A 72,089-nucleotide genomic window follows, 5' to 3' on the forward strand; every position below is an offset into this window, starting at 1 on the left:
CTAGCACAGTTGCACAATCACACAAGAAAAATGAAATTTCTCAAACCTTGGGCACATTAGCGCACCTTGGAAGGTGCACCTAGTGCACCAAATTTCTCAAAAACATAGCTTGTTCTTTAAATTTTCTTAAATTTTTGATGTTAAGGTTTTTTTGACAAGATCCAAACCTAACCTAGGGGACTATGGGAAACCTCAAAATGGCTCAGATCCTAGAGTAGGAATCCAAAAGCCAAAAAATAAAGTAGGGGATCCCCATTTTGCTAGGAAATGGGGCATTTTTTACGGAACCACAACAAATAGCCCCGACAAAAGGAAGAAATGAAAAAGGCATTTCTACATCAGTAAACATTCCTCTGACATGTGTCAAACACCAACTAAATTCTGGACATCTCGAGCATATTTTGAATGACTTCATAGTCAAAACTTTAGGATCCAAAACCTCCAAGCTTAGTGTGTGTTTCATGTATTCATTTCCTTTGACATCTCAAGAAGTATTCTATCAAAATATTTTGACAACATGGAAATCATCTTTGACCACATCTAGCTCATCTGTTAGGAATCTTCATGAAGGTTGTTTTTTTTATCCTTTGTCTAACTAGATGAGAGAATCAGTTTGAGGGCTCTTGGTGGGGTGTTTCTTTTCTTTTAAATTTTTTGGCAATCCTTTAAATAATTGCTCCATGTAGCTCATAATGTCACTACTTGATTCTTCAACCAAGCAATGTTTTGGTACTAAGTAGCTCATTTTGTATCTATTTATCAAATTAGCCTTTTAGATCTTTAAGAATCCTTCAGTCTTAACACCATTTTTTCTCTCTCTCTTTTTTTTTTAATTTTATATCCTGACCATGCCTAGACTGTGAGACATTGATGTTGTTTCTTAGATTCAATGTTTTGTGAACATCCCTTGTGTTCCTCTTTTAGAACTTTTGAAAACTCTCATGCCAAACAATGATCTTAGCAGTCCCTTCGAGAAGACCCTCCTATTTGAACTAATTAGGGTTTGGACCATTCCTTACTATCTCCAACCTTAATTTGACAACACCTGAAACAATCAAACTTTAAATTTGCAAAGTGTTGAAAAATTGTTGGTCTACAATCTTGATTTCAAGACTAAAAGTCCCCCTATTATTACAAGTAACATTCATTCCTCATTTGGTATAAGACACATGATCATCAAAATGTTTTGACAAAGAAATACCTCTTCTTGAAATCAAAACCAAAAGAGTAGTTAGTAAGACATGTCAGATAAAATCTTGAGTGCAAAAAGAAGCCCTCAAATTAGCGCTTCATATTCTGCAACATTGTTAGTACACCTAAAGTACAATCAATTTGCTGCATAGAAAGACTTACCTTTTGGATTGATTAGCTCAATACCTACACCAGCTCCTGATTTGCATTTGGAACCATCGAAGTGAAGTGTCCAAATTGGGTTTTATTTGGGTTTTCACACCTTATGCTTATTTTTCCTTAGCTTTTCCTTTACCTAAGCTTGGAAGGATTGTGTCTTGGGTACCCATTATAGTCTCTCATAGACTGGGTTTACTAATTTTCCATTTTCATTCCTTGAAATTGGGAGTGTATGTTTTTCTTGTTTGTCATGAATTTCACCTATCAATTCTTTGATTTCATCCACTTTAGGTTTAGGATGAATGACTACTGAAGTCCATCCTTGGCCTTTTACATATCATCTCCTTCTTTGAACTTTGATCATTCCAGGTGGAGGAGAGGACAAACCTCTACCATCTAAAGAAGTATTGCTATATGATGCATTTAGATCTTCAGTTTTCTTTTCAATCTCTTCAACAGCATCAAATATATTTGTAGAACTTTGGTTTTCTATGGGTTCATTTTGTGGGTCATTGTCTTTCTCTACTCCCATCATTTGTGTTAATACCTTAGCAACTACTTCTTGACATGATGAACATTTGAACTCTGAATGGCTAACTTTATGCAATCGAAAAAATCCTGGAGGGAGGAGGATATTGGGGTCAGCTTCTCCTCCTAGACATTGTAAACTAGCCATCATGTGGTCTACAAATTGTGTTACAACCTCATCTTTCGAGGTTGAAATTATAGAGTCCATATCTTGATCATCTAATATTTTGATCAAAGCTATATCAAAAACTATTAGCTTGTAGGAGCCCAAATCCATTTGTACGAAGGCTACCTCATTAGGAGCATTGTATTATGTACTCATCTTTTTTTAACTTTGGCTTTGCATCTATTTTGATTTGATTGTTCAAACCTTTCCATGGTAACCAAAGCTGAGTAAAATTCATGGAAAACCATCCCCTTAGGCATTTCCTCCATTCTCTACTTAGGAGTAATCCATATGTTTCTGGGATATCAACCACATGTATATCAATGACATCTTAAATCTGTGGGTCGATTGTTAAGTATATCTAAACATCTTTTAATATGCCAATGACTTTCACCTCTTTTTTGTCCAACTGTATCACTATTCAATTGGTAGGTTGAGGGCTAACTCCTAACCATTGTGCTATGGACAATGGCATGATGTTACATGAAGCTAGTGAATCGATTAGGCAATTGTGAAGATTCTTCCCATATATCCTGATGTTGAGTAAAAATGGGGGTACCTCTACCTTGTCTTTAAACATAGTGGACATTGCCTCCACAGCATTAACTTGTTGAGATACTATCTTTTAAGGGGTAGTATTTGTATTGCAGAATACCTTTCTATGATCCAAAGTCTGCATGAGTGCTCCTTGTTGTTGTGGACAATTTTGCAACATGTCCAACATGGAAATGTTGGATTTTTTTCACTTCAAGTCTTCTATGACATTATATTTTTCAGTAGACCAAGTGAGATTTTTCAATATCGTTGCTACATTTCCTTGGTTCTAATTTTGTTGTCCTCTATACATTGGTTTAACTAGTACTAGATTGTTACTCACTCTTGGATCAGGAGGAGTTGGTTGTAGTGTTGGGGGGATTCCATCTGTCAGAGGTTCTTTCTACTTCTCAGGTTATACATATTCCAATTGTCATTGCAAAAGATAAATACCTCTTCATGGTAAAGGTTAGGTTCTTGGCTAAATGGGAATGAGAATTCTTCATTGACCAGCTATTCTACCTATGAATTTGGTGTAGAATCATAGAATTCTAATAGCATAGAATTAAATTGTATAGGAGGAGCATTTCCATTTACTTGTAAATTTTGAGTCATTTCTTGATTTCCATCATAGTATGAACCATCGTTGTTAGATGCATTTTGACCATCGTCATATTGATTGATATTTGTATACTGAACATTTTTATTGTTATTGTCTGTAAGAATGCTTCCATTATTCAAACAAGTGTTCCATTGTCAATTTTTTCTTTGGAAACCATTATTACAGTAAGGAGGATTGAAGTTGTTCCCTCCATTATTGTTTCCCATATTATTGTTTCCATTTTTATTGTTCCCACTAAAGTTCCTATTATAATTTTGGCCATAATTTTTGTTGTAGGGACCAGCATTGTTTCTTTAAAAATTGTTATTTTGTCCTTGTGACAACCTTAGATGAGTCATCTCGTTGTTCATTTGTGACATAGTCTTTTTTCATTTGACCAAATTTGGAAATAAAACTATTATATGCTTCTGTAGAAACTACTACCTTTTTGTTCAAAGAAGCATCTTTCGGAGGTTCATACCCTAGATATGTTAGAGCAATGTTTTGCAAAGTGAGGGCCTATTGTAACAGAATTGGATTCATAGGCATGAATTGGCTAGTCATTATGGGTACTCTGACAGGGTATATTGGCATTGTTGTGACAGCTTGAGCTAGAAGCATCAATCCTCCTCCATTAGGATTGGCTTGCTTAGTAAAGGTTATTGCTTCTATGAAGACCTTTTCCAATGTATCAATATTTCCTGCAGGAAGTCTTCTTAGAAAGATAGCTGTAAGAGGGTCCATAGCATTTAGGTAAATCTAAATAACTGCTTCAACTAGTATAGTATATGGTGTTTCCAATTTGTGATATGCCATGTGAAAGTGATATTTGAAGCATGAAACCATCTCATTTGGGTCCCTTTTGATTGATATGAATTGTTGATGTATCACTGTTGGGTTGATAAAAGTTTTGAATTGTTCTAGGAACAGCTTTTTGAAAGTATCTCAATCTCCAATACATCCAAGTGGAAAATTAACATAGAAATTAAAGGAAACTTCCTCCAAAGAGTAGGGAAATACACAAAGAACCACATCCACATTGAAAATCTATTTTTGGTTACAAATTTCTTTGAATACTTTGATGTGATCTTCAGCAGTTCATGTTTCTCCATAAATGAACCTTGGGCAAAACTTCTCATGATTCTTAGGAAGGTCGTAGAGCACACCTTTCAAGTTGATTGGTGACTCTACAACATTTGAAAAAAAGTCCATTGGGGGATTTGGTGGACCTAAAGGTGGTTTTTGTGGAGGTAGATTTAAAGAAGATGATGAAATGTTGAATGGAAGTAGTTGAATTTGAGGTATTCCTTTGTCACTACGAGGCTTACAAAATTGGCTAAGCTCAAGAAAATCATGTGTACTTGGGGAAGATATCAAAGCTCATTGAAATAGGGATTTTAGATCAAGATCCTCCAGTTTGCATCAATTCTATAAAAAGCACACCTCTACAGAACCACACTTTCTCACAAATAAGGCACAACATAGAATTTAGCACACCAACGCACCTGAATTTCTTGAAAACTCAGAAAAAATTTTGAACTTGTAAAAAGTGTTGAATTTTGAATCTTTGGTAGACTTTTCTTTTGTTCCTAAAAATCAAAATGGAGGTCCTCCTTCTAGCACCACTTCTATTGACCTGTCATTTTGCATGATGCTTAATGGCAGGAATCATTTCAAACTCCTCTCTTGAAAAGTTGATCTTTGTGGATCAACTCCAAGGTTTTGGGTGATCTTGTGACCCACTAGAATCCATTAAGTTGAAGATAAGTGTTTTTTTTTCATGAGGAGGCCTTTGCTGGTTTGGCTGATCTTGGATATGATGTATAATTTGTTTGCTACTTCAAAAGAAGACACGCAAAAGAACTATGCTTTTGTATTTTCTATTTTTTAATGAATGCAATCTAATAATGCAACTAATATGAATTCCAAATCTAACAAGGGGTTAGTAAAGCAAATAAAAAAGATAAGGTAACACAAAAATTTAAGCAAATAACATGAAAATAAAATCATAATGGACATAAGCTATGGAAACATGTCTGCAAGTTAAGCTTTGGACGAAATCGGTGGGTAACCAGTGAAAGCAGGAACAACACTTCCTAGATTCCACAAATGCAATCATCGATGGGAAATTCAGTAACAGTATGATATTTCACTCCTTATAAAATCACAAGGCCATGAAAAGTGTGCTCATGTGAGACAAAAAGCTATGTGGGCACAATTTGGTGACTTCTTCTCGAGCTAGATACATTAGTGGAATTCGTCAAACCATAGAAAACACCAAAATTAAAAGATCACACAACCATAAATAACGCTATAAACTTTTGGATCAATCACAATTCCATGAACATACATTCACAAAAATATAACACATTTAGGCAAGAATCACTACACTCCAAATGCGAGCACCAAAAGCATATATTATTGCAAAATAATAGCAACCCTCATTACATATTACAATCTTGTATTTATAAGAAATCATCTCCTCAATTTGTGTTGAGAGTGAGATATATCTTCATGCAATCATATGCTTTTAATTTAATAAAACAAACTAATTATATACAAAATAACTATCTAACTAGTGCTGAGTAGGACTCCATCCATTTTTATATCATTAATTGGATGCATGAACCTTTACATGTCATAAAACAAAGAAATAATGATAAAATAAGAAGAAGAGAGACTTTAGTCCATGTAGAAGTGTCAGGAAGTGTCAAAAATAGAAGCCAATCCTTCACTAGGCATCTATCAGAGTTAAACTATAGTCAGAATGTGTTTTTGATGCATGAAAAACTCTAATTTTGGGAACTAGCAATTAACTGTTGGAACATCTCTGGAAAAGTGCACCTTGGAAGAAAGCGCATCAGTGTTGGAAATATTCAGGATAAGACAGGTTACTAAGAGGGGAGGGGTGAATTAGTAACTTATCAAACTTTCAAACAATTCAGCATTTTAACCATTCACCATTCATTTATCTAATCTACTGCATAACTGAAAGAACAAACATTAATTGCATATGTACACAGAGATTTGGTGACCCAAAAACCTTCCAAATAGAAAGTAAAACTGAGGTGGGGATGATGCCCAAAAAACTTCAATACTGCAGTATAAAGTTGGCCTGTTAAGGCTTACAAGGATCACTTCTGGTGATCTGCCTTGTTAGGAGCAAGTAGGACTGCTCAATCCACCTTGTTAGAGGATTTACAAACATACAGTAAAGTATGTACTCTATTAGGAGATTTACAGAAAGACTATTAAGTCTACCCTGTTAAAGGATTTATAAACTGATTCACCTGTTAGGATGAAGCAGTGGATTTTCTCACAACTATTTTCTTATAAGATCCTTTTTGCATTGATCACCTGATGTGATAGATATAACTTTTCTACTCCTATGTTGACCTTGCTAAATCCCTTTTATTTTGCTACTGATTTGCAACTCCTCCTTTACATGCGAACATCAATCTCTCCCTTTTTATATCTTTTTCACACCCCCCATATATTTTACAAATGATATCATACATTACATATATACCATTCCATTATTTACAATTGCAAGGTCGACCAATACATAAGTGAACAAAACATTACTGAGTCGGCTAGACAGTAGAAAACTCAGGTTCCTCAAGTTGACTCGGTGACCTTCTGATACTCGGCATCCACTACATTACTCAGCATCGTCATGCACTCAGTAGAAGTAGAGGCTCGGTTCATACTAGCCACACAACACTACTTGGAACTCGGCAACCATTGGTGACTCGGTAGATATAGTGCCACTCAATAGAAATTAACTTCTTCGTTTACCTTGCTTTGCTCGGTGAACACTAAGTTCTTCATTTACCTTTCTTTTCTCGGTGAACACTAAGTTCTTCATTTACCTTTCTTTTCTTGGTGAACACTGAGTTTTTCATTTACCTTGCTTTGCTCGATGAACACTAAGTTCTTCATTTACCTTGCTTTGTTCGATGAACATTGAGTTCTTCATTTACCTTGCTTTGCTTGGTGAACACTGAGTTCTTCATTTACCTTGATTTTCTTGGTGAACACTGAGTTGTTCATTTACCTTGCTTTTCTCAGTGAACACTGAGTTCTTCATTTACTCGGTATCCTCTGAAATGCTCGGTGAGAACTGTTTACCTACTGAACTTATAAGGTAACCACTGAATGCTCGGTATACACTGTAGACTAAGTGATGAGCTAGATAAGCATTCAAAATTGAATAAGTGTTTGCACTAATGAAAAATATACCATAATTCCAACAATTAGCACACCTATGCACCTCTGAATTCTTCAAAATTATTCCAACGCTTTGTGACAAAAATTGCACCAGCACGCTAGTGCACGTTAAAGGTCCAAAATTGCAAAATTTTACTAAGTGTCAAAAATAAAATTTCGGCTTTTGGTTTTTGTCCCCCTTCATACCAGAGCTATGTCTGGATGTTTTCCCATGAATTTCTCAATCATCTCAATGATCTTTGCTACATCCATTAAATCTAAGGCATTATACTTGTCCTTGACCTTCTGCCTATAGTTGTCTACCTCTATATGGGTCTCAGCAAAATCCTCAAGCTTAGTATCCAACTCTAGTAAGGCTTCTTCTATCTTGAGGGCCTACTAGATGTCTCCATCAGTAGTAACTTCTTCAAAAATCTTCTAAAATTTTTGTACTACTACCTCTGCCGGTATCAATTTCTCCTGTGCATTGTCTTCAAAAATGTCTATACATACATCACTATAATGTTTCTCTGCTTCCAAAATTCTCTTTGAGGCTTGGTCCTTGAGCAGATGGATCTTCCTGTGTAATGATTCCATTACTGTATTGTTGTCCACTATATTTTCTATCCAATCATCAATCAAATCTAACTCTTCTATAGTAGATACATCCATAAGCATTCTATACCTCTGGCCCTTTATCACTTGTAACACCTATAAATCTTTCTACCAGGTATGTACCTCATCCATAAGAGTGAAATCTTGTTTCAAAATTGCTACCATTTTTTCCACATTTTCTTGCATAACATGAAGTAGATTCAAATCCGTGGATGATAAGAATGCCCTTCTCGTCAAAAAAAATTTGCTACTGCTGACAAGCATTAAAAAATGGATCCAAATGTACCCCTCCCCTATCTCTTCTTTCAATCATTGCACTTAAAGTATCTTCAGGGTGTTCAAGATCCAAGGGACCAACAACTTTGGCTAAATATCCTTTTAGTATTTCATTTTTCCTTCAAAGTGTTACTAGTTCTACCCCTTCCTGTTCCAAACTTCTAAATACCTCATTCATCCCCATTGTAACCATTAACGTGGTAGTGTCTAATGTAGGCTTCTCAAGCATAACTTCTTTGATTTGATAATCTTGTGGATCCAAATATTCTATTTCTAAATTAGGAGGAGGGATAGCCACTTGTGCGAATAAATCCTGGTTTCGATCACTATTATTAAACGTTAATTCGCTTGCCTCTTTTGATGGGGACTCAGATTTCCTTAGAACCTCAATCAACTCTATCATATCTTCTTCATCAATAGTGAATTATTTCTTTTTACTCCTTATCATTTATTTTTGCAACCATCTTGTAATGCACTCCACCAAATGCCTACCTTTTGATGATGAAGGAGTTTTCTCTGCTATCCCATTTTCCTTATCCTCCTTTATGGGTTTTTCTCCCTTTGTGATGGCTCTTCTCCTACAGTCTCTATTTCAGTGGAGCCCATAGTTCTGACCTCTGTGTCTTGGGAGGCTTGTTGAGGATATTCAATCATTTTTCCTTCTCCAGAAACTTCATTGGTCGATACTTGTTGAGGCTCTTCCTCCTACTCCTTTTGAACTTGTTCTTCTTCCATACCTGGTGGCAGAGAAGTAGCAGAGCCCTTATCCACAACAACTGTAACTTATACTAGGGATGAAGGAGTAACCTCAGGCCCTTGTGATTCTGGTGGAATTTGAGTCCAATCTTCTTGTTAGGGCTTGTTCGTTGGTGTATCCTTGATCCTATCCCCAATTAGTTCAATTCCTATGCGCATGAAATCAAAATCTTAAATCTTAAATATATCAGTGCCCTCCTCATCTTACTCGTCAATCCATTATTGCATTTCATCCTCTAATGTGGTTGTTTGTAGAGGTTCTTATAAGATTGGTGGTGGTGTAGCAGTATAACTTCTCCTTCTCTCTTGTTTTGTGGCTCTTGCTAGCTAGGTCCTCCTACTCAAAGGCATATTGTCCTCATCATCCTCTTCTTCATCTTCCTCAGGAATAGGTTTTGAGATTGATGGGATAGGGACTACTTTCCTAATAACCCTTTGCCCCTTCTTGACTAGATTCTTGGTCTTTCTTCCCTTTTTAGGCACCGAAGGGGATGCTTTTTCTATTTGTCAAGGTGGAGAGACCTCTTGAATCTCAACTTCTTTCTTCATTTGGTTGGGTGCAAAAACTAGTGGCAATTGAGGGTCAACCTAGACTTGTGAAGCTCTAGTATCTTCTGACTCTTGTACATTTACTTCTCCCTGTTGTGAAGGTGTCGAGATTTCACCCTCTTCTGGTATAACTCTCTGGGGAGAACTTCTTTTCCTCTTACCTTGGTCTCTACCTTTCTGAGATCAATAATAACCCACTGGTCTATCAAGTTGGTGTATTGTTTCTAGCCTCACCAGTGATTGAGTTGCAAAGGTAAGGATAGTGAATTTCTTCCCTCTACCTTTGGCTAGGCAAGCTTGTGCATGAAAGATTACTATTTTAGGAATTGGATCAAGCTCAAATGGTTTCTTGATCCAATCCTATGTCATTTTAATGACATGCCTCACCCTATGGTTGATATCTGAATTTTCCTCTGTATTAACCTCAACACTCATAATAGGCCTGTCACTTATCTTATACCTGTTGAATAGAGGATCCAAAAAATTCTCAGAATCTTGATGCCATATCTTCAAGGGAATTTTTATCTTCAAGGCCTTCTCTACCAAGTACAAATTCATCCTACAATAATCCCTTATTTGAACACTGTATTCATTTGTAGCATTCGTCCAATGATCCTCAATGGCTTCTTCATGCTGAAATGTCTTCCCTACCAAATACTATACTCTCTCAATATTATCAAAACATGACCTTGGATAATTGTACTCTTCCAGGGGATATTGATCCAATTCACACTCTAAAGAGGAGATATCTTGCCTTTGATCTACCTGGAAAGGTCCTATAACCAATAGCCAAGTCCAACATTTTTTATGTTGTTTCCTCACTCTGTCATAGGTAGACAAGATTTGTTGAGAGATCTCTAAGAGAACCAATCTATCACAAGGGTACCTCAGGAGCTTCTTGGGGTTCACAGTGGTACCTGCTACTCTCAAATATGTGAATTTTTTGAATTGAATGTAATATACTCTGAGTACTGTTATCTACACTATCGCATCATTAACCTCTTTGCATAATCCCTTTCTATAAATCTGATTATAGAAAATATAAATGCATCATTTACAATTTTGTACTCTTTGCTTTGTTCTGAGAGCTTCTTCTTCACCAACTGTGGGTACACAATGTATGGCCAGGCATTAGGATCTTGCATGCTACCCTTTCTATATAACCCTGGATACTCTGTCGCTCTTGCAACCAAAAAATACACCAAATACGATGTCATATAGAACTTCTTTTTGTCCTTCACCACCACCAATTGTTCACACAAATTCTCACTAAGAGTAGAGGCTCAATCTAGTGGCATTTTCACTTTTTTGATTGTTTCAATGAAATGTACCATGAAGATATTTAGATGCCCGGCTGCTGGTAGACCCATAACTCTGCTCAAAAGTATGATAGAGTATCCAATGTCTTCAATCATATATCCCCTAGTCATATCAACTTTTCTCATCTTCTTCCCCAAAGGAGTCTTCTCTATGAGATAGGACAACTAAATGATCTCAGAAGCTTCCTCAATGTGTTCCCTATACCACCTTTCTGCTTGTTCATATGTAAGCCCGATGAACTGATCTGCCCTAGGGAGATGGAATACTTTCTCAATATTCTTCAGGTGCAAATCAAGAACAATTTATCATGTAACACTCTTCACCACCCTTTCCTTAGGTACAAAGTGTTCTACAAGTGTCATGACCAGCTCTGAAGATTGCACTGACATTGGGTGTGAAGTTGCGTTGACTAGCCTAGATCGAATTAGTGTTGAGACCATTTGTGACCTCTCAGTAGGTTTGTTACAAATCTTAAGGAATTCCCCCAAATCAATATGCCCCAATTCTATATCTTTAATCTCCAAGTAGTCATCCTAGAATCTCAATTTTGTTGGAATGCCTGGGAACTTTAAGACTATGGGTTTCAATGCCAATTTCTCACCCATGGATGCTAATGAAGATGCCATTATATCTGCACAAAAAGATGTCCATTAGTCCAAGGTTGGAGAAAAATGAATTAATTGAACCCTAATACTAATATGGAGAAAATTCAAAAAAACTAGATGCTTTGAAAACACCAGAAAACTTGTTTCACCATAAATTGCAATAAAAACAAAATAGCACACCTAATAGGTGTGCCCGGTGCACCTATTTTCAAAAAAATACAAATAATGTGGTGCACAATAGTGCACCTCCCGGGGTGCACTAATGCACACAATATTTTATGAATGTGCACTAGTGCACTAGTCACTATTAGGTGCACTAATGCGCACCAAGTTTGGTTTCATTTTAAGGTTTCATCTTCTTCTTCTTCTTTTTTTCGTTTGTGTTTTTTTTTCAATTTTTTAGGTGCACACTAGCGCACAAAGTTCATGACTATTTTTTCTTGTGAGGTGTGATGATAGTAAGTAGAGTTAAAAGTGTTGCACCTTAACTTGTGTGGAGTTGTGGTGCAAAAAATGATGGCAGACAAAAACAAGGGGAGTGCAAAGAGTTCTATGGTGACGAGCAAAAAAAGAGAGCGAGGTAAGAGGTATGGGGATTCCCCCATTTATATAAACTTGGGGGACTCTGGTGCAATTGCGCAGGTGCACCAACTGCATAGCTGTGCAGTTGCACAAGAAAAATGAAATTTCTCGAACCTTGGGTGCACTAGCGTGCCTTGGGAGGTGCTCCTAGTGAGCCAAATTTCTCAAAAACTTAGCTTTTTCTTTAAATTCTCTTGAAATTTTTGACCTTAAGGTCTTTGTGACAAGACCCGCACCTAACCTAAGGGACTATGGGAAATGTCAAAATGGCTTGAATCACAGATTAGGAGTCCAAAAGCCAAAAAAGTAAAGTAGGGGGTCCCCATTTTGCTAAGAAATGGGGCATTTGTTGTGGAACCACAGCAACCTCTACAACTCTCCTTGTACTTTGTAAAAAACATTGTACGCATGACATCCCAATCTGCTACAGCATTAGCACCCAACCCCATCAACCATCTCAAAGCAGCTTCTTTTAGAGTTGATGGGAATAGCTTCAGCTTATGAGCATCAATGATATGGTCATAACTCTTGCAAAGAATATCAAATTCAAAGAGAAAGGTCTCAAGGTCTTTTGTTAGGAGGCCATAAAATTAGGGAAGTGCATCAGAAGGTATATTTTTTAGATTCTAGTTGCCTTGTTGTTGAGGTATAGGAAAAGGAAAGGGAGCTTGAGCAGCCATTCTGGGAGGAGGACCTTGAGGTGGTAGTTGATATACAACAAGAGCAAGAAGATTATCTTGATATTTAGATTCAGCAAATAGGTCGTTCAAATGCAATGATTTTGTTAATGTTATAATTCTTTCAGATAAATTATATTATATATATGAGATATATAATATATGACAAATATTATATATGGGATATTTAACATATATTAAGAGTGATATATATATATATATATATATATATATAACCATTATAATATGTTAAGGATATATTACTTATGTTATAACTATAATAATGTAAGTTAATATGTTAAAGAGACATGCCTCTTTATTTCTCATATATAGTCATTCATATAGTAACTTGGAAAATACATAAAAATTCCATAAGTGCTATTACAAGTTCAAATACTATTTCACTAACAAATTCTTTAGATGATGAAGAGGATATGTTTTCTTGAGCATCAGCGAATGGATTTTCAAGGGGTTCTTCTTCTTCGTTCTCACTTTGTGGTTCTTCCAATTGAGGATTAAATAAATCAAATGGTTCTTCTTGGTAGTTATGGGGAAGAAATCTCCCAAGGTGATCTCTTCTTCTATGCATAAAAGTGCTTACTCAAGTACTAAATTAAAACTAAGACTACAACTATAAGGACTAGTTTGAATTAACACCATCCCCCGCAATAACACCAAAAATACTTGGCCAAACAATGGTATTAGAAACCCAATGCAATGGACTTCTTAATTTAGGATTGGACACCCCAAAGTATTCCTAATGTACTATTTAGTCTCATTTAATTATTGACCAAGGACGTAAACTTGGAATGGCACCTACAAAGTATATGCTTCAAACTTCCTCTTCTAAGCCTATTTAAGGAATTAAAATGCTTATGCTTCAAGAAAACCTAATTAAAACTGATAAGAACATGTATTCTAATCAGAGTAGGAAATTACAGTTAGGAACTACTCCAACTAACTGTGCTATAGGAATAGGCTATTGATTCTAATATCAATGGCTGCAGGAACAACAGAGTTCTGAAACATCTAAATGGACAAGAAATGAACTCTATACTAACAAAGTAGTTCACTCATCAAGTGGGCCCCCCTTGAATGAGTGAATGGAAAGTACAATCAAGATAAAAGTTGCAAACTAGAGCTGAACATTCTATTCATACTTAAAAACAATTACACTTGATTGAAACAATATGCAAGAGTTTTGTATTAAAAACTAGTTTTTTCGACTAACTCCCAAAAGAGACACAACAGTTGATTATTTAAAAAGAAAAACTAAAACTAACTTCCAAATCTACGATCACTTCATAATTAGGATCGATTACAACTCATAAAGTTTCATAACAAAAAAATTATTGACCATGAACAATCCCAAAATATAGTGCACACTAAATTTGTGTGTTGCATGCAATAGAAGGCATTGACTTGCTTACGAAGATTCTGCAATCACGATTAGCTTTGACAACTCTTGCGCTAGTATGTCGGTCCTTGAATATCCATGTTCAACTCCTGCAAAATATTTAATGCACACACATCCAACCATATACACATATATATTTCCACCTCATCAATATTAGGAAAAGGTGTTAGCCTTAATTATCACTCTTGCAAACCTATGGCTACAAGAGGTAACTACCCAAAACATAGCTTAGGAGAGAAAGCATCCATTAACATGTATAACTATTATATTTACCATTCTTATCCATGAAATTAATCAGATATTATGTCTTTAGAGATATCCACATTCCATCTTATGTTCACATACATATATAATCATATACATAGAAACCATAAGTTCATATACTTAAAACCATAAATGTATGTCTATGTGCAATCAAATGTCTTAGAAAGAGGATAAAAAGTGGTGAGAAAGATGGCTAGTTTAGGAGCCCATCACAAAGATCCCTTTATAAATCATGACAAATGAAATTCCTCTAACACTAAAAGTGACAATCAAGCTAGTTACAATGAAATATCATGCAAGTACATTAACAACATATATGAGTGTAGACCTTCTCAATATCATTCCAATGTAATTACCTTCAATGAGAAAGATGAATCCAAATATGTTAATGTTACTACTAGAGGTCAAGATAAGGACACACTACAAGGTGTCTTATCCAAATCATCTACATCTCAAAATAAAACTATTTATTTACAAAAGTATATGTGTAATGCCCTGCTTGGAGATCCTTGGAACACAAGGATAAAACATGCACTAAATAATTTTTTTCTTAATATAAGTTACTCAATAACAACATAAAGTAACCAAGTGTAAGAATGAAACATCTAAACAAGGTAATAAGAATAGGGAACATGGCTAAACTCACATGTTCACCTATACTAGTGGAAGTCTTACAAATACTTCCAAACATCCCCAAGCACTAAACCATAACTTACGATCCGAAGATCACACGAATCATGAGAATACTCAAAGGATATTTGGATAGCATCCACAAATCCCAAGAAGGGAATACTAAACTATCAATCCAAAGGAAGATGTTCTTTTTAAGCCCAAACTAAAAGTTCCTAAGAAGGTTAAACATACATGTCCATTTTCAACTAACCATATCATAATCAAGAATTTAAAAAAGATGCCCTTAAAGACTTATGCACAAGATGATGGCTCAAACAACCACTCATCTAATGGATGTCATGTTGAAAGACAAATGTTGAACCCTAAAATTGGCTAAGTTTGAAATCCTAAAACCCTAAAATTTTCTACAACCTTTATCTTGACTCCTAGAGGGTTGGAACCTATCTAAAATGAATCATCGCATATATTAAAATATATCTAAAATATATGTTAGCTTATACTTAAACTATATATTTTATACACCCTGTAGCTGATATTTTTGAATAAAGGAAGATGCAAGACCCAAAAGGGTGTTCAAAAGTATAACTTACATCTTCTTGAACTATGTTCAAACAATCACTATTTTCCATGGGAGAAAATACCCCCCACACTCACGTGAGACGGGATTCACTCTAGCATGAGTATTCCCCACAAACCATGCAATTTTCCCCATCAGACGCACGTGAGACTTTGTCGTGTCGTGCAAGGGAGTACATAGTCGCAAGAGGGAATGCATGATCATGCAAGAGAAAACATCCCCACACGAGAGACTACTCCTCCCATGACAAAAGCTAACAGTGCATCTACAAAGCAAGAAGAAAATGCGAAAAAACATAAAACCATCACACCAGAGAGTACCGGATCCACATGATTTTAGGAATGATCACTTGAGAGCATAAAAGTAAATGTAAGAACTTGAATAAAGCTAAAATAAGCATTGAAATCACATGCATCTATGTAATCCACAACATCAATCTATGAAATGATCATAAACAACATCACAATAAAAAGGAAAGTACACATATGATATAACCAACTCAAATCAACCGTGGTCATTTCCTCACTACCATAATGGCATTCAAGGGCCCTAACCATACCCTGCAAGCATGAATCTTAAATTTCCAACAAGATAGTTAGATTTGTCTCATGAGATCATTCTTACCAATACCCATCAATTAATATCATATGAACAAGTACATCCAACATGCTAATCTACCAATAACATCACTCCCAAAGCAATGGTAGGAATTCTCAACTAAGCAACATGATACAACAGCATGATAAAGAAATGCATCAAATTATGTGCTAAACATCATCTAAACATAATATCAAATACATCCAAGGTAAAGTATAAATCATAAGAGAACAAACTCTAGATACACCAAAGTACCAAGTGAATATCCATCACCGGCCTCAAACTAGAAGTAGGCCATCTTTGTACACCAGTGCCCAGTAGTGGTATAGGCAGCTACTCGTAGGCCACTCCCATTGTGCTCATGGAGATGATGAACCTACCACAATCACATAAGACACACACCTAATGGCTTAAACACATGCCAAGTAAACTATGATACCAACATCTATACGATAATGAAGATAATGTAGTACATCAAGTCACTGGCCAGACCCACTATAGGATAACTATGTAGGGACTCTAGTGGAGTGTAAGTGCTTGGAATTAGAAATCCCAATATATGTGTGGCACGGTAACACGCTCCCCCCTAAGAGGCCCAATACCTAGTGTGGTAACACAATCCCACAAGAGGCCCAACACCTAATGTTGTAACACACTCCCACAGGAGGAGCAACACTACACCCTCACATCAACTCCCTTGAGATGCTCAGAGAACATAAAGGTGTTCACTTATCTTATCATTAAGTTTATTTTTCATTTATTAATTTTGATTATCACTTGTTAAAACCTCTTCACATTACCTTATCAATCACTTCCAAGCTAGGATACACTAGAGAAGCCACTCTACATGTCTACCCTACATACCTATGCTCATCACATGATGAGTGCCCAAAGGTAATGCAACTTCCCAACCCAACCCCTAAATGAACAATCTCTCAACCGGCCTATTTTCGAGAATACGGGTCTTGCAAGATCCTGTCAAATGCGTGTGTGTGTGCTCATGTGTGCTCACAACCAACTTCACAAATGTAATCACTTAATACAAATGCAAGGGTCAGATATGAGAAATGCAAAAAAAGAAAGAAGAAAAAACAATCTCACTCAACCGGCCTATACCCGAGAGTACAGATTCAACATGAATCCCAAAGAGGTGAAAAAACACTCAACATTATGAACTCACTCAATCGGCCTAAATCTAGAAGTATGGATTCTACACAAATCTCAATGATGGTAAAGTAAAAACATGGTTAGATTGGAAACCTAGCATACATTTCAAATCCATGACCAAGACAAATGCCAAAAAACACCAAAGAAAACTAGGGACACAAAATGAGGTGATGTAAAAATTGCTCAAAAATCAACATTGTCAAAAATTGACAAAACTAAATCCCATTATCCAAATGGTTTCCAAACTCCCCAAAAATCAAATAAAAATTGAGTTCCAAGTTTGTATGCAAAAACAAGCAGCATAACAACATGAAACTTCAAACTAAAACCCCCAAAAATACTATAATATTCATACTCACTCAATTGAGCAGAACTAGCATACCAAAACAAAGTGAACACTAGTTCTCAACCTCCAATCAAATGAGTATCGAAAGAGGGAACTGGAACAAACCTAAAACAATTAAATGGGAAAGCCCTACCTCACAACTAGGCGGGCAAAATGAGAAAAGCCATAGTAAAATAAATAGGCTATCAAATCGGGCGAAACCATTGGGGAAGTGGAGAAATTCGATCGCAAATCCAACAAGCCACTCCATGCTCAAATCGGCCAAACAAATCAATCACAGCAAGCAAATGAAGGAATTTCTCCAAGAGGTTTTTAATGGAAATTCCTCATTTCTCAAAAACATGAAAATAGAAAAGTGACTTATAAAAGAGATTAATAATTCACTTAATAATCTATTTGCCCTCTTTTCCCAAATTAGATTAGGCAATTCATATACAGAAAATTAGTCAAGAAAAATAAAATAAAATAATTTAAATTTAAAAAATCCCTCTAAGCCATTTTAAAATTGTTATTTAATCTTTTCCACGCTAATTGCGAAATCCTAAATGCACAGACAAGCTTATAGGTCAAATCACATAATGCATTATGAATCCAAATTTACCAATTATCGGAAGGTTAAAATAATAATAAAAGATACACTGCCTACACAAGGACAATATTGATTTGGCATGAAAAATCTAACCACTAACTCTGTGTGCCACTGTCAAGGATATTAGTCTTGCACATTAAATGAACACAATCAAGTGTGGATGCACAATATATAATAGCCAAACCAACAATTATGCAAAATTGCATAATTAAATCATCTAATTATTTTTATTTAAATAGCATGTTTGCATAAATTACTTCAAAGATAGGGCACTTATCTGTAGCACGATAAACCAATGAATCTAGCATGGATAAATCATTTCTAATTATTTAAGCATTTAACAATAGAATTAATAACAGTCGTTCAACAACATAAAAAGGCACTAAAAATATATAACTCAATATGGTTAAACACGAGTATTAGCTGCTACAGGGACCTAGTCAAGTGCAGCAAGACGAATAATACATAGTGCAACCATTGTTCACATCTCAAGGTAATCACAGAACAACATCATGACACCACATCAATCCTTGTAACGACTGCCTCAAACCTAGTGAAACCATCTAACACATCATAATCTCAAAAATCAAGCATAAGCATAAATTAATCCAACTAATACAATAATATAATCAAATCGCCCCAAGGGCATAGACCACTCACAAGGTAAGATCATCACAGTTGCATCCACTAGGATGACTTACGGAGATTAAATGAGAGAGGCACTACAATATGTCTAGATTGTGAAAGCAATACAATATTTTGGATCAATTGAAAAAAATGATAGATCAAATATCCATATTAGACATTTTATAGTTGATGACATCCCATAGTAAAATTCTAGAAAAGGCTCGTCGCAGGGCCTCTAGTAGCCGCCCAGATCAGTCGTTGTTGGACCTTTTCCCTGTGAGGATGGATACCTAATCTTTTTCATAATGTCTCTTGTTTTCTTCATTTTTTGTTGTACTTTTTCTTTTGTGGACACCGTTTAGTGCTCTGTTTGTATGGTATCTTCTTGGTGTAAGCTTCCAGTCCCATAGACCCACGTTGTGGTCTTTTGTTGGACATTAATAAAATTATCTTATCTTATCTATCTATGAGAAACTAGTGTTCCCACAAATCTAATCAAGATCAGTTTCAAGCTATGGTGGGACATTTAACAATGCCATGATGATCATGCAATTCACCAACCTCATAACACTCCTCCACAAATCAAAGTCCTTGTACAAAGTTACAAAATCAAAAGAGTTCTTATAGATGGAGGAGATAGCTTAAACATATGTACTTTAAAACTAGTCCTTGCAACATATTATTGATCCTATGGAAAGAATCATATAGTTTTAGGCATTTCTAGGTTCATATCCATAGATATTAATAGAATTGCATTAGTTTCTTAATCTCCAACACTTCTCTATTTAACTTCATCAAGTCGAACTTTGCCACAATAAGACCTATTTGTATATTTGGTCTACATGGTGTCAAATCGTCCTGCACCCAAAGAAATTGTGGTGCTTCAATAAACAAGTGACCAAGGCCCTACAATTGGATAGCTCTAATACCACATTCAAAGACCACCTTTTACAAGCATGTCATATATGTCAAAATGCATAAAAGATGGAAATATCTAAAGTTGATAACACAATAGTCTAGTCAAAAAGTTACTTCCATTCAAAATAAGTAATTACACGCAAATTCAACCTACACATCGAATATTGAAATGAACGTCAAGTACAATACAAATATTGACCAACTTTCAAACACATATCTTCACATGATTACATCGATGATCAAATGCATTACAAAAGTTGACCTAAACATCAAGCTTCATTAGAAAAGATAATACCTTATGTACATTAATTCAAGTATGTCACACATGAAGTGTCATCATGGAAGAATGTTGACATACATGCCAAGCATCACACGAGTACATTGCATAAGTATAATATCATGAAACAACATATAAATAAAAGATATATGTCATTAGATCTTTGTTCATCTATGCATGTATCCCTATTTCCTTGGGGTTCAAACAATGTCAATCTAGAATCATGAGATGGAAGTGTGGTCCAAATGCTTTTCTCATGAGTGATTAGCTCCTCTGAAATTATTTTTGCACAAAAACTCTCCAAACCACATACTCATCAATAATATTCAAGAGTGTCTAAAATCCCTAACAAATGCATTGAGAATGGCTCCCTGGTAGCCTTTGGAGACAATTTTTGGCAAAACTGTGAAGTGGGTTTTCTCCAATCTTTGTAGAGAGAATGCAGCACCATAATTTTATCTATAGAGTCATTTGGAGGGATTTTTGGCAGATTTTTTAGAGAGAGATTGGGTTTTTCTTCTGTAATAGTTTTTCAATTGAGGAGAAAGAAGGAAGAGCTTTGCTTTACTACATATGGAGGAGATTCATGAGGACATTAGACACTATCGAATCAAATCCAACCCTCTTTTTCTTCCTATATCTTTTTCTTTTCTTCCATTGTACAGGGTTGGTTCTAGCTTGTTGGACAAGTTTCCACAATTTGATTTTTCACCATTTTTCAACATGTTTTTATATATGAACAACAGAGTATAGTTTTTATTGTCGAGCAAAATATATGAATCTATGTTGAGTCTTTGTTGTTTTGAGTTTTATGAGTCATTTTCATTGTAAATCTAAGATAACACTATGTCTAATGAAAAGAGGGTTTCACCTTTTTTCTCTCCATCTTGAAAATCTGTGAGATTTGAATGAAATGAAACAAAGTTTTGTCTTTCATTGTCTTGTTGTGGGATACATGCTTATTTTGGCATGCTTCAATCTAATGGATTAGCTAAATGCTTGATGAGGGTTATGGTTTCATTGATTCTACAACTGGATTTGATAAGGCGGTTGGGTTGAAATCACTATTACGAAGGCTTGTAATGCAACCTCACAGATCCAAACTTATTTTACAAGTTCAGTTAATTTGTTGTACCTTTCATGCCTCAAAAGCCCAATAGATATGGCATTGATCCTAGCTACAAGATCTTCATTTTCTTAACTATTTGATTCATGGTTCTCGCTAAATCTTCAAATTCAAATCATATTTCCTTTTATGTATTGGAGTTGAATTATAGACCTTTGCTTACTTGTGAGTTGGATAGATTGTGTGACTAGCCCTTATACATGTTCATGATGCATCAATGTACACGATTCAAGATCATATATGTTTTGTTTAGACTCATATCTATAGCACTGCTTATTTTGATGAATATAAAGTTTACCCACCTAGGTTTTGTAGAGCTTAAAGTGTTAAGAGTGTTGCTTTGTTAGTTGACCCGAGTTCTATTCAAACGTGTTTATCACAGGATTTAGCTAGTCCTTAAATGCATTTTATTTCAACTTCCTAGTTGTCAAAACTCTATTAAATCAAGAGCCAACAAAATGGCAACTCTACTAGGGATCTATGCACTGGTGCATTGTGTAGATGATTTTGTGATTAATTTACAGCAATAGGAAGACATATTTGAAGAGTTGGTTGATGATTCTTGACAGTTGATTCAAGCAGAGAGATAGCTTTCAGCCATCACTCATTTGAGGTATTTTTCATTTTCAGAGTCTCTCTTTTCATGAAAATTTGTTGTGCAAAAGGTGTTCTCTCCATTAGGTGATCTTTGGCACTAAGTGGGAGAATTAATAAGTGGTTTTTTGCATACTTCATGAAGATTAGTTTCAGCATTATTCTATGGGTCTTTAAGTATGTGAAATACTCGACAATGCATGAACTTGAAAACTTTTCAGAACTACTACACAATGTTTGTCGGGATCCAGACTCCACACACATCTTTAGAGGCACTCAATACGTGGATATACATTCTTGAGTTTTTAAGTTGTCTTCCAAGAATGTCTTCAAAGCAAAGTCATAAATAAATACTTCCATAAATCACCACGAGGATCATAACAAATTGCAGAGGTTAATATAATCACATGAGTCATAACTGGCAGATAAAAAGTTAGAAATTTGGCCAAGCCAAATCAGATAAGGACTAACAGGTAACATCACTACATGAGTTACCTGGGAGAGACTGCCCTAGATCTCATACTCCACCTGGAAATTAGCTGCTTCTTTGCTAAGTCTAGCGGCATTTAGTGTCCTACTCCTTTATTTTGGGTAATTATTCCTTTGTTTTGGAAAATTTCCTTTTAACTTCTATCGCCCCTGCTGCTCAAGCGTTGATGCTCTGACTGACGTGCATATACAAGGGAGGGGATCTCAAATCCACAGTTAGCGAATGGGAAAAAGGTACAAATTTTCAAAGATGGCTACAACAACATAGTGGCGAGAATTATTTTGTTTACATTGTTTATTCACTTTTAGTTTTATTTATTTAAAACAGTTGATAGCATAAGAACACAATAACCACTGGCATCTGGATGAGAAAACTCAAAATATAAATTCATAATATATTACACTTGCAAAAAAACATTTCAAAGATATCATCATAAAGGTTCTGATTTCTGTTTCACTTTTTGTGTGTAATCACTAATCAGTTTGGAAGTTTGATACAATGATTGCATGAGATTTCAACGTGTACTTAATCTTTAAAATTGATGTTTGACATTATATGACATTTACTTACGTTAAAGATGCAAGACTGCCCTCACCAGCTAGTTCAAGACAATGCATTGATAACAAGAGGTTACAGAAATGCAAAGCACTGTGAAACCCATAGAGCTTCCATGGCTTTAAGAACTGCGATGAAAATACAAAAATTTATGAAACAGTTTACCTCAAAAAATGCAGGTAAACAAATGAAACATGTTTAAAAAGTCCATAAAAGATGGATCCCCATTTACTATATTCCAAATGTTGTGCGCCCCAAACAATTGCAAAATGCATTGCAAAGTGAAAATGCTGCACAACTCTCATCCCCACAAAATAATTTAGACATAATGGCAACCACTGAACAAATGCATCCCATTTCTATTGGGATGTTCAATTTACCTAGAAAAGTCACCCTAATGTGGAATTTGTATTGCAAAATGAAATGTGAAGCAATAATACCCCACAAATAATTCTCACCCCACAAAAAATATTCAGAGCCAATACAATTTTATCTTTTATGAAATGCAAACATATGCAGTGACTCAAGAAATCCCTAGCTATCACCATCCACCACACCATCAAACCCCCTCTCCTCACCAGCAGCCATCAAATCATTGAACTGATCAGATTTTCGCAGTATTATCTCAACCTGAAGTTATCAAATACAAAAGTTATCTAAGCTTTACAAACCTATAAAACTTATCCACAGATGCAGTCAATCAATTGTTTATTCTAGATTACCTTGGCTTTCTGGATAGGCCGGCCTCTTGTTTCATCTTTAATGTCAATCGTAGATGTCAGTATCTCTGTATGGATTGAAACATACCCAGTTAACTAAATTGATCATTGCAAGCCATGTGAACATTATCCAGATTAATATGGATCCAACCAAGATATACCTAACTTATAAAGGCATTTGAAAGAAATTGAAACTGATACTTGTTAAGAGATAGTATGAACCGTGCATAAACAAGTACCAGTCCCTGTAAGCATATAGAAACTATAACAGTTCAAACAACATAGTGATAGAAATCAAAAGATGGAAACACACTTTTCTCTACAGCTAGCCCATTGTTCTTGAGAATCTCAGCAACGGTGACAACTGTAGCAATTGCTGTTACAAGAAGATGATGAAAATGAGAACCAGCAAATTAATAAAACCTCTCTACCAGATAAAATGAAAAGAAAAGGCTTTTTCCTTAAATCTTGTGAGTTTTTAGGCATACTAGTTTCTAAAAGTGGGTGCCCAATAAGATGCAGAAACTGACTACAACATAGTTACAAACGCAAAGAATGTATTTTGATGTGCTTAATAAATCAAATGACAGCATTGAAATCAAGATTATTTAACTTGGGGAATAGTTGATAACATACCCATTCCTAGGGCAGACAGCTCCACCTCCTCATTCAGCTGCATATATCTCTACAAATAGAACCACAAAGTTTAGCACCGAATTGAATGATCATCAAATATGTATTTTATGGTGTGCATTCCCTCTAACAATCTTCCAAAAGACAAATTTGGTATTAACTTAGAAAAGCCTTACAGAGCTGTAACATACACCTGGCTGTGTAATAGAAATCATGTGAATAAAATCTAAAACTCTACTTGACTCTACCATTGTATCAAAATCATAAAAATTATTAAAAAGAAACAAAATATAACACCATAAGTGCATAAAAGCATTAAAGCTTTTTTTGCACAGACTGCAGTCTAGTGGCAAGTTGGAGAACTTGCTGTAAAGTTCAAACAATTTCAATTACAAGTGAACCTATCAACAAGTTATCTGTGATTGGATTTACATGTGAGATGAATTTGGTGGGTAGATATGGCAAAGTATAACAGAAGGCAAAGGTTCTTGAAATGGTTTTCTCTAATACTCCAGAGAATTTGGAACGATAGAGCTCTGACATTGGGGTCACTGGTTAGTTCACACTTCAAAATAATAGAAATTGCTTAGGAACTGTTATCTTTTATAATGTGTATAAGGTTCTGTCCTAGTGTCCTAGAAGAAGCAAAAATGACAATGATCAGAGTCAGAAAAAACCCAGATGGTCTTTATATAAAATGTTTTCTTTGAAATGGCTTTAAAAATAAACATATTTAGCCAACTTTAACAATTTTGTTTATTTGATTTACTTTTTCTCTGAAGTCACCTATTATTATGAAAAACATATCAATAAATATCAGCTAGTATTAAGTCTTTCAATGAGTGAGTTGACAAGTTTGCGATACATTTTCCTATTGTGATGTCTTAAAATGGATGCACTTTCCTTTTAAGACCTTTTAGAACTCGTTCCATAATGCCTTCCTAGACCATGGATGGACCTATTGTTGGTGCTCACTTTTTGTTGTTTCTTTCCACCTTCTTCCTGGGATCTTCTGCCCTCCACCTTAGCGTTCTGAGGTTCCCTTGTCCCCTTCTCTGGGACCAGGTCAACCTAGGTCAACCTAGACTGGTCAAGTTTGACCCAAGTTGACCGTGACTAGATCAAGGTCAACCAGATTGGCCTAGATCTTAGTAAAGCATCTCCCAATTTACACCTAATCATTTTGGTGAACCTGACTTGTCCCCCCTTATTTTTGGTGTTAGATGGTTTTATTTTAGGCATTTACCTTCTTTTAGTGAACCCCTTCCTTCTTTTTGATAATAAAGTGGTTAGATCTATCTTGTATGCTCTTTTTACATTTGTGTGGTTAGATCTCATTTGATTTTCTTTTTGTGATCTCTCATTTTATGAGCTTAATTACACTAATTCCAACCTATAGCATTCCCATTAGGCGAAGTTATAGACCCATGGGCTCTTTTGATCTGATTGCTCTTTCTTACCTAGGACTCATGACACTAATACTTTTTTCTCATGATCTTAATCCTATAATGGAGCATAATTCTTCTCACTTATCTCATGATGAAGACAAAGCTTTAAGTGTTTCTCCTTTGCAAATTGATAAGATTTCACATCAATTTGATTTGGAACTTGGCTTGTGCAAGAACATCATAATCCCGATAGTATTTTTTCTATTGAAGCTCTTAAGAAACTTGTTAATAATGATGATAATAATGTTCCTATCTTGCATGGTATATCTCACCTTATTAATACTCATGCTAAGTCTTTGACGGAATGTGCTCAAGAGTTGGGATATCCTCCTTCCACAACCATTGAACCTTCTATTCTGATTTCCACCACTCTTTCTAGCATACCTACATATGCTCCACCTCTTCTGAAAACTTCTACACAAGTGTCCATTCCCCTAAGTATTGATCTTCCTAACCTTTCACTTCACATGAGTGTTCCTCCTATTCCTATACCTTCTTCGTTACCTTCTTAAAATGTAGTTCCTTTTACTTATTCAAATATTTTTAGTATGGTTTCTCTCAAGTAGCTAAAATTACTCTCAGGGTGGTGGTGTGAGAGCTTGTATTGGTCTCATGTTGATGTTCATATGTGCAAAATTAAAAACTTTGTAAACAATTAGCAATATATAAGGCAAAAAAAATATGAGAAAATCATTGCGGTTGAGCTCTCTGAGTTCTCACTGTGGAGTTCTTCAAATACCAAAGGAACATTTAATGTGGAACTCTAAGTTGCAAATCTAGGTCCTACCATGATTGGTTTCTAGTGTTGAGGCAGTTTTTAGCATGGTTGTTCTAAAGAAGAAAGTCAAAGAATTACTTTCATGTTTGTGCCTGTGAGAGCTTGTATTGGTCTCATGTTGATGCTTATATGACCAAAATTAAAATATTTCCTAATGATTGGCACTGTGAAAAGGGGAAAAATTATACGATAAAACCATCCACTAACACATTGAGCCAATAACTGCTGAGTTTTGTGAGGTTTTTGACATTATTTCTCAAATCTTGCCATGTCTTCTTTCCAAATCAAGATTGGGTCTGCATTTCTCTTTGTATAACCTAAGATACCGATTCTCTCCCAAAAAACCCAGGGTGCTGATGCTGGTGCATTAGGATGCGCCGGTGCTTTTGGATGCTGCACCGGTGCTCTCAGGAAGCATTCCCAGCATCTGTGGATGCACTCGGGATGCTTCCAAGAGCACCCAGAGTACATCCCAGTCCATCTGTAGAGCACCCGTGACATTTTCAACACCCAGTCACTTAAGTGACTTTAAAAAGCATGCGTTAAATGATTGTTTTAATTATATTTTTGCTCCTTTTTTCTCCTAAACCCTAAAATGGCGCTAAAAAAGGCCATTCATTGCTCATTCTTCTCATTTTGTTTGCAGCTGGGCTCTCTTTTTATTCCAACTTGAACTATCAATGGCAAAGTATCATGCTATGGAATGGATTTATTTTGTATATTTCTTGCATTTCTTTGCATATATATATATATATCGATTGATGCACCCAAACACATCCAAAATCCCCCCAAAAAAAAAAAATCACACATCCGCACATCAGCATCAGAACCAGCGTCAGTAACTTACTGTATAACTGTAAACCAAATGGAGCAGGCTGACCAGTTCTCAAAGTGGGGGATGCCCCGCCAAACTCCTGACTGCCTGGGATTTCACCTAGCCCCCAGAGATGTGTCCCCATGGAATACAGAAAAATATCATCTTTCAATGCTGATGCAGGTGGGTAGACAGGAATGTGTCCCAGCACTAATTAATTAAATCAGAGCTCATTATAAATATGACAGTATCTGTCCCTTGGCAATGCCAATAGGCCCTGGTTTGTCTGAAAGACCAATGAGAATTTGGAAAAAAAAAGATTTTTAAAATATTAACAGATGTAACAGATGTAAAATATTAACAAACCAAAAAAAGACAAATATGAGCAAATTATGGTTACATTTATACCGTTTGAATCCTGGGTAGAAACTCAGTGTGCAATCATTCCCAAATCCAGCATGCAATAGAAAGAGAGGTACCAAGGTTAAATTACTAGTTCACTCAGAAAGTGACTTGGATCCAAAGTCCACGTCCAGTATGTACAGTCCTGGTTGAGGTTCCATGTGGATTCTGTCATTGTCCTGCCATGAACCAGGTCTGTTGAGCCTACACTGAGAACCCAGGTTGAGCCTCAGCATAACAAGGTGCTAAAATGATAATTTACTATATTTTTTGTATCAACCTCAAAAACATTTAAAAAGCTACCCCAAAACCCTGAAATTGTCCAACACTTTGAAAAAAACACACACACACACACTACCACTTTAAAAACATAATACACAAACCAAATATATTTGATATACTTTCACTCTTGCTGATTTTATTATTTTAAAATTGAACAATGAATACCTATGATGGCATTTGTGATTTATAAATTGACATCATTTTTAATTTTTATGATAGTTTTGTTAATAATATGTATATTCTGTGGTATTTTGTACTAAAATTTTGTTTTTAGGCTGCAAACATGTATATACAGGTATACTATATAGAAATAGTTTTGACATGATTTATGTACAGATGTACCCAAAAATATGTCATGTTGGCAAACCTAAACATGTAACTCAGTCAAATGAAACAGAGAGAAGTATGCTGTATATACTGCTGATGATGTTGGTGCATGATAAGATAGAAAAGGATACAGAATATCAACTTCAGTCTTCAAAGTAAGGTGGAAAAAATCCAGAACCAGTTTTTTTATTGCAACCATGGCATAATGAAATTCATAACTGAAGTTCTAAAACAGTCTTATTCTTTACGCCACTGCTTTTGTTATTATTTTTATTGGAAGGCAAGATTTATTTGTACAAGTAGTTTGTTTCAATCAAAATTTAAATAAGTGGGAAAAAACTCAATAATAAAATTAGCAATTACTTAAAGAGTTTGTTTTACTTTTATTCATATTGGAATCCCAAACACAAACTTGACAGAAGTGTTGTTCCACCAAATGATAGGAGCATATTACACTAGAAATGATGAGAAACTCAGGCAATTAAATACCGAAATAATAGCTCTGAGTCAATCAGCATGAAATTTAGGAGTTCTTAATGCTCAGTTCAGTGAGAGAAGTGTCATCTGATCATTCTCTTTTTGTTTGAGTTCGCAAATTAATTCATGATAAACAGTGGAGGAAATGAAATGTGAAGAACAAGGAGGTCGAGGACAAGAATGACGATGTCAAAGAGCAAATATATGTAAAAAAATCTATTTAAGGAGACAATTAATGGAACTTATGGAGAGGTATGTTAATATGGGATGGCAAAGGATGGAAGACAACAAGAAGAGTTCAAACCAATCCGCATGCAAATTTATTGGGGATTGTAACGACCACTTCAGTAAGAGGAATGTCATCTGATCATTCTCGTTTTGTTTGCATTAGTGAATTAATTCATAACAAGAAGAAATAGAGGAAATGAAATGTGAAGAACAAGAGGTGGAGGACAAGAATGATGATGTCAAAGAGAAAATGTATGTAAAATCTACTTAAGGAGCCGATTAATGGAACTTATAGAGAGGTATTGTTAACATGGGATGGCAATGTTGAAATGAAAGATGACAAGAAGAGTTCACATTTAGTGACTCTTTCAGATTCCAGTAAGGTGGTTTGGCATGGAAGAGATATTGTTAACGAGCAACGGCAAAGGTGAAATGGAAGATGGAAGAGTTAGACTAGGTTACTCATTCCAATTTGTTTAAGGGAATTGGGTTATGTACAATTGGCAAAAAGAATTGGAAGGTTGAGTTTATTCTGGTTCACATGTAGAACTAGAAACATAAAATTAAAATCATTTGTATTTAATATTTATTAATTAGCAGCCTCAAAAAATAAATTAAGTTAAGAATATTGATATAATAATCAAAAACCTCATATTGGTATAGGGCTTTACAAATGTTAATTACTGGGATATAAACGAGCCCGAGCTCATATAGACAAGAAACCCGACTCCAGAAGACAAAGTAGGCATTGGATGAAAATTAGGAAACTTAAAAACTTCTTAATAGAGAACTCTAAATAGAGTGTACTTTCAAACTTCCCACATTGATATCGCAATTGACAAATTTCCATGAATTGATAAAAATATGAACGCGAAACTCCCGGCAGGTAGCTATAAGCCCTATATACTCTCTATTTTTAAATTAAAAAACACTAAAGGAAAACATAAACATCCTCCATATCCTTAAAAAATACTTATGCTTAACCAACGCTGCCACTAACCAGCAGTGGATATTCCCGCCAATCGTTAGGAAAGAAACACAAACTTGCAGCAGTTTGGCAGAAGCCCAGGATAAGCGAGATTGACAAGTTTGAATAAAAGAAAAAGTTGAAAGCGAAACCTTAGGTTTCCAAAGATTCTAGGGCTATTAAACAGCCCACAAAACGAAAGAAGAGGAAGAAGAAGAATGGGTGAATAGCTGAAGCACTAAACAAACAATGGAATGAAACCTGAAATAGCATACCTTTGTCAAATTGACATAGAAGAAGAGTGGCTTCTTCGTATTAGAAACCTGAATGCGGTTCTTCTTTTGCATTTCCTTTTCGTCGTTGAGATCCAACTTTGCAGTGGCTTCCGTCACTTCTTCCATCTTTTCGATATGCAGATTCTCTCTGTTTCTCTTCAGGAACAAGGGAAAAAAAAATCAAGTGCACCCGAAGTCGTGGAGTCGCTTCAATCTATCACTATACATCCGTTACGGCGATGGCTTATCGAGTTCTCGCGAAACCCCTCATACATTTGGAGGGGTTTTGTCTCATCAAGTTTATCCTGGGCAGCCGTTGGAGAGAGAACTGTTTTTGTTTTATTTAGGTAGCTTTGAAATATTTCTATTCTAATTTTCGTTTTAAATATGAATCTCAAGGGCCGGTTGGGGAAAATATAACTTAAATATGAGTCTGAGGGATCGGTTGCGGGTAAATATAATTTAATTTAAAAATAAAATTACTTAGATAGGGTTCATAGGTAAGGTAAGATCATTTGGAAAATATTTGGTGGTATTGTTGTTATATTTATTGAAGTTCAAATTCATATTAGATTATTAGTTCCTATCTATGGCAAGAATATTAATGCATTCATGCAATTTCTTTTAGTTTTATTAATCTGACCAATGAGATTAGAATATTTTACCACTTCTCTAATCTATTTTAATGTTTGTTTTAAAAAAACTATTTTCCAAATATACAAAATACTGATTTTTTCACATTTCATTGGCTATGGTCAATTTAGGTAAGGAAAAAATTAATTTTCCCAACAAAAAAAAAGGAACAAAATAAAAGCGTTGATAGTTAGGAACAAATAAATACCCCTGACATAGATACTGGGTGCATATCTCTGGGGTGCATATCTGTGCCACTTAAATCTTTGCATTTGTCCTTAGCTATTGGGAATTAATTGAACATTAATGCGTGTCTTTATCTACATCATTTTTCCAACACTTCAATTCATACGTTTTTGACTAGAATGTCGGTGGGCATTTATCTGGGTTCTGTGCGTTTGACATCTGAATTTTTTTCATCTGTATTAGGTCAGTGGAAGCGATTAGAGCCTCATTAATGCTTACTCGAAATGATAAATCATCAATCAATGCTTTAGTCGGTGGCATATGGTATATTAAACTTGGGACATCAACATTTTCTTCCATGGTTGGCATTGAGATTTCGAGCAGATAGCGAAGAAGAACTTACTTTGTATGTTGTTTCTGCTTCATTAGCTGGGCGTTTGGTGTACTCGCAAGCCGGCTTTGTGCAAGAAACTAATGATATTCTCGGATGTACGTCGTCCAAGTTATTTGTATGCTCATAGTTTCCATCTGGCTAAAAAAATTTGTGTTAAAATTCAGTTTCTCTTCAAATTTTTGCTTTATGTTGTGCAAATCATTTGTATGCTGAAGATTTATGTGTGCAAATCAGGGGGTAAAGCTTCGTTATGTTGTGTACAAGTGCTCTGTGTTAACCCATCCGGTGTGCAGCAGTATGCCTGTGTGGGTGGTCTCCACGCGGTCTCTTAATAATTAGTTATATGAACCGCTTTGTGTTTAGGGTTAACCAAAAATGGTATTATGTTTCCTATCATGGATCGCTATATGCTCCTGGCCCATTCAGATTACAATCTATCCAACAATATTTCCAGTACTTATAAATATTACTGCCTGGAATGACCTATTTTGTGATGCTTATCAATATCGTTATTAATCTTTTTAGCCATCATCGTTCTCATTAGTTCTTACATTGCTATTTTTTTGGTAATACCATAGTAGCCAATTAATCTGTATGTACTGCTGCATCCTCAGATAGGATTGTTTATGACTTCAAACTGTTGAATCCCGAAGGATACAAACTCTCACAATGTGATATAATAACCAATATTTATTTCTTCATATTTTCCAATGATATTATCAGTTGTTTGTATAAGATTAATTATGGGTTAGATTAATTACTAATATTATATATTAGTAATACTGTTGGCATTGATAAATAGTATTAATAATTAAATATTATTGATTAGGTCATTATTAATATTGATTAGCTAATATCATTATTCCAAACATAATTTAAGGAATTAACAAAGTTTGAGCAAATCATTTGAGAAATATATTCGTACTATGAATACCTAATTAGGGCAGATGATAGTTCATCAATTCATCTCGTATGCCATTCACAAATGCCTTCAAATAGGGAACAAACTTTGTAGTTAGCAAAGGAGATAGTGGGTAGAGGAGGTATAACTTCATTCTTGTAGAATTTTCCCCCATGCTAAGTTTCTCTAGGTCAATTCTTGTGCTTTGTTTTCATTATCATGCTATTTGTATTCTCTTGCCACTATTTAAAACCTTTCTTAATACTGTTTTTCCCTAAACAACTTCATCTCAGGATCCTTAGGACTATTTTTAGGCAGTTATTTTGCAATAAGAAATAGCTACTCGAAACTAGAAACAATGGTGGTGCAAAACACTCCACTGCAAATTCAGCAAACTCAAAATGATGTGGTAAAAGAGCTACTCGGATCTATAAACTTTCATCATTTTATGTCAGATAGTCTCCCTTTAGAATGAAGTCAGTGTGTTGGATAAATTTTTTTGATGTGATTGGTAAGCATCACATCCACTAAAAAGGGCTAATATCTCATGAATGCTTTTATACTTTTATATAAAATTGCGTTCATATATGAAACATCCAAATATATATATAATAGAAACACTTTAATTTTTATAAAAATATAGAAAGTTTGCATAAGTCTAGATTTTTTATTTTTTGGATTTAAATTAAGTTGACTCATTTTAGAGAATTGAAAAGATAATTTTATATAATTTTAAATTTTGAAATGATTTATAATATTTATTTCAATTTTTTATATTTAGCAACTATTAAGATAATAATAAAATGCATAAAAAAATGTAGTTTACATATCTTGCATAAATATAGAAAGATTTCATTTTTATCTATATTTTAGTTTTAAATTTATAGTTTTTATCATTTAATTTTTTTACATGCAAATGATTTAAAATTTAGTTTTATATATATATATATATATATATATATATATATATATATATATATATATATATATATATATATATATATATATATATATATATATATATATATATATATATATATATATAGATTAATTTCACACGACAATCAATACTTTAAAGTCAAATGCTCTTAAAATGATATTGGTTTTTAAAATGAAACTTAAAAGTTAGCAAACATGAATACTATACATACACAATTTTCTAAGTTTGTGTTCAATAATAAAATCATAGAATCACACTGAAGGGATAAATGTCTATTGTCTATTTTTTAGTCAGCATATCACCTAATGGCATAAGCCTTTTTCTATCATGCATATGGCAGGAACTATGATGCTACGCGTCACTTGTTGTAAATGTAGACAATGTTTCTTTATTTATATATTGTGTTTGTAGATTTGAATATCTATGTTGAATTTGTCAAAGTTCATGATAATAATTTTGTGTTTCGAATCCTTACTAGTCATTGTGACCATGGCAATTTGCCTCTATTAGACTATTGTATTTGTGAGTGCAAAACCTGCACTATTCATTGTATCCATGGCCTCACTAGTCATTGCACCCATGAACCTTGTGCCCCTATTGGACTATTATGTTCACGAGTTTGGAATTATATGTTCATGTTGGGATGAGGAACATTCTTAAGCATACTTCATCGCTATAAATCTCTCCTTGAAGCTTGCAACACATTACACTAGCAGGTCAACCAAGAACTACAACACACTATAAGAAAAATTATTGAATTCAATCACACCAAGGAATGGATCTAAGAACACAAATAAGACATGATTTAGGAACAATAGCAAGCTCCATCAAATACTACAAAAATAGCCAAGTTACTATGCCATTGAATTTATCAATATCTTTGCATTGATCATCAAAAGCATCAAAGAGTCATCTATGCCATTAAAGAAATATAACTTGTCAGCAACCAAATTATGATCTATTGGCTCCTGATTTAACAGAGTTTTTAACAACTAGGAAGCTGAAACAAAATGCATCTAAGGAGTAGTTAAATCCTATGATCAACACACTTGAATAGAACCTAAGCCAACTAACAAGGCAACACTCCTTCTACACTTCAGGCTCTACAAAACCTAGGCAGGTAAACCTTAGGTTCATCAAATAACCAATGCCAAAACATAGATCTGAATCTAAACAAAGCATATATGACCTTGAATCTTCTATACTTATGCAACATGAACAAGAGAATAAGAGTACTCACACAATCTATCCAACCCACAAGTAAGAAAAGGTCTACAATTCAACTCCAATACATAAAAGGAAATATGATTTGAATTTGAAGATTCAGAAAGAACCAAGAATCAAACAACAAGAAAATGAAGATCTTGTAGGTATGATCAGTGCCTTATATATTAGGCATTTGTGTCATGAAAGTGATGGCAAAGTAACCAAACTTGTGAAATAACTTTGGATTTGCGAAGTGTTGCATTAGAACCCTTCATAACAATGATTTCAACACAACCTTCTTATCAAATCCACATGTGGAATCATAATCCCCATTAAGCATTTTAGCCAATCCATTAGACTAAAGCATGATAGGAAGACCATGCATCCCACAACAAGACAATGAAAAGATGACAAAACCTTATTTTATTTCATTCAAATCTCAAAGATTTACAAGATGGAGAAAACAAAGGTGAAACCCTCTTTTCATCAAACATAGTGTTACCTTAGATTTAAAATAAAAATGACTCATAAAATTCAAAACAATAAAGACTCAACACAAATTCATCTATTGTGCTCAAAAGAAAAACTATACATATGTTATATTCATACACAAAGACATGTTGAAGAATAATGGAAACCAAGATGTGGAAACTAGCCCAATGAGTTAGAACCAACCTTGTAGAATGGAAGAAAAGAAAAAGATATAGGAAGAGAAAGACAGTCAAATCTGATATGATGGTGCCAAATGTCCTCATGAATATCCTCCATCCATAGTAAAGAAAACCTTTCCTTCTTCCTCCCCAACTGAAGAATCAAATCTCATCATTTGGTATAACAAACTTGAGAAAATGTCTCTCAAATGATGAAAACCCACTACAAAAGAAGAACCCAATCTACCTCTAAAAGCTCTACCAAAAATCCCTCCAAATGGCTATAATGGAAAAATTATGGTGTTGGCATACTCTCTACCAAGTTTGGAGGAAACCCACTTGATGGTTTTGCCAAAAATTGCCTCCAAAGGCCACCAAGAAGCCATCAAAATTTGATGAAAATGCCCTTGCAACAGTATTTTTATCCTCTGCGAAAAAATCCCCTTTGCTAGAAGAAACACATAGTAAAAAGGTTTGACATGCCTCGTCAATTATTTTATTCATTTAAAAATAGATGTGCACCTTCCATTTAATAATATAAAAGGGCTCTATTAAAATCACCTCCATATTACTATATAGTTCCTACTATATAGTATTTAAAAAATCTTTATAAAAGGTTTATGCAAGCCCTAATAATGTGCAGGTCCTTGCGATTGGTTGAAATTCAACCAATAGAATCTTCACTTGTGTGGGACCTCCCTCCTTTAATATCACTTTCCCTTCATTCCCTTATTTAAAACTTATATGTGGAGCACTCTCAAAATTCCTTCTTATTTAATGCATACTGAACATTTTGCCTTTTATTCCTCTTAGTGGTAAGTGCATGATAAACAAGGTTTGGAGGAGACAATTTAATATTTTGAAGACTTTGAACTTTATTTCCCTCCAAACTTGGGTTTGGTCAACTATGGAACTGCCACATGTCAAGTTCATATTAGAGCATAAATCTGAGGTCATCCATCCAATCATCACTCTATCAACATTCATTGTCACCTCTTCCACATCATTACCACATGGCATCTTCTAATTTGTCACAAATCCACATCATATGTCTCGATCAAAAGCCTTGCCATGTGGCAAGATCTTGTATTTTCACATCTTGTGCAAAAGTCCCAAAAATACAAGATGCTGACAGCACTTGTCTCTCGTCAATGTCATCACATGCTCAGGTCTAGCCACCATGTGGCAGCATGTTGCATTTTTGCATTGTTCGACACCAAATTCCTAAAAATACATCATTGGGCCACATGTCCATCTATTGTTTCACCACCCCAGAACCACACTGCCACTTGTCGCTTCATCACAAATTCATGACCCTGATACACTTCTCTTACAAAATTAGGACAAGTTGTCATGTTTCATGTTTTCTTACATCATCATCTAGGTGTCTAACCTCAGTCGCTAAACCACACCTCATTTCCTCATTTTCGGTCCATGTCTTACATCATCATCCATGTTGATTAAAATTTCCTTATTGTCTGACATGCCTAGTTCTCAGTCCCACCGTGCTTAAACTGATCGCTTTGTGTCCAAGCGCTTGCTTAAGAAATTTTGACATTAACAAATCTAGTATAAAAATACACTAAGAGTTCTTTATGTGGGAAATGTGGGACAATATTGTTTATACAACTTCACATCACAAACCATGTGTGTGGCTCATGCACCGTCGATCACACCATTTGTCTAATTAATAGATACTCAACTAAAGGAATAAAGCTTTTCCTGGCTTGTGTAGACCTCCAAAGCATGGATCTCTCCCATCTTGGTTAATGACACTGCACATTGAATAAAAATGCATGCACTCCTTATAATCTTAGCCTATGTTAATAAAAAATTGTAGGCTTCTGTGTATATTTCAAATACCCCCTTCACATGGAAATTTGGGGACTTCTTTCAATCTATTTTCACCTATAATATTTTAGTCAATGGCCATAAACTATATTGGATCAAGCATCTTCCATTTAGCATTACGTGTAATTTTAAAAATATGCCCCTTCTAACATGAGCAACAATTCATACAATGTTTTCCCACAAAAATTCCTAACTCTTGCAAGCCATGGTCAACATAGTGCTTCCCTTTAGCCCTTGATTTAGAAAACCCTTCATGTACTTTAGAATGAGTGTCATGTCTATACATTAGCATGCTAACACTTGGGCCTTCCTAAGACATAACTAATCTTGGAGTGTGATTTGGAAACTGACCCAAAAATGGTGTTAGAATGATTTTTGAATAATTGAGAGGGGGGCAATAAGTTAGTTATCCTCGGGTCTAGATGTTTCAAAAAAAAATTAACCATTTGTAACAACTCAAATTTATCATTAATCCACTTGATCTCTATATCATCTTAACAATAACATAAACTTGCAGTTCACTATGCTAATAGTAACCTACTTGCATAATGTAAAGCAATAAGAAATAAAACTCATCAAGTACCATTTACATAAGTATGACACTAGGATTTAACATGGAAACCTAATTTGGAAAAAACCATTAGTAATATGCTACTAATTTTTCACTCTTCTGAAGTGAGCTTAGTTAAGAGCCAACCTTGTTAAAGGTTACAATTGTAGATGCTCAAAAATGGTTTGCATCTACAGTTTCATCAATCTTCATACTAATTCATCCCATTATCTCATTCCACTAACTCTGATCTTTTGGCCAACTTGATCACATCTCAACAGTGCCTATCATCATTTGTATCCTCTTTCACATCAATTGTAGATCATTTTGAAATCATATCAAATCAACTCAAAATCATATCAAATCAACTCAAATTCACCCAAACCTACCTAAAATCACCTGGAATCAACCATAATCAACCCAAAATGTGCCAAACATCCCAAATCAATCATCATCTATCCAATCCTAGGCATTGTTGTGGCTTTCAGTGCCTTGTAAACCTATCAATCTATCAAAATCTTATCAATCTGACCTTAGTACTATCATGCCTCTCAGTGCTAGGTCAAACTATCATTCATGTCATCTGATCTTTGACATTGTCAAGTCTCTCAATGTCAGCTCATGGCATTATCAACCATTTAATAACATTGACAGTGTTTGTCAATGTTATTCTGATCAACCCTATCAACCAATCTTGATTCTGTAGCATTTTACAATGTCAGTTAAATGTTACGTGTCCTTAATTCATGTCATGTGTCCTTGGCATGTTATCAATTTCAATCAATCAATCAATTTGACCATGGCTTTGGTCTATCCATCATCATCCTAGTCAATCTCCATTATTGTCACATTTAATCAAAGGATATTGTCACACTTATTTAATCATATTGGCCAATCATCTACTAATTTTCTCTATAGGATTAAACAACCCATAATTTAATCTTATGTCATTTCACTAATTATTCTTCTTAACTAACATCCTCAATTAATTAATTATATTAATTTATTTATTCATCATTCACAAACCATGGAGATTCTTAATTTCCTAAGTCATATTTTCCACCATTAATTCCATTTTTTACTAATTTCTATTTGTGTGGAATAATGGATTTTTAATTCAAATATTCCACATGATATTGACATCATCGTGACACATGGACATGACACATCATGGATCCTCCATTTACACTTGGCTAAGATATTTCATAATCCATATATTCTTATTCCTTATGCATATCTATATTTGGTTTCCATTGTCATATATTCCTAGCTTTAAGTGGGTTTGAGGTATCACATGACACATCATATATCCTCTTCCATTTTTAGCCAAGTTTGACTTCCAAGTGTCATAAAATCATACATTTGGCATCTTGTGTCATATGTGTCATGGATTCTCAAAGGAATCTCTTGCCAAGTCACATATCCAAGGTTACAAGTCCAATGCTCTCATCTTTCGTGTTGATTATACAATGAGCATTCTTCCTCTCATTTCTAGTCCTTCAAGTCCCTAGGTTCTTAGTCTTTTTGCTCTCTCAAGCTAAATTCACATCTTCTAGTATTCTCATAGCATTATCATTACCATAGGCTTTACTTCCAAATTGTGTGCACTATAGGCAATTGGAGCTGTATCACATGGAGAATAAAGAAGGACATGGGAGCTACAAATGAAAGAGGGGATTTTAAACATTGTGCTGCTTTTTTTGTTTATTTGGATTTAATCGCATGCTAGAGGGTATCAATGTATTTTTATTGATTTTGTGATTTGTTCATAGTGTGTTAAACATTAGCCCATTTTCTGGTCCTGCAATCGATGAACCCGACCTGAACATGCTTAACTAACTTGGGTTTGTGCTTGTAAGTGCAAGGAAGGAGCTCACTTGGAAGGGTATAATGACTATTTACACTTCCTTATCAAATTTAGATTAATTAGGGGTCCAATAACATGGTTATATGCTCTTGTTTTATGCATTTTGTTAGCTTTCTATCCTAGGGTGCACTCTACTCTATCAGGGCACACTTGGGACCCCTAGGAGGTAGTTTTAGGGGCCTAAGAGTCACCATATCCCCCATCTATTGTTCCCAAATCACCAACTGCACTTAGAAACCACCAACTATGCCCTTCTAGGCCCCAACTACACCATGGGTGCAATCTACACTATTTGAGCACACTTGGGAGGATAGAAGTTCAAAATTTTAGTTTCTATGTATTGTTTAGGGCCCAATTCCCCATAGTTTGCACCTAGTCTCCCAACTACACCTAGAAACTACCAACTGCACCCTTCTGGGCCCCAAGTGCACCATGGGCACAATTTTCACTGTCTGAGTGCACTTGGAGGCATCCTAGGTCATTCTGGCCTTTTCGGGCACAATATGCTCTGTTAGAGCATAGTTGGTTTAGAGAAAGCACATACTTCACTCAAAATCTGCATCTACAGTTTGTGTTTCTTTCTAGGACCTAGAGTAGATTTTTTTTGTTACTGATGGTCTATTTGCAGCATGTGACAACTGTTGGATGAAGACTAATCATCAAAAAACTACTAATGTTTATTTGCAGGACTTTGTCAAAGACCCTATGTGCTTGTCAAAACCATGTGTGTGGATTTCCTAGATTAAATAACACTTTGTTTGGTGCATAAAATGAACTTTTTATATTCCGCTTGGCATTTTTGTGATGTTTAAAAACCTACGAGTTACATGGATGTATCCTCTCCCATCACCATTCATGGATCTTGGGTGTAAGAGAAATCCATGTGACTTCTATAGAGAAGCCTACCTTGGACCAAGATATTCGATATTGGATATGTCAGGGGACAACTTCAGAGCGGTAATCGGCCAAAGCCAGGTCAATGTTCTAGCCACTATATAAAACTCGACATAGTTAATGCCTTGTCAGCGATATTTATGTGTGATAGCTCTCCTCCAATACCCTTTTGGTGCGTCAAACCTTGGTCCTTGGGGCTAGGAGACCTTCTGTAGAAGTTTATCATTCACTTGCCGAATGGAATGCCCTTACTAAAAACCTTGTTTTAGTGGACAAAAACCTTTCTATCCACTGGCTCAAGCCTTCACCCATGCTTGTGAAGACATCCTACATTCTTGCAGTCCTTAATAGAGACAATAGTCCCTTGGGAAGTCATGCCCCTTGGGAAGCAGATCTTGGTAGCCCCGAGAAGTGAATTGGTTGTAAGGGGGAGCCTATGGTGCCACGATTCTAAGTTGTCCACTCTAGATAAGTGTAACTAAACTTCAGTTCAAGTAGGAATTCAATGGATACAGTCCTAAAGCCTAGGTTGTGGTGTGTCTTTCCACTTTTAACAACTATTCTTGTCTTATTGTGTCTTGTGTGCATGTAAAACATTAATCAAGATAAAAGCCAACTTGAAAATTTACACCTTGGATACTATTCAAACCTTGTAAAAACTTCAAACATTATTAAAATGTTACAACCTTTGTCAAACTTTGCAAACTTTGGTCCAAAACCTTCAAAACTTTGAAAACATGGAAGACTACATCCCTAGGAGTTCTTGACATAACTTAGGTTTCATCTTTGCATAACATACACTTACATTCACCATAGTTTGAGCCTCATACTTGCATCAGCTAGGCTTGATTTTGCATCCTAGTAGTCTTCATTGTGCAGCCCTTATCTTTCATATTGCATCCATTAGGTTTTAGTTTGCATCCCTTAGTCTTTGCATAACAATCCAAAATTTACACTTTGCATCTCGCATTGGCATTCTTGCATTACCCAACCTACATATTGCACACTTTAACCATCATTCTAGGTGCCTTAACCTTCATTCTACACCTTCAACTTGGTCTTAGCATTGTCCTTTGCCCTTTGGCTCTTTGTAACATCAATCTAGAGACCATAGAACCCCAAAATCACCTTAGTTTTGGCCCAGCTTACCAACTGTGCTCTAACTAGCACCAACTGCACCATGGACATAGTTGGTATTGTCTGAGTGCACTTGGTAGTCTGAGAATCTAGTTTGGACTTCCAGATAGCATTTTGAGACTCCAATAGAGTCCTTAGGTGCCTAGATAGGCCCCCCTATCTTAGCAGGCCCTGATTTGCATTCTACATGTCCTAGCCATCATTGTCTTCACTTAGGGTTTCATTACTTAGGTCATAACCTTCATTTTGCATCTCCAATCCAATCATAACATCAATCCCAACATCCTAGCTCTTTGGCATACCCATCACCTAGCTCAAATTCAGCAAACATCCAACCCAATCTCCCAACTACACCATGAAACTACTAACTATGTTCAAACTGGCCCCAAGGGTGCCATAGGCACAATTGGTGCTATTAGGGTGCACTTGGTGACTAGCAAGACCATTTTGGGCCTTCAAACTACATTCTGGGACCCTAAAACTACATCTAGGAGCCTCTGTAGGTCCTCATTCTAAACAGAACCCAAAACTTCATCCTTCACCCCAAACATCATTTCGCATCTTAGGACCTTTGCATATTGCATACCCAATTAGCATAACCATCATTTTGAGCCTCCTAAACATCATTTTGAGCCCCCTAAATGTTATTTTTTGTTGGTGTAAATACATTTTTACTATTTACACTTTACTTAAGTTTACTTAGGTTAATGCATTATTTTATTATTTATTTTGTGAGACACTTAGGAGTTTGCACACCTTTTTGAGTTGTCATGTTGACAACACAGAAGTATGCAACTCTAATTCAGCACATGGTATCTACAACACTAGAGTTTGCATCATTCACTAAGTTGTCATGTAGACAACATAGTTATTCACACTCCCTTTTTAGCACATGTTGTCTACAACACTGATTTTCATGTTACACCCTTGTAGGCTTATCCTCTCATCATTGTACTTACTTCCATGCTTAATGGAGGATAACCCATATCTGGTGGACATGTGCCTAGTTGTATGACTTATCATGATGCTAATTCTTAGGCATTCTAGATGCATCTCTACTTTCATGCATATTGAATTGAATACATTGATATTCTAATCATACTCTCTCTAGTCTACAATTGTTCTTTTGTTTGAGTTCTTAGTTCTTGGGTGAATTTTTCCCTAAGGCAAATTCTTACATGGTATTAGAGCTTGGAGAATTTCTCTTCACATAGTCATTTGAGACTATTGTTGCTTTAGCACCTCAGCCTAAATCTAGAGAACCACAAAAATTGGGATTGTCTTGAGCCAGAACAAACCTTGCCATTACATCTAGAACATCGATTCAATGCAAATAGGCTATAAATTTGGCTACCCTAGGCCAAAGTCAACTGCGAGGCAATTTTTTTTGCAAATCGGCACCCGGATGCCCCAATTTGCAAATTCGAGTATGGTCATTTTTAGATCTACAATTTAATTTTTCAAATCTGATTTTAATTTTTCTATATTTTCAACAATTTTATTGCAAATTTTTGGAAATTTTTTTTACCCATTGGGCAGCAGAGAAATTTTTTTTGCACAAGTACCAAGCAGTGACACCCCGACCCTAAGTAGAGAATATTCCAATTTTTTGGCCCAGTGACAACACCTCTGCATTTTCTAGCTTACACTATACACAGTCCAACTACAACAAAGTCTAGCCATTGACAACCGGCCTGCACATACTTTGGTGGACCAAGCTTTCCCAGAACTAGCCAAGCACCAGATCACACCATCGACTATTTTTATTTTCCTTCCACAGCTGGAAGCCTTTATGCAACATTGAGTGCTGAGCTCCCAATGATGTGGGACTAAAATGCTCGAAGCCTCTATTATTTTTTAAAATCTCCATCAATGCTTTTCTCCTCCAGTGTCGTCAACAAGTTCCTTTCGACATGAAAGGCAAAACCCAGCCACTGTTCTTATTGGCAACTTTGCGTCAATTTCTGTCACCGCCATCCTTCTATCTCCAACAATATTTTCACTTCTGACACCATGTGAAAACTTCTTGCCCACGACATGCATCACCCCAACATTCATGCACATAGATCTGGTCAAGTGTAGAGTGACACACGACATCTGCACAAAGTTTACAGTCAAGCATGTGGACCAATCTGCAGTTGACAGCAACAACTATCCTAGTCAACATCTGACACCTAGATGCCACATTAGTTTCCAAGATAGTAGAACATATGCCATACCAGTAGCTGACTCAACATTTTCATACGTCTGTACAATAGTGATGTTATTAACCCATAGTGCCACGTCAACAAGGGGCCCAACTTTTTTGCTGATGTCATCATTTTACGAGGTTAAATTTGATAGTCATCTAACCGTCAAAACTAGGCATTTTATAACTACTACAACAGTCATTTGACCATCAAATTTAAGCACATAGTTTACCTCCCAGACCCCTCTTCAGATGCATTTTTGATTTGGTAACCTGACTTTGAGAGGCCATAGCTCATACATCCAAACTCCAATTTAGGTGCAATTTTTTTTTATTTTGGGTAGAATTTTCTGAACTTTTTAGTGGTGTAGCTCTTTTCTAGTTTTGGTGCAAGAATTTTTCAGAAATTGCATTTTTTGGCAACTATACCTACTCAATCCTGCATTTTTCAACTTCAAACGCTTTGTACAGGCTCCTCTGGTCACTTTTTCATGTTTCATTTTTTTGAAAGTGCATTATTTTTTATCTACTTTCTAGATCTATAGTCAGATTCTAGGGTTGTGTGGACAAAACTGTCACTTTCAAAATTCAGGCTTTTTATGCACTGTAATGCTTTTATTACTTTTTAGAATTGTTGTACATTTGAGGTACAATGCTTACTGATAGATTTGGGCCTCAAAATGCAATTGTAAAAAGAAAAATCAAAATTCCACTTTGTCATTTTGACAAATGGCCTATTGTACACACACTACATATAAAGTGCCAAAAGCATCTTTTTTGGGGGATCTTTTGATTGGGGGGGGGGGGTGTACTATGTTTTTTGTGTCTCTCTTAAGTGCTCTTTTCATTTTCTATATAATGGGTTCACCTAAATGTCCACTTCTAACTTCACGCAATTATTCTACATGGAAAGATATTGCGTTGAGTAGATTAATGGAAAAATGTTACATTCTTTATGTTGATGGTATAATTGCCAAAACTACTGATGCTAAAGAACTCATTGATTGGAAAAAACAAGACCAACAGGCTTTAGGAATTATAAGGAGTTGTGTACATAGAGATCTCTTCTTTCACATTGCCAGTTGTAAGGAATCCAAACCAACTTGGGACACACTTGCAGCATTGTATGGTAGGGTGGATGAGAAAAAGGGTTTTTAGATCGAGGACAATCTACTTCTCTTAGATCCAAACAACTTTGGCACGATTCAAGATTACATCAACAAAGCCAATGAGTATAGGGCACTACTTAAAGATTGTGGAAAACCCATGAAGGATGATAAGTTGATTCATCACATCCTAAAGAGGCTACCTTTAGAGTATGTTTCCTTTGTTTCAAGTTATAATACTCATAGGTTGACCATAGGAAGTGCTTACTAGAAGCACTTTTGATGCATTTTTAGATATGTTGATTGTTGGACAATCTCACTTGATAGGTTTGGGACTTCTCACGATATCAAAGACCAAAGCATTGGTGGCTAGTGATAATCAAGTCAAGGAGGGAAAAGTTCTAGCAATAAGAAGAAGAAATAGTGGAAGCAAAAATCACAGTCTGAGACACAATAATCCTCCTCACAGCAAGGCAATTATTCTTCCAACAAGAAGGGAAGTAATGAAAAGAAGGACAAATTTTTTTGTGCATATTGTAGAAATCCAAATCATGATGAGCATCATTACAAGACTAAAAGAATCGATGAGTTGGAAAACTTACTCAAGAAGAACAAAATTCAAGTGTCAAGTACTTCTAAGGATTCGACTCCAACCTCTTCAAAGGGAAAAGGGCAAGCACTTATAGTAAATACAAGTTCTTCTTTGGAATAGATACTTGACTCAGGTGCCTCCTATCATATGGGTTCTTCAAAGGAAGACTTTTCTTCATTGAAGCAATCATAGGTACCACACATCTTTGTAGGAGATGATACTAAAATGGAAGTTGAAGGAAAAGGATACGTGGAAATGGAAAATGGGGAATTTAAAGATGTTCTCTACATTCCAAACCTTAGCTCTAATCTCCTCTCAGTTTACCAAATCACTCACCTTGGATATGGCAACAAAGTTCAGTTCCTTCTAGATTTAGTGATGGTGCACAATCTTAGAGATGATTCATTGGTTGTAGTGGGGAAAGTCAATCATGACAAGAGGCTTTATTCCTTCTCCCACTTTGTGCCTAAGTCTCCTTCTCAAGCCTTGTTGACTCACTCTATTTCACAAATCAAACTATGGCATGAGTAGTTTGGTCATCTTGCCTTCTGCTATCTTCAGCAACTTTGCTCAAAACACATGGTCAAAGGTCTACCTAACATCAACTTTTCTAAGGGTGAGTGTTCATCATGTTTAGTGGATATGAATCTTGAAGAGAAGTATGATAAAGGGAAGTCTTCTAGAGCACTAGTTGTTCTTTGATTGGTTCACATGGTTTTAGTAGGTCCTTTTGCAGTGATTTCAGTTAGCCAGGGCCACTACATCCTTACTTTTGTTGATGACTTTTCATGATTGACATGGGTCTACTTCCTTCATCACAAGAATGAAGTGGTTGATAAGCTTCAAGCCTTTAAGATTCATGTTGAACAGAAATCAAGGAAAGCCATCAAGGTTCTATAGATAGACAACGAAAGTAGATATTTGGACAGAAGACTTAAAGATTTTTGCAAATTTGAGGGGATTGATCTTCAGAATCCACTAGCATTCAATTTGCATAAGACATATGTTGCATCTATGAGGATTGGAACTCTTAAGACTATGGCAAGTTGCATGATTGAAGCCAAGTCTCTTGATCCCACACTTGAAGTTGAAGCCATTAGCAGTACCACTCACATACTTAATAGGTCTCCTTATAATGCCCTAGATGGGAAGACTCCTTTTGAGGCACGGTGTGACAAAAAACTAGTTGTGAGTCACTTTAGAGTCTTTGGTTGTCTTGCATGGGCAAACAAATCTTCCAGGGGATACAAGGCACCAACACCCAGGCCTTGTACTTTCATCGATTATGAAGACAATGTGAAGGCTTATAGACTTATGGATCCAGAGACTCATGAGATTTTTGTGGAGAAGAATGTAAAATTTGAGAAAAGTTCACCCAACTTATCCTCTACTCCTCTTCACACTTCATACACTATGGAAACTGATAGTGACACTAGTGATAGTGCTTCAACATATTTAGATACATGGGGTTCTATTGATAATTGTAGCGAGAAGTCATGACATTAGTACAATCCACATGCATACATTGCCACAGTGATAGGTCCAACACAACAAGGTACACATCATCTTCTAGCTCCAACAACAGAAGATGACTACATGGGAGATGTTGCAAATTTGTTTGTGGAGTCACACATAGCAGACTTGGGAGACAACCTTGATTTACATCTTCTCTTTCATGAAGATTATCCTTCTATAGTCATTGTGAGGGCTCATTCTGACCCTCATGTCCATTCTCTACATGATCAATCTTTACAGGTTAGTGTGATTGTAGATCCTTGTGAATAATAGTTGTTGGAGGTCTCTTTATCAGTTGAGGAGATAGATGCCTCATTGGGACAAGTTCAATAGACATCCTTGCCATATCTGAATTCATTCTTTTCAGCACAATTGGAAGGGGCAACCACTAGCATCAACACAAGGATACTTGAGCAAGTATTAGGGCCACCATACATCTTCGGGATTGTACCTTTTCCTTTGTTTCTTCCAAAGGGAACATCATTCTACACTCTTGGACCAGCTTCTTCCTTGGAGCAACAATCACTGGTCAACATTCTTCATTTGGGGGGGAGGGACTACCTTGTCTCTCTTCCTCTTCTTTTTTATGGGGGGGACTTTTTTCCTCTTATGAGGTCTTGTTCTTCTCATTTTTCACTATTGTATATACTGCATGTATGTCATAATGGGGGTCTTGATTACTGCATCCATCCATGCATCTTGTTTTTTCATCTCTCTTTTTGGGGGAGGGTTTTTCCCATGAGGTTTTCCCTCTTTTTCCACTTTATGAGAGATTGCATTTTCATTATGTACATGGGTAACTAACATGGCCTAGTAGTTAGGACCCATCATGCATTTCATCCTAGTTTTTGTAAGCTTAAGGGCATACCCCTAAGTTGCACTTAAGGGGGGGTGTTGGTGTAAATACTTATTTACTATTTACGATTTGCTTAAGTTTACTTAGGTTAATTCACTATTTTATTATTTATTTTGTGAGACACTTAGAATTTTGTGCACCTTTTTAAGTTGTCATGTTGACAACACAGAAGTATGCAACTCTAATTCAGCACATGGTGTGTACAACACTAGAGTTTGCATCATTCACTAAGTTGTCATGTAGACAACATAGTTATTCACACTCTCTTTTTAGCACATGTTGTCTACAACACTAATTTGTGTGTTACACCCTTGTAGGCTTATCCTCTCATCATCGCACTTACTTCCTTGCTTAATGGAGGATAACCCATATCTGGTGGACATGTGCCTGGTTGTATGACTTATCATGACATTGATTCTTAGGCATTCTAGATGCATCTGAGAGGCCTTTATATACAGGCACTCCTAGTGTACTTTAATGCATATTGAATCAAATACATCGATATTTTGATCATACTCTGTCTGGTCTATAGTTGTGCTTTTTTTTAAGTTCTTAGTTCTTGGGTGAATTTTTCCCTAAGGAAAATTCTTACAATTTTGAACCCAAAACCTTTGAATTTAGTCAAAAATCTAAACAAAAGTATGTACCCTAGAGTATTTCATTGTGTCAATGGATAATGGATCTTGAGTACGGTCATTTTGTCATTTTCTTTTATCATTTTCTTTGGTCAAACTCTATCTATGTCAATATGGATTTGACTTTGTCATTTTGATCTTTTCATTTTTGCCTCTTTATGGTCAAGATTCAAAGTCTATTGTCATAATGTCAAACTCTTGGGTTAATACCTTCCAAAGATTTCACTTAAATTCAAAACCTTGCATACACCATTGTCATTAGCATTGTCATATTCCTAGTTTCCCTAAACATCATTTTGACTTACCCTAGTGGTATATCCCCCTCATCTTGCATTGTTCAAAACCCTAGCATCATTTCCACTATCAAACCCTATCAACTTTTCTATCAACCAACTTGTCTTCTTGATCACTTATCCTCATTTTGCATAGTCCAAACGTCATTATCAACCTTAGCACACCATCCCTTGCATAGTCTACCTTGTATGTATCAACCTCTACCATCATTATCAAGTCTAAGGTCTAACCCTTATCGTCATCTTTCATACCATAGAGTCATTTTCATCTCCTTTAGTCAAATTCCAAAATGTCACCTTACATTTGCATTTGCATAGTTTCCCTAGGATATTTGCACTTTTCATTTCAAAACCCTAGTTCATTTGGCAGCTCCTTAGGTTTTATAATATCCCTAAACACCTAAAAATCCAAAAAAATACTGATATCTTGCATACCCACATCCTAATTATCAAATTTTGACCTATTTTATCAACTACACACTTTAGGTGAATAGGTAGTATTTTCAATGCTTAGATGGTAGTTTTAGACTGAACTTGGTAATTAGAGATTTCATTCTAGGTTCTAAGACCCTAATTTGCACCTCCATAGCTTGCATTACATCCCTAAACCTTGGAAAACACTCAAAATCACTCAAATCATTCACATTCTACATTTTAGTCACCCTAATACCTCTATTTACCAACTGCATACCTTCTACTTACCAGTTGCTTACCTTCGAGGCCCCAAGTGCACCAAGGGCACACTTGGTATTGTCTAAGCATAGTTGGTAGTTTAGGTGTGCACTTGGGAGGCAGGGAGTCCATTTAGGTTTTCCTCTATTGCATCTTCATCATTAGGTATCACGCCAACACTTACAAGGACACAGTCAGCTCAAAGACCCGAAGAACTATACCAACCCTTGTTCTCTAAAGCACAAATGCAACCAAAACCTCATCCAAGACCAAAGAAGAGCAAGAAAACCCAACAAACATTTCATGAAGACCAAATCAAGGCATCACAATTGTTACTTGTGGACCCCTTAAACATGAATCCGCAAGATTACCATAATTAAGAGATGACACAACAAACCCTAAACAATGCACCTACTACGAGGTTTCCTTCAAACACTTCCCCTACACATGGGATGGTTCACTAGAGTCCTAAATTTGAACCTATATTCATGCCAATACCACCCAAAAGTGGAAGTGTACCAACCACACCTGAGGATGAACAAAAACACTCCTTCAAATTTAGCATTACATCCAACATAAGTACCTTCAACCCTAATATATGAAACACACAACAAGGTACTATACACTTAAGTGATGACTCTGACACTGATTATGGCATCATGGAGAAGGAAATGGCTAGGGTATGTCAAGACAAAACCTTCCAAAAGAACTTTAAACTTTTGGCAGCCCAAGAAATTTTTAGATTTAACCCAAACTTGGAGGGGCCTAAGTCCAAACATTAAACCAATTCAACACTCAAAAACATAAAACCCATGATCAATTTGGAATTATATAGAGAAAAAAAACCTTTAGAGTTTTCAAACACAATAATGGCACATATAAGGTCCCATCAAGAATAAACCATCAAAATCCTCCAAAGTATATTTGAACACATCAACATTAATCCCTTGTTTGACAAACCACAACCAATATAGGGAAACAAGATTCTTCCTAAATATCCAAAAAGGACATTAAGGCTTGATCTCAATCACATGATGCAACAACAAGATGTGCCTAAAGGAACTTATACTCAAGGGATTCCAAACATACCTCCTTTGGAGGAAAATCAACAAAGTTCACCTTTGCTCCTAACTCTACCAAATGTTATGACGTCAAATATAATGGAACCTCCCATGAATACAACATGTGAAACATCAATTGCAACAATCCCTATGGACATACAAAGGAAAAGTCTTATTGACATTTCACCCATTCCCAAAAGGAACATGTCTTATTGTCAAATCAATATGATGTCCCAAGGAGAAACATCTAACATGCAAAGGTACCAAAACAACAACCTAAACATGATCTTCAATTCTCAAGGACATAGCCAACTCCCATGACAACATCAACCTACAATGGTACAAGGACTTAACATCTTCAATCCACAACCAAGTTTAAATCCACTTAACACACATTCGACATATCAACAACAAAATCAACCACAACAAAAACCTAAAGCATGCAAGGATCCAATGTCCCTAACACACACTCCAATGTAAATCCACTTGACTTACACATGATGTATCAACAAAAATTCCAAAAACAACAAGCCATGTTTTCTAAACAACAAGAGCAACTAAAACAACAGTTGGAATACCAAAAACACCTCGAGCAACAAATCATGTAAAAATAACATTTGTTACAAAAAAAGCATGTGCCACAACAACCTCAATAGATACCTCTACAACAAAAATCACATACATGGTCCCACATGTAACCAAAAGAGGTATATCAACAACAACCACAACAAATGGCACAACAACAATGCATGGTACAACAATCACAATCAATATCGCAACAAGTACCACAATAAATACCACAACAAGTACCCCAACATGTACCACAACAAAGACCCTTTTGTCTTTGAGGTACTAACATACATCCACCACCTAGTGATACATCATATGACTCCTCAGACATAGAAATGTCAGAATTGAGTAGACATAGTTCTCGCCATAACAAATGATCTACTCATAGATACAAAAGACTTGAAGAGACAACTATTATGCAAAACCCTAATGAAGAATTACTACAACAATTCAAAAAACTTTCCAAACAAGTTGAGGCATTAGGAGTCTAGAAGAAATAGGCTCTATATACAGAATGAGACTTATGTGCTAATCCATTTGATAAAAGTATGTATATGCCTCCATTCCTAAAACACTTCAAGGCTCCAAGATTCGAAAAATACTGAGGAAAAGGCAACCCCATTGATCACATTTGAGAATTATGTGCCTCTTGTATCGAACTCAGTGATGAGCCCACCTACCTCATGAGATTGTTTCACCATTCTCTAGGTGGGCCCGCACTTGAATTGTATTCCAAAATTCTCAGTACTATCAAATCTTGGTTAGAGTTGGTAGACAAATTCATCTCCCACTTTACCTTTAACATTAGAAATGAGTTGATGCTCTCCGATTGGTGCTCAACTAAACAAAAGATGGGATAACCATTTATCACATTCTTACTATGCTGGAGAAGCTTAGTCAGTCAATGCTCACTAGACATTCCTAAAGAACAACAAGTTAACCTGTACATTGAAAACCTAGTCCCAAACTTAATGTATGAACTTAAGATCAAAAGTCCAAGCAACATCTCCAAACTAATGAAAAAAGGGTCTAGTATTGAAGATGCTCTTCTTCATAAAGGAATCCTCAAGACGAATAAGGAAAACACAAACACCAACCCATCTAATGACAAGGCAAAATTTTTCTCCAAAAACAAGGATGTGACTAATGATGGCATCGTGTATGCACAAAAAATTAGCACATCACAACCTCAACTAACTTTGAAAGGCGTGAACCCTACGAATTCACAAACTCCCAATCAAACACCGCCTCCACAATAGAAAACTGAGACTTCCACATAGGATGCACCTTGAAGACATCCTAGATCAAAAGATAGAAAATTCACACCCTTGGGGATACCTCTTGAAACTACACTTCAAAAATTACTCAATAACAACTTCTTGTAGTTACCTCCAATCAAAGACAAGCCACTAAGCAAAGCCTCTTGGTCGAACAACAAAAAATTTTGTGATTACCATCGTATGAAAGGACATAAGACCTCATCATGTTTCTAGCTAAAACATGCAATACAAGACCTTATTGATGATGCTGTGATCATAGTCGATCCATCACTACTAGCATCCAACTCTGATCACACTATTTTTAAAGATCCTTTGGGTAATCACAACAATGAGAAGGCCTCTAGTCCAAACTCAAACTCACAAGCTAATGTAAATTACACACACATGGGATATAACTACACTGTTAACTGTTTCAATGAGTTTAACTCCTACATATCCACATTCACCTTAAAGGATGAAGACCCTTGTTGCGCTGTCATTATACTCCATACCAAAATCATCCTACCTAGAGCTCCTTCTAGACCATTGTCTCTACTAGACTTGCACCCCCTAGTAGACCTAATACTCCTACTTCATTTGACTACATTGTCATTGAAAAACTCAACAAAATCCCGATGCAAATATCCATCTTGGACCTACTGTGTACATCTCCCCAACATCAAAAGATCTTGGATCAAGCCCTTAAAGAGTTAGTGGTCCTAGATAACATTGATGTCTCCCATTTCTAGGCCATGGTTGGGAACCTATCTGCATCATGAAATATCACCTTTTCCCTCAAGATATTCCTAAAGATAGACCCAACCATAATGATCCTCTTCATCTGGAAGTCTTTATCCATAATGCCAAGGTCAGATGTGTCTTAATAGATGGAGGAGCAGGGGTGAATATTTGTACCCTTAAAGTTGTCAAAGGTTTGGGTTATTCTGAGGATGATGTGGATCCCTCTCACAGAATCACAATAAAGGCCTATGATGATGGCTAATGCTTCTCCAAGGGCATCATCATATTACCAATTAGAGTTGGTCCAGCTACTATAGATAAATAATTTTAGGTCCTAGATATTGAAATTAATTGCAACATGATATTAGGATGCCCTTGGATCCATGCTATGAAAATAGTTCCATCTACATATCATCAATGTCTAAAGTTCACTTACAACAATGTGGAAGTTACTATCCCTAGTGATCAAAATCCTTTCTAGTTCTATGCTAATCTGAGAGATGCTACTACATACCAAGTCCTAGCAAATAATGAAGCACAACCCATAGATTCCTCTAAGAATGTGGATGCTGATATACTTCTTAGTAAGGCCAAGCAAAAGCTATAGATTGAAGACAAAGGTGTGGAGAGTACTTTGTGTCTCAAGTATCCTACATTAGGGAGTCATCACTTTCTCCCAAATCTTATGGTAGATCACAACTATTGCAAGACCAACACTCTAAGATCAGTACACAAAATGCCACTTCTATCAATGAGAATACATTTGTATGTATTGAGAAAGAAAAAGTAGAACAAAAACCCACTTTGATATCTCCTACCAAGTATGGACTTGGGTTTACTATCATGCAGAAACAAGGCTATGATGGCTATAGTGGTCTTGGAGGTTAGAAACAAGGAATAATTGAATCTATCACTACAAAAGGATGAACTCCTAGTTTGGGGCTTGGATTTAAACCATTACGAATAGGTCCTCCTAGTACTATGGTACACATGTGTAAGACTATGGATGTTTTGAGTGATGAAAAGGCATATGAGGATATCCAACCTAAAACCAATAGTCCTCCAGCTTCTAAGCATGACCCCAATTATACCACTAAATTAGATATCCATATATATACCTTCAACCAAAGCCCATTCAACACCGATGATGACATCCCCTCAAGTTATCCTAAACTATTGGATTGGGACCAACATGGACCACCAATTTTTGATTGATTCAAAAATGATGATGCTCTTGCAAAAAACTTTAAAATCTATAAAGGCATTAAAATTGGTGACCATAAAGAAGAAATTTCTCCTAAAGAGAACACATTGGCATATTTTGGGGAGTCAATTCCATCTTCCATATGCAAAGTTGAACACAAAGAAAAAAATGACAAGAATAGGTCTCTTGGTGAAAACTGAAAGGTGGCATTAGACGATGAAAAATTAAAAGCTAAGTAGCTCCCAAGGATACAAAATGAAAAAGATGATGTTGTGAATATCAATGTTCTAGTGTTCAACATACCACAAAGTCTTTTTGAGCTCTCTCGATCAACCTGCATGTGGAAGGTCATTGGTCTTACTCGCCCCAATCCTTCCTTATATTCAATTGTTTATCTCCCAATCCTACTACCTAACTTGTCCAACACCCAAAATCAAACCTCTATCCAACAAGCCTTTGCACATGTCATCATTAGTGACATCACATACAAAGAATCCTTTGACCCATTTATCCTTAGATGCCTTGATTCGCAAGGGGAAAACACTATCTTACATATGGTACATGATGGTATATCTTGAGGCCTTTCTAGTGGCTTGATTTTATCTATAGACTCAGAACGAATCTGACGTAGTTATGGTCAATCATGGATCTAGAGATTATCAGCTAACAACACCGACAAAAAATTTCTTCTTAGTAGTCATCAACAACATTCTTGATTCCATCTAAAATTCCTAAAAAAAATTAAAAAAATAGCAAAAAGTCATGAAAAAAATAAAAGAAAAAAATAGAAAAAAGTCATGAAAAAAGAAAAGAAAAAAGTGGAAAAAGTCATGAAAAAATGGATGCCTTGATGAACCTAGCAAACAAGTGTCTTGGCATGAAAATTTGAGTCAAAAGAAAAACTTCGTCCACAAGTGAAAACCTAGCAAACAAGCACTTTGGGCAAGTACCATGTTGAAAACCTGGCAAACAGGCACCATGTGTAATCAGTTGTTTCTCCTCCATCTATTGAGATTCCACCCAATTTTTTGCCTTTTTGTCATTCCCTGATCATATCCTTTATATTAAAAGATATTGCTAGTCCTTGATCATGGCCCACAAACTAGTTAATTTCCATTGTTATCTTACCTAAAGCATCACCAGCCTGTACATACTTTGTCTTTGGCCACTCTACATCCTGTTTGAGGGCATATTACGTACATGGTGCATGAGTTTGAACTTGAACTGGGGGCATAGCCCTAAGCACTTTTTATCCATTGGACTTATTGCATAACGGATTGGAGCTAACACTTGTATATGCTTTTATGATCTTGAAAAAATCCTAAAAATTCAAATATGACCCTTAAATAATCACTAAAAATCATAAAATGTCGTAAAATAATCGTTAAAAATCATAAAATATCCTTTAAAAATTACTAAAAATCATAAAACATCCTAAAATAATCATTAAAAATTGTAAAATGTCCTAAAAAATCCCTAAACATCATAAAACATCTTGAAGTAAACACTAAAAATTGTAAAATGCCTTGAAGAAACCAGTAACACAAAAACATCAAATATCCTCAAAAACCCTAAAAATCAGAAAACCCAAAAAAAAATTGTAATAAACTTTGTACATAATCACCCCCTTTTGCATAAACACTCGCACTTTCATAGACTAAAACTCAAAGCACTACACTTTCAAGACAATCACACTATCTGAGCAATGTGAACCAACATTCAATCCAACGTGTCACTATGAACCTATCAACTAAATCCACAAACAAAACCATCACATGAACAGCCTGTCAAACACTATATGAAGACTTAAAAAACTAAAAAGCAAGTAATAATGGACAAGAACAGCTGTTGGCTCATGTTTTTTAGTGAGTGATGTATTTTTGTTTTGTTTTTCTTCGATCATGTTCCTATGCAACTTGATGATATAAAATGATCTATGAGAGTAGCCAGGATTGTTCATGGTCATCTTTTATTTTCTCTCTATTAAAATGTACCTTTGAAAGTCTAGGGTATGTATTTATGCCTCAGGAAATACACAGTCATTTTTAGTCTGCATTGTGCTTGTTTACACAAAAGGTTTGCATTAGCACTTTGGCCCTTTATGCCCTTTAGCACTTTGGCCCTTTATGCCATTTGACATATCAAAATAAAGCTCCATTTGACATATAGTGCACTTTTTGAAAGAAAAAGTATTCAAATCATCTAACTAGTCATCATATCACTACCTTGGTCTTCTATCATTAATCTCTTCATCCACCACCATGATCATGTATTTCGATACACCAAATCATCTTCATCTTGCATTCCTGCATTCCTACATCATCCTATAATGTTTGTCAACCTTCTGTGGCTTTCCACCTAGTCTAGCCTCAATATGACCTATTTCTGACCAATTTTGACCAATTTTGACCATGTATGACTAATCTCACCAATGTTATGACATCTTTCCATCATTTTGGGCATGCACACAAATTTTTAGGTCATTTTGAGTCCAATTGGGTTGATTTTGGCCCCCAGAGCCTTCTAGGCTACAGTCTACACTTGGGCTTATCTAGTGCACCCAAGGTGCACTTGGTAATTTCATAGTGCACTTAGGCTTACCAAGTCGCACTTGGGTTCATTTTGGGTGCACTTGGGATAGTAAGATGCCTAGAACTACTCCCGTAGCCCCTATGTTGCACTCTAGAGGCCATATCTTTTTTGTTTCAACTCTGATTTGCAATCCATCAGTTGCGTTGGATTTGTATCTTTGTTGCGAATACATTAATCTATAATTTTCATTATTTTGTCACTTTCTTGAGTGGTAACCCATGAAAATACTCGAGGGCTCCCTATCGACCCCTATTTTGCACTCTGGACCTCATAACTTTCACATTATAGCTCTGATTTGCGATCTATCAGTTGCTATGGCTTTGTCTTCTCATTGTCAAAAAATTGACCCATCATATTCTTATCTTAGTAAATTTATTGAGGAGGAACCCATATATATCACCCCTACTGGGGCATGTTGTTGTGGCTTTCTCATTAGTTATTCTTTGACATAATGCTCTACATCACATTGTATCAAAGAGGGGCAAAATGTAGACACTCAAAAATGGTTCACATCTACAGTTTCATCAATTTTCATACTAATTCATCCCATTACCTCATTCCACTAACTCTTCTCTTTTGGCCAACTTGATCATATCTCAACAATGTTTATCATCATTCGTATCCTCTTTCACATCAATTGTAGATCATTTTGAAATCATATCAAATCAACTTGAAACCACCACAAACCTACCTAAAATCACATGTAATCAACCATAATCAACCCAAAATGTGTCAAGCATTCCAAATCAATCATCATCTATCCAATCCTAGGCATTGTTGTGGCTTTCAGTGCCTTGGAAACCTATCAATCTATAAAAATCTCATCAATCTAACCTTAGTACTGTCATGCCTCTCAATGCTAGGTCAAACTATCATTCACATCATTCAATCTTTGACATTGTCAAATCTCTTAGTGTCAAATCATGGCATTATCAATTGTTTAATAATGTTGACAATGTTCATCAATGTTATTCTGATCAACCCTATCAACCAATCTCGATTCTGTAGCATTTTACAATGTCAGTTAAATGTTACATGTCCTTAATTCATGTCATGTGTCATTGACATGTTATCAATTTCAATAAATCAATCAATTTGACCATGGCTTTGGTCTATCCATCATCATCCCAGTCAATCTCCATTATCATCACATTTCATCAAAGGATACTGTCACACTTATTTAATCAAATTGACCAATCATCTACTAATTTTCTCTATAGGATTAAACAACCCATAATTTAGTCCTATGTCATTTCACTAATTATTCTTCTTAACTAACATGCTCAGCTAATTAGTTGTATTAACTAATTGATTCATCATTCACAAATCATGGAGATTCTCAATTTCCTAAGTCATATTTTCCACCATTAATTCCATTTTTTACTAATTTCTATTTGTGTGGAATAATGGATTTTTAATTCAAATATTCCACATGATATTGACATCACCATGATACATGGGCATGACACATCATGGATCCTCCATTTACACTTGGCTAAGATATGTCATAATCCATATATTCTTATTCCTTACGCATATCCATATTTAGTTTCCATTGTCATAAATTCTTAGCTTTAAGTGAATTAGAGGTGTCACATGATGCGTCATAGAACCTCTTCCATTTTTAGCCAAGTTTAACTTCAAAGCGTCATATGTGTCATGGATTATAAAAGGAATCTCTTGCCAAGTTGCATATCCAAGGTGACAAGTCTAATGCTCTCATCTTTCGTGTTGATTATAAAATGAGAATTCTTCCTCTCATTTCTATTCCTTCAAGTCCCTAGGTTCTTAGTCTTTTTTCTCTCTCAAGCTAAAATCACATCTTCTAGTATTCTCATAGCATTATCATTACCATAGGCTTTACTTTCAAATTGTGTGCACTATAGGCAATTGGAGCTATATTACATGGAGAAGAAAGAAGGACATGGAAGCTACAAATGAAAGAGGGGGTTTTTAACATTGTGTTGCTTTCTTTGTTTATTTAGTATTCATGGTCGATTAGAGGGTGTCAATGTATTTTTATTGAGTTTGTGATTTCCTCATAGTATGTTAGATATTAGCCCACTTTCTAGTCCTACAACAATACACACTATTAGGTTTGATAGTGTTAAAGGATTTAATCACCCTATTATGAGTGACCTAGTTAGAGGGCTTAAGAACATCCCATTATAATGTCACCTTGATTAAAGGATTTACAAGTGACCGTTAGGTCAACCTTGATTAAAGGATTTACAAATGACTATTGGGTCAACCTTGATTAAAATATTTTAACACATACAATGGTTGGAAAGTAACAACAGGTTGTTTTGATAAATACAACTCACTTTACAAATATAGATCACAATGTAGCTCATCTTTTGTTCCACTGACTAGTCTCCATTACCATCTCCATCACTGATTCACTTGGAACCCATCAATCAATCACACTTCACCTCTTTTCATCTCTTAATAGCCCCCTACTAAAGTTTTCCAATCAACAACTACTTAAACTCTTTAGGTTATCCTTATGCCTCCTTAAATAGGTAGATTTGATTTTTTTTTTGCTTAAACCTTAGCGTTGATCTTAGGGTTAGGTAAGATTCATTGAATTCTTTGATCATTTCATTTCCTCCTTCCTCTAGATACTTCTAAAAACTTCTCTTTGAATCCATGTCTAGAAACTCTCAAACATGGTTTATCATTCATTAAATGCTCTAGATCATCAATACTTAACCTTTACACACTTTAACAAATCTAAAAATTCAACTGTGTTGGCTAGGAATCTAAATTCATTTGCAAACTATTAAATTCTATCACTCAGTCAATAGTATGTTCCTTGGCCTCGATCATCACTAGACAACTTGGTATATACTAACTATCTTTCTTGGCATTTTTTGTCTTTGCTCTATCTTGATTTTTTGATACTAATTCTTTATTGATGCTCAGTCAACACTATATTTTCTTAGCTTCTACTGTAACTCAGTCAATGCTAACACAACTTGACTTCAACTATAAGCTCCCTAATCTTCTATTATGTTGCTTAGTTTTCCCTATGTATTTGATCATTTATTTGGTCCTTGATTGATCATCTCTACTAGGCTTCAATTCAAATATCTTCTTCACTTAGTGTAATGATTAAACAACACATTATCTTGCCAAGGTGCTAGCTAATCAAGTACCCAGTGTAGTTTCACATAACTCAACCTTTCCACTAGGTCTTCTTGTTATATCATTTTTCCAAATCCTCTTCAGCAATCAAATGATAAGACACTCTACTTAGGTAGGAATTGTCTCATCAGTGAGGTTTTACATCAATGGCAACATAACAATTGTTCCAATCATAGTTTCCAATAATCTTCGTCTTTGGTATTGATGGCAACACATCAAGTTACCATGCAACCCAAAAATTCATTTGAGTATCCTGTTCGATCTACTTCTTTCAACTCCCTCTATGTTCACTAATAGATCTTCATTAATATCCTTGGTTTCATTTTGATTCTCATTACATGATCCCATCAATTTCTCTGATTTCATCTTTTAGTTTCATTCTGATTCTCATCTCTGCAACTCTGATATGCAACACCTCTAGACACCAATTGTAGAAACAACTGTAATAGCTCTCTATCATATTAGAACACCATCTCTCTTTCTCATACTCTCCTTCTTTCATATATAACTTCTCCCTTTACTCATGCTTCCCATTGTAACTGTATAAACTCTTCCTCTTTGACAACAATGTGAAAGACACCTTAATATATCTCAGACATTTTTATCATGTAGATAACATTATGTCATCTCTTTGAACTAGATTCTTCCTCTGTCATCCTGCTTATGACTGGTTCAACATCTTTTTCTTCTCTCTTCATAGCTTTAGACATCTCCTAAAATGTGACCTCTTGCATCAAGTTGTAAAATATTCTAATCAAAACATTTGATGCAATGCACTATCTCTAGCTTAAGTAGCCTTAGTTATGGAAATCACCCCTAATTCACCTCTTAGATATTCATGAACATCCTTGGGTAGTGCTTTAGTGAAAATATTAGTTATACATTCCTTTGTATTGACATACTCCAATCTCATCTCTTTGTCTTGTACCAACTCTCTCAAGAAATGATACTTGATAGCAATGTGCTTGGTCTTGGTGTACATCACAAGATTCTTGGATATGTTTATAGCACTTGTGTTATCACATAATATGACATCAAGTTCAGTGATCTCTTCCTCCATTCCTTTCAACAATTTCTTGATCTACAATATGTTAGAATAATTAGTTATTGTTGCTACATATTCATCTTTATTGTAGATTGAGAAATGCGGTTATTGTAATCACCTAAAAATGGTCATCTAAACTATTAGCCCCCTCCTTAGAATTTTGGCTAAATTATTTAATCATTTATCTAGGCCAAATTTCTAAAAAATAATTTATTTTATTTTAACCTATAGTTTGATTATAATATCCTAAGTCCATATTTGATTAAAAGAACATGTCCCCTTTTAATTAAATAAAAGGCCCCATTCTTCTAAGCCACTCTAATGTGCACACGTAAAGTCTTTTTTCTATTTACAAATTAAAAGAAAAGACTTTGTTTGAGATGAAAAGTCAACTCTTTCTCATTGGTTGTCACGATCTTGCATATGGATCATGCTAAAAGTCAACTCCCACCCTAGATCATCTACTTCTTGATCTTGATCTGAACCATTCGTACACCTTTAAAAGGGAGAGCTCTCTCCTTCTCTAAGGATCCCATTTTTGAGCTAATGTTATGCTACATGTTTACTTATAGGTTTCTTGAAGCTTTTGTGGAGAACTTCTGTCTTCTTCTCTCATTCTTGCATTCTTATTCTAGTTTAGATTCATTTGCAAGTAGCTTAGTTTTCTTTTGTAATAGCATAGATCACATAGCTTAATTAAATTGGTTGTAACAATTTCATATGCCTAGCTTAGTTGTATTCTTGCATTCCATTCTAGCTTAGTTCATCCTTGCATTGCATATTCAAGAGTTCTTTGACACTAGCAATCTTTATCTTGTCTAAATATTCTCTCATCTCATGGTTTACTAGCAAGGGTTGCATCTCTAAGGCTCAAATGAGAGAACTCTTTATGCTTATTTTCACACTTTTGCCCTCTATGACTAGGGAGCTCTAAGCCATCATTCAAGCTTTCCAACTCAGTGAATACCTTGGATAGAATGGTTTAGAGAAGTGCACTTTCATAGTGTATATTTTTGGCACCCACCGTGGGGTAGAACACATTTATTTTGCCTCTCTAGCTACATTTAGTCATGCATTTTTACTTGTTGTTCTGTACTTTTTTTTCTCTACAATCGTAATTATCATTAGATACTTTGTTAGTATTGTATGATATTTCTTAGTACTACAATACGATGCTTTTCCAGTTAAAATATTGCACATCTATTCATAAATTTTTTGCACCAGTATAGTGAGTTCTATTGCACGAGTATGTTGAGAAATATTGCATAGAGAAGAAGTATTGTCTCTATCTATTGAAAAGTATTGTACAATACTCTATCAACAAAAAAATAACCTTGCATAGAAATGACTATTGTTTGAGTTCTTTGATCAATTTCAAATCTTTGACATTCTACTTTTGGGGTTTCTTAGATTTATTCACTGTCTAACAAAGGCTTATTGCAGGTTGTTATCTCACTTTGGACTAACCCTTTATTGGACTAAATATTTTAGCTTGTAGGATTGCTTTATAATTGCTTGCAAAATTGATATTAAAGAACACATGTCAAAGACCTTATGTTAAGGGGCTACTAACTCTTGTTTGTAGGGCTCCCTAAAAAGCACAAAAATATTTATCAATTGTTCTTCTGTTTCTTTCATTTTATGTGTGAAAATATAGTAGTTGTTCATTTCTTGTAGGCACATAAAACCAAATAGGATCTTTTGGTGGTAGGAAAGTATGCTATTCACCCTTGGAGTGAATCATAAATCTTGACCCACCCTTAGATTTCAAAAGTAAGTGGAATAATTGAGCTTATTGGTGTGTTTGGGGGAAATGATTAGAATAGGAGAGTATGATCTTCACCCTTGTGGTGAATTAGAAATCTTGAACTCCAAGAGTGGATCCATTTTTTTAAGTCTAGAATCCTTTAGCAGGCTTGCTCTTTAGAGATCAAGAGAAATGGCCCAAGTGGGGACAAGCAAACTCAACTATTCATACCCACTATAAACTCAAGACTATCAAGGACACAAAACCTAGGCAGACATAGTGCTTGTCTTTGCTTAGTGTGAGTACTTGTAGGATTGAGACCGTAAGGATAATAGACAAGAATGCTTAAGGTACTCTTGTGGCCGTAAGGTCTATTACTTGCTGCAAGTTAAGGTGTCCTATATTGGGAGCAAGGGGAGTGCTATGAATGGAAGCCCTTTCTAAATACCATAGGATAGAAGCTACCTTAATTTTCTTCTCAACATCTTGGTGCAAGGACCGATCCTAGTGGACTACTACGATCACCCCAAGATCTTATGCTCACCATTTGTGCCCCCATGGTTTTGCCAATGACACCTCCATGAAAAAGCCAATATCTCTCATGGGCAACCACGTGGTGTGAGGTGAAGGGGCATCAAGCATGGGCCAAGGTGTTGAGTAATGAACCATGACCTTAGGTAGTATTTCTTGGAATATGTATTTAAATGTGAAAAGACTTCTGTAAATGTTCTTGAACATCAAACATATCATTAATATTCATAGGATTTTTTTTTTTTGATATCCCAATTGCTTGTGTTGGAAAGTTTTCTTTGTCCCTTGTCCAACTATTTGAGACATGTACATTGTCCTTACTATTTTAAAAATATGATGTTTTCTACTGCAAACTTAAGTCCTATGTTGTCAACATTGCATTCTAGTCTAAGACATTCAAGAAACCAAACTGAAACATAGGTTTTTCAAGCTTCAAGTTGAATTTTTCATAGTTTACTAGCCCTTTATCACACATCCTTATAAGAAATATCATACGATATTTCACACCTGCTAAAGTATCACATGACTATCGTAAACTCTATCACACACTCATTATGAAGTCTATCACACTGCTTAAGGAGAACTATCATATGAGCAAGAAGTATTAATCAACTATAGAAATGCCTATCATACAATCATTATTGCTGGTATCGTATCGCCTAGTCTTCTAAGAAATATCCCTCAACCTCTGTTTCTTCCAAAAATAATCTAGAATTATGTCATAGCTAATTTAGGGGTGTCGTCACTTCATCCTACCCAAGTTTGGTTTAAAATCTTCATGCCAAGTGTTGTTCTAAGTTGAAAAGATGGGTCTAGTTTATTGGATATGAGCTAAAATGTCGCTAATGATCACATATCAAAATTTGGTTACTTCACTATTCTAGCTACTTGCTATTCAGCTTCTTGCTCAAACTCTTGGCTCAAGTCATTAGTGCTATAAATTCTTGAGTGCTCTTGAGAAACCACTTGCTTATTCTATCTTTAACAAGTGATCATTCTTAACCATACAAACTCTAAATCTAAAAATATTTAGTTCATCCTATTAGACTAAGACATATCCTTACATGTCAATTGTAAATAGGTTCCAATTTGGTCAAGGAAGTCATCCTTCATTTACCTTTGAACAATTGGTAACTCCACCTAGGTCTCCTCATAGAAAACCTTGCAAGGGAGAACCCGTCTTTGATAAGATGGAAGAGGCTAAAACTTGGCATAACTCACTCTACAACTTTAAGAATCCTTTCGATACAACCTTTGATACACCTATCGATGAAGACATTGTCTCACTCACCATGTGTCCTGAAGAGATGAAATATCACCTAGAAGAACACACATGCCTAGAAAAAGAAAGACTACAAGAGGCTATACATGGCCACTAGAGTGAGATCTTATCATCAAGCTGAGGCTAATGCTCATGCACATAATGTTGAGAATAGACATGCACATGTTTACTATAATAATCCTTTCGATAACAATCCTCTTGGTGGCAATGATAGAAACAACATGCCACCTAGGTCTCCTAGAATAAACATAGGAGCATGCCCATCACCACCTAGACACTCATAGTCACATCACAAAAGTAAGGTCAATGATGAAATCACTAGCGAAGATCTTATGAGATTTCAACAAGACAAGGTTGCCCAAAGGCTGATGCTAAAAGCCTAACAACAAAATGGTGACCAATATTTTCAATATATGACAACTAAGGGATGGAAACTCCATCATGACTTTAATGTACAAATAATCATCAAAAAATGAGAACCTACTGAGGCCAAAATCTTGAGAGAAGAAATGTGATAGTTAAAAAACCAACTTGCTCAATTACAAATATCCAAAGAACAACCTAAGACTTCTTTTTTGGAATCTATATGTGCTCTTCCATTTGATAGAAGTCTATACATGATCCCATTTCCTAGGGATATATAAGTGCCTAATTATGCCAAATATGATGGAAATGGTGATCCTCATAATCATGTAAGAAACTTCTATGCTCTTAGCATGGATTTTATGCATTAAGACACTTATCTCATGAGGTTGTTTCCTAGGAGCTTGAGGGGCTAAGCTATGGAATGGTTCACAAAGTTGTCACCTCCCCTCAAGTCATTTGATGAGCTTGCACAATGATTCATTCAACACTATTTTTAAAATATTTAACATCCTATCACTATGCTATACTTGTGCAATATTAAACAAAAATAAGGTGAACCTTTTGCTACATACCTCCAATGTTGGAGATCTTTACACTCAAGGTATCCTTGGTAGATTCCTAAAACCAAGAAGATTGACATCTTTATCAACACGCTTCTACATGAACTATACTTTGACTTTAGAAAACAAGTGTTCACATCCTTCAATGATATGATCGAAAGTTCTTACCAAATTGAAGATGTTACCATCAATAAGGGTGATATTGTGCTAAACAAAGAAAAAAGTGTCAATGACAAGGACAAGGACATGAATAAATTTTGGAACAAGAACAATGATGTCATTGATGATGGAGTAGTGGATGCTCCTAAAACTAATGAATCAAATTTCAACCTCTCTAATGCTATCTATGCTACCAAACAATAAGAGAGTTCAAAGTCTCAACCCTTCAACAAAATTAAGAAGCCTTCTAAACCAAAGCATGTCTATACACCAATGGTAGATTCATATGAGGTGGTCCTAAAGACCTTTCTTACAAATAAGCTAATCATGCTACTGAATAACTATCAACCCTATGATCCACCCATCAAGCCTACTTGGTGGAGAGATGACCACTTTTACAATTACCATAGGAGTAAGGGGCATAACATTGACAATTGTCTCCAACTCAAGGATATTATTCAAGACCTCATTGAGGAGGAAAGGTTGTAACAAATGGCTTAGTGTAAAATTTTGATCAAAAAGCCTTCAAACAACCATTACCTAAATATCAAAAAGGGTAATCATCTCATGCTAATAAGAAAAATCATGTTGCAAAGATCAATTATACTTACACTAACATAGACAATGTCATAAAAATGAACTTGTTGAACACATCTGCATGATGGGCCCTAAATTTGACAAGGAACCCAAATATGACACTAGCAATGAAAAACCTAAGGTAGTCCTAAGAACACATAATGATCAACAAAACTTTAGAGATGCTTCACCTAAGGTAACTCTTAGGGTGGTAGAACCATCATCTTCACATGGTGAGGCACTCAACAATGTCACTGGGGGGCAAGCCAAGGTTGTCCTCAAAATAGAAAATGACCCTAAGAATGTCTCCTTGTCCAAACGGGTGGCTACTCTGGTCATATTCATTTTATGATCTTGTAAATCAATGACAATGAACCCTTGCACAAATCTCCATCTTTGAGTTGCTAGAATTGTCTTCTTTGCACAAGGAAATTCTTGACAAAGCTTTATGCACTACCAATGTTCCTACGAATATTGATGTTGGGTGATTCCAAGACATGGTCAACCATATTTCTTCAGCTCACTATCTCACTTTCTTTGAAGGAGATGAAAAGGATCTTAGTCATCCCCACAACCTATCTCTCCACATTAAAGTCCAAAACTTTTGTACTTGCATTTGCCAGGTCCTAATAGACAATGGTGTTGGGTTAAATATCATCTTCTTCAATGTCATCCAATAGCTTGGCATGTCTAAATTTTCTATTGATCCTAGATGGAAGATCACCATCAAGGCATATGATGAAATTGAATGGTCATCTAAAGGCCTAATTGTGTTGTCTATTCATGTGGGTCCCATAGAAAAATATGTAGTCTTTCAAGCCTTAGACATCCCACTCACATATAATATGTTTCTAGGAAGACCATGGATCCACAACATGCAAGTTGTGCCATCAATGTACCATTAGTGTATAAAGTTCCCATTCAATGGTGTTGATATCATTATTCTAGGGGATAATTCAATGTCTATCAACCAAGGATAACTTTAAGAAACCCCTCCCAAAAAAATGCCTAAAATGCTAGTGAATCCAACAGTCTGTGGGAAGGAAAATTTTAATGTCAAGGGCAATTTTTTTATTCCATATAGGGAAATAAAATATTATATGTTGGCAATTTTTTTCTTGCCCTAGCAAAAATCATTTTAAATGAGGCAAATTAATGTTTTTTCTTGCTGATAGATAAATAAATGATGGCTATTTTTCCCCTTGCCAAAAATGAATTAATAATGTCAAAGGCAAATTACTGTTTTGTAGGAAAATGAATAATAATAGTCTTGGCTAATTTTTAGTGGTAAACTAAAAAATTGTTTAATCTGAAAGCAAAATTTGCACATGTATTGGTTAGTAACTATACTGACTGCTAAGCAGTCACTTGAAGTTTCAACTTGTGTATTGTCTTAGATGTTGTAATATCATTATGTCAGTGTTGGGTAAAAACATAGATCTGTGTCACCATTTAGGATACCAAAAATTGTTTTGGTCAAATCTCATTTTTCTATCAAAACTCAATTTTTTTCAACAATTAAAAATACCCTTTTATAGATCTCAAATTCAATATCATCACTATATAAAATTTTGAGTGTTTTGATTAGTTATAATATGTTATAATCTCAAAATATTATAAGTCGATATTTCAACATTTCAGAAGATGTTCCCTCAAAAAATGAAAAAAAATAGTAAATCATATCAAAAAAATTTAAAAATTAGATTTATCTCTAGAGGAGAGAATCCTCTTCACGAATATGTAATTTTTTTTCAAGAAGGTATAGATTTGATAGGGAAGTTTTAATGGGAGGAAAAAAATATTGGATTCTGATAAGGTCAAACTTGAGTACTTATAACAAAGAAAATATATATCAAAAATAATTATTTCTTTTTTTGTTCCCTAGCTATACATGTCATCTATAAGATATTTTCAAATCAGAATGAAAAAAGATAATTTGCATATACTTGTTTGATGGAAACTACACCCTATATCTTTTACAGTTAAAAAAGGGGCTTCAAAATAAAATAAAATGAATAAATTCTTACTAAAAAAAATTATAAAAATTATAGGCACAAAATTCACCTAATTCTACACATTTCATCAATTTACATTATCTTCATATTCTAAACACAAATACCATTTTTTTTTGTCATTAATGTTGAACTGTTGCATTCTAATATCTCATTTTTTATAAAAGGTGACACAAGTTTGTGCTTTTACCCTGTCACTATTACCAAGTTGGCTACCATCACTTTCGTATTGTTAATAGTAAATAAAATAGTTCTATTGACCGTTGATTAATTAGAGATCAACGACAAAAGATGCATTTATGGGCCACTCATTTGAAAAGACCTAGAGTCGCATGAAATTCTCTGGAATGGAGACATGTGAAAAGGTTTGCAAGAAAATCATTACTTAATGTCAGGCACTATTCACTGTCCAACATTAATGTCAGTACATTTCAGCATTTCACACACTTAAAAATTAATAGAAATACAAAAAAAAAAGATATGAAAGATCATGAATGCCAAAGAATTTAATGCAACTACCATTAAATAGCCTCTTCAAATCCTCTTTCATTATCATTTCTCATATTCTTCAATTTGAATTCAGTTTGAAGTTGCATTTTGTAGAGTTTCTTGAATCTTAGTCACGGATACGCCAATTTGCCTAAAATGCACTACAATGGCTCTCTAAAAGCCTTTTTGGGCAGGATTCCTGACAATGTCCTTGCCATGGTTTGCAAGCTAGATACCCAAAGTCCTTTTATCCACCATGCTATATTCATGATCCTCGGCCATGAACTCTTGAGAAATGATAAGAGGTACCGTGTGTCCATGGATATTACCTCTCGCTTCCTCATGTCTCTTATCGACCTTGGAGGAAGTCAAATAGACATTTTGATGCTTCTACGTAACATTTTTAAGGAAATGTTTTTAAAAGATGATGTTAAAATTTTTTGTTGGCTGAGTAGGTACCAGGGCCAGGCATTGGCATCCCTTTTGTAGACGTAGCAAACAAGTGCTAGGAGGAAGGTATAGGTTGCATTATACATAAGTATCCTTTCCTACGTAGCATGAATGAACGACAATTGACTCGACATCCAGTGGGTGCGACTTGGAAGGGATTTTCTACGGAAGTGGTTGTTTTTGGATGATGTCGGCGAGACTGAATTCACATGGCTGGACGAGTTTGGTGACATCATCTTCTCCAACAAATTCCTCGTGAAGAGAATTGAAAACCTTTCTGATTGAAGGCTTCAAACCCTTGGCCCCATAGCCTGCTGATGCTTCTAGCCTCCTTGGTTCCCTGTTCCTTGTTTCCTTAAATGTTGCCCTTTGGGCAATTTTTTTTTTTAAGATATCTATATTTCTCTTTGGATTAGGCCTCGCCCTTTTTTGTAAATTACGAAATAGTAAAACCGAGCTGATTTAATCAGCTATTTTGAATATCTATGCTATGAATCAGTATTATATAAACTGTACAGTCTAAATCAATGAAAACAATAGTTTTTGGCTTCTCAAATTGTTATTCTTGTTAGTCTATGACTTTGTTTTTGGCATCTCAATTCTCAATGCACTGTTGAAATGTTAGTCTGCAACTTTGTTAAAAATAATTAACTATTAATAGTTATAAAGTTAGAACTTAGAATTTAGAAAAGAAAAAGGGTTTCAACAATCTTGATTCCTTTTATGGTTTCATTTAATATATTTGATTAATGATTTATAGTAAAAAATTATTCAATAAAAAATTATCCAATTAAAAGTTTTGTAATTTCTAGAACTATTTTTCTTTAATCTATTATCTGATTGGTTAAAACAAATGGAGCGATAAGATATTAGGAGTAGATTTCAAGGAAAACTAAAGATTATACCCTTAACAAAGTTAAATATAATTTTGATAATTTACGTGTCAAATTTTTATTTCATATCTATCTTGTCACCTATTTCTAACTTTTTTTCATTATGAAATCTTTTAAATGATGAAGAATAGTTTATAAATAATTATCAGAATTTTCAATATATGTTAATAATTTATAGATAATTAAACTATATTATATTTTAATTTTGAAACTAAATAATAAATATGAATACAAATATAGAATTTGTAATTATATTTTTAAATTGTAATTATTTTATTTACATTAAACTATTGTCATTATTATTTTATATCTTGTACCAATTTTATTTTATAACATTTAATATATCTTTATTGAATTTTTCATATCATCTTTACAATAAAAAATTTATGATAGAAAAGAAAATCCTTTATTTATATTATATTAAACATATAATATATATATATATATATATATATATATATATATATATATATATATATATATATATATATATATATATATATATATATATATATATATATATATATATATCATGATTTTGACATGCTCAAGCTTAAAAGTAAAATAATAATAATTGATAACAATTTCTTTAACAATATTTATTTCAACATTTTTCTCTATATTAATTAATATGATATGTAAATTCTTTTCAACAACCATAGCTCTATTTTAGGCCAAATTTTATAAGATTGAAGATAAAGTCTACCTAAAATTGGGACACGTGTGCTCAAAGATTCTACCTAAAATCCCAATCATTGCATAAAAGAAAGATCGATGGCCCGAGATGAATTTCGGGCTGATTTGGAGAATGTTTTCCCATATGCCTAGATTACATCTAGAATCGTGACACGTGTCCGCTCATTGGAAGACTTGGTTAATATTAATAATAATTATGTTTATAAACAATTATCACAATTATCAATATATGTTAATAATTTATAGATAATTAAACTATATTACATATTAATTTTGAAACTAAATAATAAATATGAATAAAAATATAACATTTGTAATTTTTAATTTTTTTTTAAAATTTAAATTAAACTATTGTCATTATAATTCATTATTAGTATTGAAATAATGCAATAGGGGATGGCTTTGTGCTGCGGATTTGCATCCTATGAGGCTAGGGCCTGCGTGCCCTAGGCTTGCTGGTCTCAAGCATTTGCTACGGTGTCTAGAGTCACTGTTTCTACATTTTGGTTGCATGTTGGAGTGAGTATCTACGTAGGAGGAGTGGGGGAGTTGCGGTGAGGGCTTTGGATGTTTGTGTGGAGTCGTGGCCGGTTGAGGTTAGGCATACAGAGGGAGTCTTCTTTCTACGGTGGTGTGGGGGGTACAAAAGTGAACTGGTGGGTCTAGTTTCAGGTTTTAGCTTGGTGATAATGCCTTTGAGTCTGAGCATGGGGCAATCAGAGGCCCCTGGGGCTCAAATTTTTTCTGATAATTTGTTAATGGTTGATACATATTTTCATATGTGAGTAGGGGCTAAAGGCCAAACGGACAATATCCTGTCTGGAGAGAAAGCGGCATCATCAAAAGGTTCTATCCGAATTAAGAAGATGAATGGGTGTTTGGAGAGATCTGATGATTGACCAATGTTGATTATTCAACCAGAAAAAATTTCAGAAGATGTGGAGTATTGGGCTAAGTATGCACTCATATGTAAGTTTTTGGGTCTCTGACTCTCTCTCCCTGTGTTGGAATCATAGGGGCATTGAATTTGGAATTCGAAAGGGGATATGGAAATTCTACTGGCAGCTAACAACTATTTTATGGTTATTTTCTCAAGCATGTCGAACAGGAACAAAGTATTCGAAGGAGGCCCATACTTCTTTAACCAAGTAGGGTTGTTCATCAAACCCTAGCGCACTGGATTCAATTCCGCTGAGGAGATCCTGTCTTGGGTCCCTGTGTGGATTCAGCTTCCACATCTGCCACTGGAATTTTGGAGAGAGGATATTCTTCATTAGATATCTCTTTTGCTTGGGAAACCAGTTGGATCGGCCACCCAAACCCAGGATCAAAAGGTAATTTCATATGC

General features: G+C 35.2%; 1 protein-coding gene across 1 annotated transcript; it reads right to left on the reverse strand.

The window, feature by feature from the left end:
* Positions 1-23,142: 23,142 nt before the first annotated feature.
* On the reverse strand, positions 23,143-30,691 carry LOC149573185 (uncharacterized protein At2g34160-like). Its single transcript, XM_089814363.1, has 5 exons — positions 30,296-30,691; positions 24,301-24,349; positions 23,978-24,040; positions 23,668-23,732; positions 23,143-23,575 (listed from the first exon to the last, which is right to left on the reverse strand). The coding sequence occupies exons 1-5, from the start codon at positions 30,419-30,421 to the stop codon at positions 23,480-23,482; spliced, it is 399 nt and encodes a 132-aa protein (XP_089670489.1). The 5' UTR covers positions 30,422-30,691; the 3' UTR covers positions 23,143-23,479.
* Positions 30,692-72,089: the final 41,398 nt, after the last annotated feature.

Source organism: Cupressus sempervirens, chromosome 2 (genome assembly GCF_028749045.1).
Source record: "Cupressus sempervirens isolate cs-2001-9-10 chromosome 2, ASM2874904v1, whole genome shotgun sequence".
NCBI lineage: Eukaryota > Viridiplantae > Streptophyta > Pinopsida > Cupressales > Cupressaceae > Cupressus > Cupressus sempervirens.

Excerpts from the sequence above, each read along its gene's own strand:
- LOC149573185 (XM_089814363.1), bottom strand. The coding sequence starts at position 30,421 with ATGGAAGAAGTGACGGAAGCCACTGCAAAGTTGGATCTCAACGACGAA. Across the intron at positions 24,041-24,300 it reads GCTGTCTGCCCTAGGAATGG|CAATTGCTACAGTTGTCACC; the intron begins GTATGTTATCAA and ends TTCTTGTAACAG. Across the intron at positions 23,576-23,667 it reads GGCCTATCCAGAAAGCCAAG|GTTGAGATAATACTGCGAAA; the intron begins GTAATCTAGAAT and ends TGATAACTTCAG.